Raw genomic sequence first — 72,089 nt, 5'->3', positions numbered from 1 at the left:
AAGGATCGGTCTTCTTGAAGGTCGAACAACTCACGGAATGAGACATAGAACCATCTTTCGGTTGAGACACGAGATACACATCAAGAGAGGTGGAAAGAGACAGATGACGAAGGTTCACTAAGTAGACAACAATTTCACGCTTAAGAGGGTGGCAAACGATTGTCAACGTAGCGAGGAGTTGAGTTGCCATGATACCACGACGAAACATCCTGGAGGAGGGTGATTCGTAGATTATTATCTTAAGTGGCAAAAAGAATTACTTTTGATTCAGAGATCATTGGAACTCTTTATACCAGCCTAAGGTAATCACAAGCGATCATTTGGAGGGGGTCGGTAGAATGGCATACTCGGACTTGGATGATGTGGATTACCTTGTTGAAAACAACGTAATGAATGAATTTTGCTTATCACCGGAAATGGAAGAGACCCATGGTAGAATGGCACACTGGCGGTGCAAGCTGGGAACAAAATGCAAATGCTGGGAATGATTCTGGTAACTGGGGAAGAACCCAACAATAGAGAGTGAATTCACTGTTGGAGTGGTTATAGCATAACCGAAGAATCTGGGGCAATCCCAGCTAGTGCTGATGTTAAGACATAGCGCTTGTGCGTGCTCTCAAGAACTTGAGCATTTCCACAATCATCAAGGTTTTATCAACAACCGCGTCAAGGGTGCTGACAACACAACATACTACCATGATGAATAGCGATGGACGATGCAGATGCGAAGGAGGATAACACTTTCTCAGATTTCACCTTAGCGAGGCCAAGCAACTAAAATCTGGATGATCGACCGAGAGACATTTAGCACTCCGCTTCTAATGTTCTCCTTGGTGTGCTAGTATAACCCATTCATAGATATGGTTTGATATCTAAAACATCAAGTAAAAGGTCGGACTTCGGGAACACAAAAATCCATAGGGGCAACTAGGGAGTAAATCCTACGAAGTCCTTATGGGAAGGTGGCCAACTGCTTCAATCAAGATACCACAATAATAGGTCCTTCGGCTGGGTGGTGCTGGCCACGACATCCACTTTACCGGTTATCAAGGGACCAATATTATAGTTCTTGGGAAATGTTCCAAACCATCATATCTGCCTGAGATTCAGATCTGGTTGGTGTCAGGATAATCCAGACTCATCGAGTCTAGGAAGAAAAATGAAAGTTTGCAACACAATTCGACGAGATGACGTTGCGAGATTCTCGGGAAATGAACTACGATAGCAAGCTCCAAAACATGAGCTGGTTCTGCTACAAACATGTGAACACGTTGTCCAAGACAAGCATGACCACAAAGTAGTCTTATAATAAAACACTACCGAGTTCAGGAGGGGGAACCATCAGCGAGGATATCGAAGTTTTGTACAAATCCATCTGGTACCTTCGGGACTAGCACTTAAAACTTATTAATCTTGAACAAATCAATCAGTGGATTGGTGTGCTAGGGACCCATATAGAATGGAGGTTGCAAGTCTCCGAACCACAGAATACTTCGCACGTATGCATGACTGATTTGGGATGATTCCAAAGGAAACAACATTGACTTTCTCGAATCCACGGCGGCAACTTGCATCAAATGCACATGGACTGGAGGAAGTCACTTCTTACATCCGAACATTTGCTCCATGAACTAGCATGAAGAAATGCTTTCAAAAGTTTCCAACACTAACTTAATGTTCAACAAAATCATGGAGGGAATAAGGATGTTGTCAATGGGCTCAACAACAATTCATCCGGGTTTCCTTTTAAAAGGAATTCCATAGTTAAGTGAACACGGTGATAGCATTGGTCAGACCAAAGATGTAATGGTGTATGCTCGAGGGATCAACCACGAATAAGACAACATTACGAGCATCGTTGGTACTGATTTGATTTGACGATAGCCCACACTCAAATCAAAGGATTGATAAGACAATAGGTCCAACAACTGATCACAAGGACCAATCGATGAAGATATCATCTTTCTTCAACACACACTACACAAGAATATCCCTTTGGAACGAACTAAGTCAGGCAAGCTTTTATCTTCCAACTCTCCAAGTTGTTGTCTAGCTTAACCAACTAGCTCAGGGATATCTAACACCAATTCTTGGAGAGAAGGTAGTTCACAAGAAACCAACTTGATCACGAGCTCAACATAACAGTCAGGGGACAACCTGGTAATACTTCCGAGAAGATATTCGGAAAATCACGAACCACCGGTATGTTACTAAGCTCGAGAACAATCTCGCTTTTGAGGGCAAGACGATATGATCAAATGAGTGAGGACTTGACAAGATCCTAACTCATCAATCGAAGGGTGCACCGAAACAAGGACTAGGTAGCACGATCAGTCTTAGAATGATGACTCAAAACCAGCACGCTAAGAATGAAATTATTGTCCTTTAACTACCAAGCAACGAGGTTGCTGGGAGTATTGATTTCACACATCACAATTCATTTGTCGGTATTCCGGTTGCATCAACACGAGGCCGAGGAATGACTAATGATGGTGAGAAGTATCACTACGTCAAAATTCATGACAGTTGGTGCAATTCTCATGACAATTCTGACATAAAGGGGGTAATACTCCAAGGTAGAACAGAACCAAAAGCTGGATTGGCATTTGATCTGCGGCATACAACTTCTTTGACTCAATCCTGGATATGGAAGAGGTACTGGAGTTTGTTTCTCCTAGTCATTCTGCGATAGAATGGCTTGACGGACCACAAGAGTAATAGGCATCGATAAACGAACGCACACATACGCTTGACTATCAATTGATAGACGAGGGTCAGTAGACAACTAAAGAGGGACAACTCAAAGGAACATACGATTTTCTGAGTTGTGGATGCATGGTTTAGCATGTCGAACGAATTCCACATATTTCTTCCGGATAACCCATGCAGAAAGGTAGAACTGGTAGAGTCACAATGTAGAATCGAGAACCCATCGAGAGCACTCTGATCGTGATCTTTCGATCAGCGAGGAATATCTGCCATAAGCGGTTCATAGTATTTGGAAGAAAGGAATACCACGAACATCGAGGACTAATGCAAAGGTTATTAATAACCTAAAGGAACGAGCAAAACTATCAACATGAAGCAAGTAGGGTGAATCTCGGGTTCAAAACCCAGGGATAGAATACCTACTACTAAATGGCATCACGGGATGCTTTCGATAATGACGGCCAGAGTCATCACACTGGAGCATAAATCATGGCTAGGCTACTAGATGATCCCCTGAGACACCTAAGGTCATTATAGTAACTCCAACATAATGTCAAGGCAATAGAATACCTCAACTCAACAATTAGTGTGATTGAGCTGGCATAAAGGAACATCGAGACCAGAGGGAAAGGATTTTGCAAATGCATCAGACTATTTAGAAACCTGGGATGACTCGGACAGCATAACGGCTGTAAATGCTCAGAAAAGATTTGAGACATTCACAAAATGGTGGCATAACCACTCAGAAGCACAATATCAAGGTTTCGAGATCAACAGTTAACATACGGAAGTAGTAGGAGCTGAACTGAGGCTTGAATCAACAATCTTATAAGTCTTCGGATTAGTAACACGTGATCCTGATAGAAAGAAGAGAAAGCCTAGTTCTTAATCCCCGTAGAAGAGAAGATGATGACTCAGATCAGAAGGCCATGAGGTATAAGGAGTAAAAAGAGCCTTACGTTCCATCCCACAATCAATTCCCTTATATAACTAAAGAATTTCTAGACTCAACTTCGACCAGTTTGGCTTGGTAATCCTACAGGCAGTCAAGCTCTGATACCAACGCTGTCAGGACCCCGACTCAATGCCACATCGATCTAGCATGTAACACCTCATATCACTTTGCGGCCTCACGCACGGTATTCCCACGGGTGTCGCCTTACCTTTGCCCGGGACCGTTTGCGCCTTTTGGCACACGTATATGACAGTGTCGCTAGCATCCATATGATAAGGAGCCCGGGCTGACATGGCTAGTCGTAAACCCAAAGCGGCACAGACTTACAGGGACAGGCATCCATGACCCAGCATCGAACGTGTCGGTCATCAGCGAGTGAATCCAGGCTGTAGCACTGGGCTAGCAGGACTCCGGTGAACCGGGCTGTAGCGGGCTAACAGGACTCTGGTATTCACCGCGTGACATTTCCCCGAAGGGACAGACACAGGAACGAAGAAGGACACATGCCGGCCAGCCTAAGTGTTCCGGAGCAGTAGCAAGCTACCATGGCTCAGTGGAAACACTAGGAGACATTTCTCGGTAAGAGAGGCTACTAAAGATAAACAACTAGATGGTCAGATCCCACACATACCAAGCATTTCAATAACATACACACAATATGCTCGATATGTGCAATACAACATGGCATCACAAAATGACTCTACGACTCAAGTAGTTTATTCAATAGGCTCCGAGGAGCGAGATATTACAAACAGGGGTCTCATGACCCAACATTCAGAGCATACAAATCAAAGCACAAGCGGAAGCTATCATGTCTGGGTACAGACATCTATAAATGAAAAAGGCTGAGAAGCCTTACTATCTATCAGATCCTGCCGAGGGCACAAGATCGTAGCTGAGGTAACAAGCTAAACGTCGAAGTCCACGTGGAACTACTAGTGAGACTGAAGTCTCTCTGCAAAAACATAAAATAGGCAAACGTGAGTACAAATGTACCCAGCAAGACTTACATCAGAACTAACTACATATGCATCATTATCAACAAAGGGATGGTGGGGTTTAACTGCAGCAAGCCAGCTTTGACTCGGTGGCTATCCTAAACTACGACTGCAATGTAACTCTTTTGAGGTGGCGCACACGAGTCCACATATTCACCATATCAATACACCACTATGGAATCGCTCCCGTCTCCCTACGAGAACGCCATCCATAGCACTCACGCTTATCTTGCGTATTTTAGAGTATCCACTTTCACTTGTCTATGAACTGATATAAGCAACCCAGAGGTCCTTTTCCGTGGACACGGCTATTCGAATAGATTAGGTTAACCCTGCAGGGGTGTACTTCTTCACACACGCTCTCACCACTTACCGCCGTTTACACGACATGTACTCGGCAACCTTCAAGCGGAAGCCCAACGTGGGTGTCGGCCACGGCCTGCCTAAACACTCAAGTCTCTAGTCCAGGTTTATCGCCTATTCGGGTTCCATCCATGAGGAGATCCGGCCGGAGTTTCACTCACAGCCCCAAACGATGTGTACAGGGTTCCGTGACACCAAACGGGTGCCTGGTTTACCCGGCCACGTGCCTACCGCATCACAGCCCACCCCTACGGTCAGCGCTGCCCACGGCCTCCAGCATACTACGAACACCAGAAACTACTTGCAACTCCTGGACAAAGGACAAGGGTGATCAAGAAGCCGAGAGGGTCCATTGGTTTCGGGCCCAATGCGTGGTAGTAGCTGAATCATGGATCACAAACACAGAACTCAGTTCCTGAGGACGGCTGCAATGAGACAACCCACCATGTACTCCTACATGGCCTCTCACCGCTACCTTTACCAAATCGTGTTCACACACTTAGCTCTCACATAGTAGGACATGTTCACACGCCTCTGATTCATCCCCGATGAATCAGACCTGACTCAACTCTAAGCAGTAGCAGGCATGACAAACAAACATGAATGAGTATGCACATCAGGGCTCAAACAACTCCTACTCATGCTAGTGGGTTTCATCTATTTACTGTGGAATGAGAGGTCATGCAGAGGATAAATGGGTTCAGCTACCGCAGCAAGTAATGATATGTCGTTGTTGTCCTAATGCAGTAAAAGAGAGCAGGAGCGAGAGAGTAGGATTGTATCGGAATGAACAAGGGGGTTTTGCTTGCCTGGCACTTCTGAAGATAGCATTGAGTCTTCATCAGTGTCAACGATCACATCATCGGTATCACGTCTATCGAGAGGGGACAATACCGGCAACACAGAAAGGAACACAATCAATGCAATGCACAACATGATGCATGATCATGACATGGCAAAATGAATGTGTTTTGGGCTAATGCAACTAGCAACAGATTAAATGAAGTTGGTTTGAATATAAAATTCAAATTCAAACTCCATATGTGATTATTCAAATGCCATTTATATGATTTGTGCTAAACAGCATCTATAAGTTGTTCTAACATGCATGAAAATGGTACAGATGGATTCCTTGAATTTTTCTGATAATTTTTCATATATAAATTATTTAATTTGGAGTTACGGTTAATTTTCTATGATTTATTGAAGTTTTAGGCATTTTCTGGAATTTCCTGAATATAATTAAATCCAGAAAATACTTTATGACATCAGCAGTGCGTCATGCTTGCATCAGCAAGTCAACAGGGCGCCCCAGGTCAAACCTGACGTGTGGGGGCCACACGTCAGTGACTATCTAATCTAACCTAGTTAATTAGCACTAACCTAGGTTAAGTTAAATTAGTTTAAATCTAAACTGGATTAGTTAGCCGGGCGGGGCCCGCATGTCAGTGGGGAGAGGGGGAGGTCAAACCGGGCAGTGGGTCAACCCACGCCGGTCAGCGGGTCAGCGGGCGCCGGCGTTTAGCCGCCGGCGAGCCCGACGCGGCGGCGCAAGTGCAATTCGCTGTTCCGGCCACCAAAAGGGTCGGGGAGGGTACCTACGAGGAGCTGGGGATGGGCTGAGGCTCTTGGTGGAGGGACTTGAGCTCGGGGCGGTCGGAATCGACGCCGGCGGCGAGCTATGCGGCGGCCGGAGCTCGGGCACGCTCGGACACGGCGTTTTGGGGCACGGAAGGAGGAGTGGGTAGGTGCTCTGGGTTCCCGGGAACGCGACGAGGACGACAGCGTGCTCGGACGCGACGTGCGGGACCTCTAGCTGCGGCGACCTCGTGGCCGGCGGCGACGAGCTCTCGGGCTCGGCGGAGCCCGTGGTTAGAGGAAAGAATCGGCATCAGGGAGAGGGGGGTTCGGTGCGGGGGCTCACAGCGATGGCGATGGGATGCTCGGCGAGGTCGGGGACGGCCCGGAGCCGACGAATTCGTCGACGGCGACCGGCGGGTCCGAAGAGGGGAAGAACGGCGGGGCGGCGCCTCGGGGCTTCTCCGGTCGCGTGAGATGGCGGGGAGGGTGAGGATGGAGTGGCGGAGCTGGTGGGCTAGTTGGGGGAGCGAGGGAGGCCCTGTGGCCGCGGTGGTGGCGAGCGGCGGCGACGGCGGCTCCGTTCGGGGAGGAAAACAGAGAGGGGGAAGAGCGTTCGGGGAAGAGAGAGGGAGCAGCGAGGGAGGAAGAGGAGCGAGGGGACACGGGGCGTGAGGGGGAGGCTCGGGAACGACTCGGTGGAAGCAAGAGGTGGCCGGGGCGCTCGGGCGCGCGCCACGCCTCGCCTCTGCCTTCTGGCAGAGGAAGAAGAGGACAAGGGGGGGGAAAGGTGGGCTGGGCCGCGCTGGTGGGGGAGCTGGGCCGGCTGGGCTGCACGGTGAGGCCAGGTACTTCTTCTCTCTTCTTTTTATTTCTATTTTAGTTACTGTTTTCTATTTTATGTAATTGTGTTTGGATTTATTAAAAATGCCAGAGCATTACCAAAAATCATGCAACTGACTGTGGCCACTGTTTGGAATATTTCCAACAGTAAACATTTCAGTTTGTGATTATTTGAGCATTTAAAATATTATTAGCAATTAAATGCCCAAATGCAAATACTATATAATTTAATTCAAAAATCCAGGAATAGCCTATAAATATGTTCATCATTTTTGGAAGAGGTTTTCACCTCTAACAGAAATTATGAACATTTCCAAAGGGCATTCTGGGTTATTGAAAATATTTTTTTATTGAACCTAGTTAAATTTCATTTGGTGCTAGGGTTTCAACAATCCCCATTTCGAATTTAAATGAAATTTAAACATGGTGCAACACTCTAATGCATGCACTAGGCATTGTCAGAACTAGGGATGTGACAGTTATATTCATTGAAGTGGAATTCAAACCTATAGCAAATTCCAACTCAAAAACTAATTACCATTTATTCCATAATCATGAATTGTCCTAATCAGTGAGGTTAACTTGTTCAAACATGCATGAAAATGCCATATTCATATCCTTTGGATCTTTCTGATCATTTTTCATATATAATTTATTTCATTTGGAGTTACGGTTTAATTTCTATGATTTTTAGAAGATTAAACAAATTTCTAAAAATAAATAAATCATTCAGATTTATTTAAATTCCAGAAAATGGTTACTGCGTCAGCATGACATCGGTGTCACGTCAGCAAGTCAACTGGGGCGGTCCAGGTCAAACCTGACCAGTGGGGCCCACTGGTAAGTGACCCAGGGCTGTTTGTGTGGCGGACAGGTGGGCCCGGTCAACGGCCACATCAGCAGGGTCAAATCTGACGCCTGGGTCCAACGGGATTAAGTTAAGTCTAACTAATTTTGTTAGTGGTTTAACTAAGCCGGTGGGGCCCGGCTGTCGGTGGCATAGGGGCTTAGTTAGTGGGGTGATTAACCCCTAACAGTTGCTATCTCCGGCGGCTAATTGCCGGCGTAACCAGGACGCGGCGGCATTGCCTGTCTGGCCAACTCCGGCGACAGGAGCTCGTACGGCTGGGTGCGTTGGAACCGGAGCAAGGAGGCGCGTCGGTTGGTGGCCTCAGGCGATGCTAGGGTGGCCGGGAACGTCGACGGCGTCGAGTTCCGCGGCGGCGCAACTACGGCTTGCACGGGTGCGAGGGCCACGGTGCACAAGCAAACGACCTGAGGCGCGCTATGGGTTCCTGGACAAGCCCAGAGCATGACTCCATGCTTGGGTTGGTTAGGCGATGCGGCTAGCGACGGTGAGCTTCGCGGCGGCGGCAGCGATTGCTTGGCCATGGCGGGGCTGCGGTTAGAGGACGGGAAGAGAGGGGGCGAGCACGGGGGGAGGTGTAGGAGCTCACAAGGATGCAGCAGAGAAGGTCAGCGGGCTCGGGGACGCGTCGGAGACGGCGGATCGACAGTGTGACGCCCCGAGACCGATGCGCCAGGTGTCTTCGAGTTATTCGTTGTCGTTGCCATGTCATTCGTTTGCGTGTTGCATCTTGCCATGTCATCGTCCGCATTGCATCATCATGTTTTCAAAACTTGCATCCGACCCGGCCTCCCCGATCTTTCCGTTGTCCGTTCTGAGCCCGTCCACACTTGCACGCGCCCGCGGCACGTCCGAAATATTATTTTATTAGTGGCCGGAAAATGTTCTTGGAATGGGATGAAAGTTGGCATGCAGTGTTGTTTTGTTGTCAGTAGGTCGCCTGCCAAATTTTATCGCATTTGGAGATCGCTTGATGCCCCAACGGATAACTATATTGGTAATAGTAGCCGGTCTATCGTCGGACGTTTTCGGTGTCCGGAAACGGTTGCCGGGCTGCCTTCTTTCCTCTCCTCTCAGCCCAAGCCCCTCTACACAGCTCACCTAGTCCATCCACCTACCCCCCCCCCTCTTCGCGTCCGGAGCCGTCCGATGCGATCGCATGGTCCGAAAACCCCTCTTTGCAAAGTGCACCGACCCCTCACGTGCGCGTCCGAAACTTCCCCGGACCCGACCCGGGCAGTCGTCACCGTTGGATCCGGATCATCCCCAAATGTCTACAAAACATCTTCATTTTGTTTATTGGGCTACCTAACCTATTCATCTTGGACCGTCCGATTTTATCGGAGGGACCAAATAGTCTAACATCTAATCCCCTCCCTATATAACCAGACTAAACCCTAAAATTTAGGAGGCTTGTCCCATCAGTCCAATTCAGCCGCCGCCACATTCCAAATCCTCCTCAAAACCTCCCCTACCCGATCCAACCAACCAGTGCTCCTCCTTGGATCCCGCAACGCACCCAGCAACCAGAGCGTCGCCCGATCCTCTTTGTCCTATCCACCACATCGATCCACTTGGCCCTCTCCCGCAAGCCTCAATCCCGCCGCCTCTCCCTCGACCAGACGTCGCCGCCGGCGACCAGCACCCCCAGGCCGGCCTCGTCTCCCTTCTCCTCAGTCGTCTCCTTCCGTTTCTCCTTCCCCATGCTCACCTCACTCTCCTGTCGTCGTCTGCCTGCAGGGAACAAGGAGCACGTCGCCCGACGCCATGGACGGCCTCGAGCTCGTCCCGAACACCGGCCTCCTCTGCTGGAATCTCTAGCCTCATCCCTCGCCCTGGGTTCGGCCGATCTGGGCCTCCCCATGCCCTCGCCGGAGCCACCCGATGGAGTCGAGGCCGCAGCTTCCCCTTCCATTGGATCCCGCCGTCGCGCTGTCGTTTCCGGCTTCGTCGCCGCCCAAGTCCATAGGGGCTTCAGCCGTGCTTGTGCCCTCCTCCACGAGCTGCGCCGTCGCCTGCTGTAGTCTCTCGCCTCGCCGCCCGTTTGCCCCGCTCGCCAGAGTGCGTTGCCAGGAACGCCATGGCCTCCTCACATTGCTTCCTGGAACACGTGCAGCCCCCGTCCAGCTCACTGCTCATCCCCGTTGACCGCATCACCCGCCGGAGTCGCCCCGATCGCCGCCTCGCCAAGCTCCGTCGCCGCCGGTGACCTTCGCGTCGAGGAGCCGGAGTTCACGCCCCCCTGCCCCGCAGCTCGCCTTTGCCGTCCTCTGCTTCGCTGGTGGTCGAGCGAGATGACCGCTCGCGTTGACCGCGACCCCTGCCTCATTCGATCCAACCAGCGCCAAGGCCGGCCCAACACCAAGACGCCAAGGCCCAGCTCCCTGGACCGATGTGAGCAGACCCCTCCAGCCTTATGTGCGCTGTTGGGCTTGTCCCAGATTCGGCCTGCTTCTTTTTTTTCTTTCAGCGAATTTCCTAATTAACCAGTGCATTGCATATATACAGCGAGGTCCCTCATGTTCATGCATATAATAACTCCATAACCGTGCATCGGTTTAAAGTGATCTATATATGTAAAATGCTTAGATTTTTGTGTAGATTATTAATTTGCAACTTTCATCCATGTTTGAAATGCTTAAATGATCTTTGCTTTAATTTTCTTAAATAACATGCTGAAATGCTTAAATAAACTTTATTTGTAAATGGGGTAGAATAATGCCTAGTTTAACATGGTTCACTTTCTTTGCATGTTTAACAACCCTAAAATTGTGTTTAGGGCAGAACAGTACCAAGCCTAAAAATATGCACATGAGGAGTTTCCGGACTTGTTGTTTGTTGCTCCGGCCTCATTTAAACTTGCCTACTTAGGTAGTTTTATTATGCTTCACCTCTTGCCATGTTAATCAACATTTAATATTGTTGGGTACATAAACGAGATCGAACTAAATAACTTGAATGTGGTGTTTCGTCAATATGCAACCCGTTGCATATTGAGCTCCACTTAACTTGTAGTTTTGCTTGTGCACTTTGCCATGCCATGTATCATTAAACCGGACATGCATCATACTTGGTTGTGCATCATGCCATGTTTATGTGATGGTTGATTACCATGTTGTTTGCTTCTTTCCGAGATGCTTCTTCGGGTTGGTTCCGTTAACGTCGCGTTTGTGAGGACCCGTTCGACTACGTCCATTTGTCTTCTTCATGGACTCGTTCTTCTCCCTTGCGGGATTTCAGGCAAGATGACCATACCCTCGAAATCACTTCTATCTTTGCTTGCTAGTTGCTTGCTCTATTGCTATGCCGCGATACCTACCACTTGCTATATCATGCCTCCCATTTTGCCATGTCAAACCTCTAACCCACCTTTCCTAGCAAACCGTTGTTTGGCTATGTTACCGCTTTTGCTCAGCCCCTCTTATAGCGTTGTTAGTCGCAGGTGAAGAGGAAGTTTGTTCCATGTTTGGAACATGGATATTGTTGGGATGTCACTATATATATATTTTTTTAATTAATGCATATATATACTTGGTAAATGGTGGAAGGCTCGGCCTTATGCCTGGTGTTTTGTTCCACTCTTGCCGCCCTAGTTTCCGCCATACCGGTGTTATGTTCCTTGATTTTGCGTTCCTGACACGGTTGGGTGTTATGGGGACCCCTTGACAGTTCGCTTTGAATAAAACTCCTCCAGCAAGGCCCAGCCTTGGTTTTAACATTTGCCTCACCACCACCTACTTTTCCCTTGGGAGTCGCGCTCCCGAGGGTCATCTTTATTTTAATCCCCCCCGGGCCAGTGCTTGTCTAATTGTTGGTCTGAACTAGAGTCCTTTGCAGCGCCACCTCGGGGAAACTTGAGGGCTGGTTTTAGTTGTACGGAGCGCTCATCCGGTGTTGCCCTGAGAACGAGATATGTGCAGCTCCTATCAGGATGTCGGCGCATCGGGTAGTCTTGCTAGTCTTGTTTTACCATTGTGAAATGTCTTGTAACCGGGATTCCGAGACTGATCGGGTCTTCCTGGGAGAAGGAATATCCTTCGTTGACCATGAGAGCTTGTAATGGGCTAAGTTGGGACACCCCTGCAGGGTTTTGAACTTTTGAAAGCCGTGCCCGCGGTTATGGACAGATGAGAATTTGTTAATATTCGGTTGTAGAGAACTTGACACTTAACTTATTTAAAATGAATCAACCGCGTGTGTAGCCGTGATGGTCTCTTTTCGGCGGTGTCCGGGAAGTGAACATGGTTCTTGGGTTATGTTTGTGCGTAAGTAGTTTCAGGATCACTTCTTGATCACTTCTAGTTCACGACCGTGCTTTGCTTCTCTTCTTGCTCTTATTTGCATATGTTAGCCTCCATATATACTAGTGCTTGCTGCAGCTCCACCTTACTACATTTTCCTACCCATAAGCTTAAATAGTCTTGATCTCGCGGGTGTGAGATTGCTGAGTCCTCGTGGCTCACAGATACTTCCAAACAGTTGCAGGTGCCGAGGATACCAGTGCAGATGATGCAACTGAGCTTGAGTGAGAGCTCGACGAAGATCATGTTCGTGTGTTGTTTTGTTTCTAGTTGATCAGTAGTGGAGCCCAGTCGGGGCAATCGGGGATCTAGCATTAGGGGTGGTCTTCTTTTATTTTGGTTCTGTAGTCGGACCATGATTGTATTCTGGATGATGTAATGCTATATTTATGTATTGTGTGAAGTGGCGATTGTAAGTCAGCTCTTTATCCCTTTCTTATTCAGTACATGGGATGTGTAAAGATTACCCCTCTTGTGACATGCCTACTATGCGGTTATGCCTCTAAGTCGTGCTCCGACACATGGGAGATATAGCCGCATCATGGGTGATACAGACGGTGGCGGTGGTCGGAGCCTGAGGTGGAAGACGACGGCGATGGTGATGTTTTAGGGCGCCCGAGGATGCGTGGCTCGTCTGAGCTGATGAAGACGATGAGGCGGAGCCAATGGACACGGCGGTTGGTCGAGGGACGGGCGGTGGCCGCGGTGGTCGGCGATGGTGGCGACGGTCGCGCTCGGGTGGGTGAGAGAGAGGGGTCCAGGCGAGGGGAGAGAGAGCGCTGAGAGGGGGAGGATCCGGGGGGGTCTGGGCGTCTCACTGGTGTGGCTGGAAGAGCCGGGGCGTCGCGCTGGAGCAGGAGGTGGCGCGGCTGCGGCATGCCGGGCACGCAGCTGCTCCTACTGGCAGGAGCTAGAAGACAGCATTGCCCCTGGTGGGCTGGGCTGCTTGTGCTAGCTAAGGCCCACGTAAACTCTTTCTCTCTCTTTCCTTTATTCTAGTTCCTGTTTTATATTGTTTGCCTCTGTTTGAACTTGGTTTGCTAACCAAATTATTTTGTTGCTTCTGAAAATTGTTGTGGGAGCTAAAATAATTAAACCAAAGCTCCACAAAATATTTTAGAATTATTGGACATATATTTATTTAATAGTAGATATAAATCCAATTCAAATAGCTATTGATTTAATTCAAAGGCCCAAAATAATTATCTCTAAGTCTCCAAAAATATTGGTTTGAATTTTACCTCTTGCCAATATTTTTATAGAATAACAGGAACACTTCCTTGGGCTCATTTGAAAAGATTTTAATGTTGATTATTTCTGAAGTGACTTCTGAGGGTTTCAACTAACCTCAATTCAATTTTCAGAATTTAGACATGATGCATGATGCTCTCAAATGCAACTAATTACAAACAAATTCTATGGTTGTGACACAAATATTATCATCCAATATATCAATCTTTACCTCTCGACTATTTCGAGACTACTCGTCTTGTCCATGATCTCATCCGTGACTCCGAACAATCTTCGGTCACCAAAACACATAACTCATAATACAAATCGTCACCGAACGTTAAGCATGCGGACCCTATGGGTTCGAGAACTATGTAGACATGACCGAGACACATCTCTGGTCAATAACCAACGACGGAACCTGGATGCTCATATTGGTTTCCACATATTCTACAAAGATCTTTATTGGTCAAACCGCAATGAAAACATACGTCATCCCCTTTGTCATTGGTATGTTACTTGCCCGAGATTCGATCGTCGATATCTTCATACCTAGTTCAATCTCGTTACCAGCAAGTCTCTTTACTCATTCCGTAACGCATCATCCCGTAACTAACTCATTAGTCACATTGCTTGCAAGTCTTATCATGATGTGCATTACCGAGAGGGCCCAGAGATACCTTTCCGATACTTGGAGTGACAAATCCTAATCCCGATCTTTGCCAACCCAAAAAACACCTTCGGAGATACTTATAGAGCATCTTTATAATCACCCAGTTACGTTGTGACGTTTGATAGCACACAAGGTATTCCTCCGGTATCCGGGAGTTGCATAATCTCATAGTCAAAGGAATATGTATAAGTCATGAAGAAAGCAATAGCAATAAAACTTAATGATCATTATCCTAAGCTAACAGATGGGTCTTGTCCATCACATCATTCTCCTAATGATGTGATCCCATTCATCGAATGACCACACATGTCAATGGTTAGGAAACTTAACCATCTTGGATTAATGAGCTAGTCTAGTAGAGGCATACTAGGGACACTTTGTTTTGTCTATGTATTCACACATGTACCAAGTTTCCGGTTAATACAATTCTAGCATGAATAATAAACATTTATCATGATATAAGGAAATATAAATAACAAATTTATTATTGCCTTTAGGGCATATTTCCTTCAGTCTTCCACTTGCACTAGAGTCAATAACCTAGATTACTTTGTAATGATTCTAACACCCATGGGGTCTTCGTGCTGGTCATGTTTTTCTCGTGGAAGATGCTTAGTCAATGGGTCTGCCACATTCATATCCATATGTATTTTGCAAATCTCTATGTCTCCCTTGTTGACTTGATCACGGATGGAGTTGAAGCATCTCTTGATGTATTTCGTTCTCTTGTGAAATCCTGATTCCTTTGCCAAGGCAATTGCTCTAGTATTGTCACAAAAGATTTTCATTGAACCCGATGCACTAGGTATGACACCTAGATTGGATATGAACACCTTCATCCAGACTCCTTCATTTGCTACTGCCAAAGAAGCTATGTACTCCGCTTCACACGTAGATCCTGCCATGACGCTTGGCTTGGAACTACACCAACTAACAACTCCAACACTCAATATAAATATGTATCCGGTTTGTGACTTGGCTTCATCCGAAATAGTGTCAAAACTAGCATCGATGTAACAATTTACAACGAGCTCTTTATCACCTCCATAAACGAGAAACGTATCATTAGTCCTTTTCAGGTATTTCAGAATGTTCTTGACCGCTGTCCAGTGATCCACTCCTGAATTACTTTGGTACCTCTCTGCTAAACTTATAGCAAGGCACACATCAGGTCTGGTACATAGAGTTACATACATGATAGAACCAATGGCTGAGGCATAGGGAATGACTTTCATTTTCTCTATATCTTCTGTAGTGATCGGGCATTGAGTCTTTCTCAACTTCACACCTTGTAACATAGGCAAGAACCCTTTCTTTGACTAATCCATTTTGAACTTCTTCAAAACATTATCAATGTATGTGCTTTGTGAAAGTCCAATGAAGCGTCTTGATCTATCTCTATAGATCTTGATGCCAATATATAAGTAGCTTCACCGAGGTATTTCATTAAAAAAATTCTTATTCAAGTATCCTTTTATGCTATGCAGAAATTCTATATCATTTTCAATCAACAATACGTCATCCACATATAATATTAGAAACGCTAGAGAGCTCCCACTCACTTTCTTTTAAATACAGGCTACTCCAAAAGTCTGCATAAAACTATATGCTTTGATCACAAAAGCGTATATTCTCACTCCGAGATGCTTGCACCAGTCCATAAATGGATCGCTGGAGCTTGCACACTTTTGTAGCACCTTTAGGATCGACAAAACCTTCTGGTTGCATCATATGCAACTCTTCTTTAAGAAATTCATTAAGGAATGCAGTTTTGACGTTCATTTGCCATATTTCATAATCATAAAATGCGGCAATTGCTACATGATTCGGACAGACTTAAGCATCACTATGAGTGAGAAGGTCTCTTCGTAGTCAACTCCTTGAACTTGTCGAAAACCTTTTGCAACAAGTCGATCTTTGTAGACAGTAACATTACCATCAGCGTCAATCTTCTTCTGGAAGATCCATTTATTCTCTATGGCTTGTCGATCATCGGACAAGTCAACCAAAGTCCATTCTTTGTTCTCGTACATGGATCCCATCTCAGATTTCATGGCCTCAAGCCATTTCACGGAATCTGGGCTCGTCATCGCTTCCTCATAGTTCGTACGTTCATCATGGTCTAGTAACATGACTTCCAGAACAGGATTACCATACCACTCTGGTGTGGAACGTACTCTGGTTGACCTACGAGGTTCTGTAGTTACTTGATCTGAAGTTTCATGATCATCATCATTAGCTTCCTCACTAATTGGTATAGGTATCATGGGAACAATTTTCTGTGATGAACTACTTTCCAATTCAAGAGAAGGTACAATTACCCCACCGCCTCCTCGCCACCAACCAGGGAGCAGTGTCGCCGCGCACCAAGCCGCCTGCCCGTCCGAGCCCAGATGGAGCCCGAAAGGGCCCAGATCTAGGCCTCCCGGGCACCGCCGGCCACCCGCACCGCCACGCCACCCCGCGACCAACGGCCGCGCAGCCGCACCGAGGACCCCGAGGCCCGCCGCCGAGCCGCACCGCTACAGGCCGAGCTGCACCGCCGCCAGCGGGAGGCCCCCGCGCCAGCGCCGGCCCATAGATATACGGGGCCTAGGGGCAAGACAGCAATAAGGGGCCCTTGTTTACTCAAAAGCTCAAAATATTTTCTATTTCAAAAGCAAAGTAATATCCAGTACATAGCATAGCCTGATGATCTTCATTTGGACTCTCAAACTGACACTACAATTTCTTTATCGATCAAGTGAACTACACCATGATAGTAATGAAATGATATAGTTCGACAAAAGTTTGCTTTCCACAAAAGCCTCCATTCCTAAATTTGAATGTAGGCTTCATTTTGTTCTGCAAAACAAAAATTCGTGTCAAAATTGGTTGCTACTTAGATCTTTTGTGTTATCAGGGGATCTTTAGAAGAACTACTAGTTGTGATTTGTGAAAATTTTGTCAAGTGATCCTTTTAGGGATTTTACCTCTTCATCTATTTGTTTTTTCTCTTCCTTTTGTTCCTACCGGATAAATACTTTCTAGAGGAGATGTCACTAAACCAGAAGAAGCAGCATATAAAATGATTAAAACGGGAACAAAAGCACCTGAATGTGGATGTAGGTGGCCAGATCAGCAGATCTGCAGCAGGTTGTAGTCAACAGTTCTCCTAATCTCCTGAATCCCGAGTACTCACAGTTAGATCCACTGAAGTCTGAAGAGAAGAAGATAAGAAGAAGAGATGTGGAGTCGTCGGAGGGCACAACTATTTATGGCAAGGAACGGGATTATGGGGAAGATGAAAAGAAGAACAGACCGTCTTCAAGTCTCCAACATCTAGCTAATGGGGAACGAGCAGAACGTCTTCAAGTCTCCATTAATGGCCGGCGGCGATCTTGGAACCGGAGACACACGGGAACGGCGGCGATGTCGTGGGAGTCTGGAATTTGGGGAAGAGGAGTCGAGGAGCACCGGAACGATCTTCGGGCCATCGTTACTCTTGCTATTTTTCTAGCCTTCCTACCACATAGGAAATACCTGGGCCGGGGCCCCTGCCTTCCGGGGGCCCAGGGCGGGTGCCCCGTTTGCCCGGCCTATGGGCCAGGCCTGCCCCGCACCTCCCCAAGTGCGCGCGGGAAAGAATGGCCCGCCGGCGCCGACGCCGCGTGGGCAGGGCCCGGCGGACCTCGCCGGTGGCGGCGGGAGGAGAAGGACGGGGAGGTGGGGCTGGAGAAGAGGAGGAAGCGGGGGTCCGCCCGGCACCCGCGGGGGGGGGGGGGGGGCGAGTGGACAAGCCAGAGGAGGGAGGAGGGGAGGGGGCGCAACGCGCGTGGCCGCGCGGCCGGAGGCCGGAGGTGGCGGGAAGGGAGGGGGGGGGCGGTGGCGGGGGAGAGCGGGGGGGGGGGGGGGGGGGGGGAGGAACCCTTTCCACATATTTTCAAGGGGATTATATGTATTTATATCTTCCTGATTGACTTGCAGCTAGGGGCTGCGCAGTGCTAGATTGGTAACTATAGCTTTTTTGCAATGAGGTAACTATACACTAACCTGTTTGTGTGATCTGTTGTTATACATTCATACTAGCATCGTTTTACACTGGAGCACCTTCAGTCATTTGTGCACCTACAGGTGTACGTGTAATCCAGATTATACATGTCACCTATTTTTCTTCAAAACTGCAATCTTCATTTTGACTGACACTGTCTATTGGTTCAATGGCAAAATCTCTCTGGGCGCTTTTATACGCTTTTAGACATTGTGACAGGATTAATGTAAATACTTTTTCCTCTCTTGATAGCTCTCTCAAATCACCACATTAGTTCTGATGATGACAAGTAACATATTATTGCTGAAGTTACTTACATTACAGAACAATCTTTCATTACTACACCTATGAAGAATCACTAGGATTGTACCTTACGTTGGAACCGAGGATCGACGAGCGATTATACAAGAATACAATGAGATGATTGTGCCGGGCGAGAAACGCCCATGGCGACGGACGCCCTCCTGGCAACGAACGCTGGGACTTTTTCTCTCTTGTACTCCACACGGCTCACAAGCAAACATGGATACAACCCCGTGTCACCGGCCCCTTCGCTCCTGCCCTTGTGTGCAAGCTCACATCTTGGATTTCCCTGCCTCTCATTGGCGCCGCCGTCGGTCCGCCTCGTCTCCTATGGTACTTGGGCAATGGAGGCACGGTGGATCCTAATGCTTGCCGGCGGGAGGGTTCTGTTTTTAGTTGCTTTTCTGAGTTCTGTTAGGGTTTGTGCTATGCTCAATAACACGAGACGACGGTGGCTTCTTGAAGATGGAATAAGGTCCTCTCTGCCTAGTCCCCGTCCTGTACAGCAATAGTTTTGCCTATTGGCCAACCATCAGGCCGAAAGTGCAGCTCCGAGCCCCCCTCGCCCCCCCCCCCCCCCCCCGGCGCCCCGCGTCGTCTCCTCCGAGGCAACTCGGGGGAAACCCTAACAACCGCTGCGTCACCCTCTCCCCCTCCTTCCCCTCCGCTGCCGCCGCACCCCCTCCCCCTCCTTCCCCTCCGCCGCCGCCAGAGGCGTGCGCCGGCGTGCGCTCGACACCGATGAAGGTGGCGGCAGGGGATCCGACGGCCCCACGTACCGTAGAGGGCCTCTGCATCCGGTGCGGCGACCCCGGGCGGAGAGCGCGCGGTGGCCCTTGCAGCGGGCCATTCCTGCTGGCGCTGGTGAGGCGCCTCCCTCGGTTTTGAGGGGGACGAGGAGGCATTGGTTCCCGGTCGCTGGTGTGCGGCCTCCCCCACGCGGTTGCCGCCGCCAGATGCATCCCATCCTCTCCACCCGATTTGCTCCTTCCATCGCCGAATTCGGGTCCCAGCGGCTTAGGCCGTTCATCCCGGGCGCTAGCAGCCCGGATCTCATCGAGTGGTGTTGGATCTGACGGAAACCCCTGGCAGGCGCAGCCACATCATAGGCGATACCCTGGGCGCCGTTCCCCTCCTTGGAGGTTGTGGTGTGGATCCTTCTCCCCCTTATTCCGTCCCCTGCTATGTGAAAGCCTAGGTCCCCTGATTCGGGCGGCCACGACACATCCGTGTCGTGTTCCTTCTTGGAAGCGCAGTCCGGGGATCGAAGGGACGGCGAGAGAGTCGGGTTGTGGGTGTGATGGTGGCGGGTGGCAGCTTGGCTCTGCGCTTCAATGCCTTTTCTTCAGTGGCTCATCGCTGTTACCCTTGTTGCTGCGACTGTGGCCGACATCTCTTGCCCTTCGGTTTGGCTTAACCGCGGATGATGACGGTGCTCGGAGTGGTGTGCTCTGAGCTTGTAGGTCTGCTCCTATTTCCTTCTTCATGCGCAGCTTGGACGTCTTCCTTCTGGGTTCTAGGGTGAACCGAGCTGCCGGTTGCCGTTGCAGCATCCTTCGAGCTAGGATGAGAGGGCAGCTGCCCTTTGCAGCTGCAGTTCCAGAGGAGTTTCGGTCCATTACTGTCTTCGAGTTTGGCTACAATCACGAAGCTTGCACGGTGGTGCATCCACTCAAGTCCGTAGCTAGTCCTGTTGGTGTAGGTCGTCCTGCAGGGTGATTGCTGCAGCATGGCGTTCCTCTGCTTGCTATCGCTGCTGCCTTTGAGTGTGTTTCGCTTTGCTCCTTGTATCAACCGCTCGTTTCTATTTGCTTTTCCTTGTAAGTTGATGATCTTGTAATCCTGGCCGGTTGATGGCTTTGTTAATTCAAAGCCGGGCTTTTCTTGAGCCTTCGTTCTAAAAAAAGTCCCCGTCCTGATGATATTTCAAGCATCAACGGAAAGCGTGTGGAGGTTTGTCTCAGACGGATATCGTGGGATCCGCTCGGTGTTCGTCTTTGGTGGATCGGACTGGATCCAGTCTTCGTTCGTCTACGTCTGTGTGTCCGCACGTTGGATCCTTCCGACCTACGCTTCTCTTCATTGGCGGCGGTTGCTATTCTGGTGCGCTGGTCCTATGAGGCCTTAGCACGACGATTTCCTGACTGTCTACAACAATGTTTGCCCGGCTCCGACAAGGAAGGGGTAATGACACCGCCACACCGGCCCTCCTTTGGCTAGCTCCAGTGCTTGTAGTCGTCGCTAGATGGTCTATAGACCTAGATGTAAATTTTATTTCTAGTGTTCTTTGTACTACCTTGACACTTGATGAATAAATCGAAACTTTTCTAAAAAAAAGCAGTCACACACGCATGGACTAGCCAGCCACTTAGCCCGGCCACGAACGCCAGAACGCACGCACGTTACAAACTGGCTAGCTACACGGCTGCGCGCACGACGCTAACAACCTGGACGCAAACTAACACAACTAGTTAAATGCCCGTGCGTTGCTACGGAAAAACAAATTTAGAAATAAAGACATTAGACAAAACATCATTGTACTTTACAACTTGTAATCACATAGACTTACAAGTGTGTTGCGATAAATATCTTCTTATTGTTATAATTTAACACAATCAACGTGACTCAAATCAAATTATAGGTGAACATATTTATCATCAATTTAACACAAAAGTCTAGCTCGATGCATTTGATCGAATCTCGCACGACATGAGGGGTATGAACTTCATGTCCATTGCCCCTGTATGTCAGCACATGTACCAACACAAACCATAACCCTCTTGGCATGTGTATTGACTAACATCAACAAGAGCTCGCAAATATATTCAAGGAACCAACTTTCTTTTGGTGCTGGATGTTTATCACGAGACACAGAACCCGTAAGCTTCCTTACTGTCACTATGAAGGACTCCACTGTGACCAAGGACAAGCTGAACATGAACAGAAATTTGATTTAGAAAATGGTTAGTGTAATAACCATGCTGACATATATAGATCTTAAGCAAGTAACCATCATTCCAGGGTGCATGATCACTAGCAAGGCGTGCCATTGTATGTTCCATCCATCACTTAAAGCTTCCTCAGCGTTGGCTACAAAGGACATTAGCACGAACTTTAAACTCTTTGTATTCTCTTGCATTAATAGAAATAGCAAAAGAGCCCGTGCGTTGCAACGGGAGAAAAAACATACCTCTTGAAACGACATTTTGTTGTAGTAAAGATTGTTCAAAGAGTCGAGTGGTGCCGGATATTTTACGAGAGATCCTGCTTCCATGCCAAGTATGGGCAAACAGAGGCTAGATTTTATTTATTTAGTTTGACAGGATTTTTACGAGTAAATAGAGGCTACAGCTAATTATAATTGATCGCCTTTCTTTGTGAAATAGATGTATCATACTACATTTTTTTTGGACCATCTCATGCCATATGCATAATAAATTCATTTAACTGAAACTTTCATCATCCAATGAGGCTGGAGGAGCCAGGTCGAGAGAATCCCCGATAGCACTTGTAATGATCATCCATGCCAATGCCGTCATCGAAAAAAATGCCAAGTCCAAGGAACGGCTACTCCCTTGTCTTTCTGGTGTGTTTAAGTTGTAGCAACATGATTTCACCGAAATGGGATCCCCACCATCGGAGTCAAATTCATAGGAGACTCCAGTCTACAGTCTTAACCCGATTTATGGCCTTTAATTTATATAAGTAAACACAAAGGACTATTAAAGCTAAGAAGCACAACACAAAGTATCCATGTCAAACAGTAAGCATGGCATATCTACATCAACTGGAATCTGATGTTGCAAAGAGCTCAAGCTTCACAAACTGCAACCTTTTTTGAGTGATGATATCCCCACTTATTTGCCAAGTGATGCTGAATCAATTGCTGATTAGAGTGTTATCATTACAAAAGAGGGGGGGGGGGGTCTCAATCTCAATTATCAGGTGTACGTATTGAAGGAGTAAGCTAGAACCATGTCAATCTGTAGATGAGTCAAATACATTAGTTATTTTAATTTCTCACACAGTTGTTAGGAGCATACGTTGGTGCTCTAGTCAAGATCCAAATTAGTCATACCTTCATTTATTATCAAACCAGAAATGATCCCAAGTGCATTAGCAAACTGTAGTACATAGCCGGCAGCTATAGAAAATTAATTACAGTTTGCAGCATAGGAAATCACAAGCTAAGACATGCTAAATAAAAGATCTAAATTCAGATTGAATAAAAGATTCGGTTAAAAGACAATGTTCCACACTGAGATACAATACATATATCTCCAAAAAAAGGTATACATAACCAGATCATTACAAGTCAAAACTATATCATCAGCCAGGTCTTGGAACTTTGTACTACAGACACATGTGTAGATCAATACTGAATTTATCGCAGGTAGGGACAGAAACTCCATAGCATGCAAAGCGAGCAGCATGACCAACTTCATCGAGCAGCAAGAGAAGGGAAGAAGACGACAGTTAGGAGGGCTGAGGCAACAGCGGCAATAGAGCATCGTCCAGCGGAAGCAACACACATACCGTGAGCGGCAGCGTAGTTCACACCTTCAGGTTGTGGGGAACATCTTCAGAGGCTCAAGCCAGAGTTGTGCATCCCACGCAGGTCTCCCAAAATCAATCTGTACAATTGTGCAAGCACAATTGGCATCATGTGGCCTCTAACCAGTACGCACGTGTCTCCAGAAACCATTTCCCCAACAAGCACAATTGGCGTAATGTGACCTATGATTACCATGCACTTCGACAATCAAGCATAATGGCAATGTTGCAGATCAAACGAAAAAACTTATAATAGGGGGTTCAATTAATCTCACATGTAGTAACCTAACAAGTGCCAAGAAAATCAAATATTTTATGAACTTCCATTGCCATACAAAAATTGATCACATGGATTAAAATGAAAATTTTAGCTAACAAAGTCAAAGTCCTTGAAGTACCTGAAATTAATTACCACGTAGAAAGTATCTCGGGGAAGAATTAACAAGCATACCTCGATGTGAACCCTTATTGGAGCAAGAGATTAATGAAAAGGTCGTCTACCATCAGCCAAGTCGCCAAGTCAAACCTCTGAGTATATCCTGCAAGTTATTGAATGCCTGCGAGGCGTATGATCCAGAATGTATGCTCAAAAACCTGAACATATGGTGAGTAAGAAAAGATGTTAAAATAGTGAAGAACATCATACGTGGTTCTGAATAAGCGACCTTCCATGTCCTCTGCAACTCCTAACTCATTGAATCATTTGGTCAAGCAGCTAGAGAACGAAAAAGAATTCCAGAGTGTAACTGTAATCCAATAAGCACGGGAGTCTAGATGGATACCTTGATGCGTTGAATAGATCGGCCTTAGAGGGAGGAGAGGCGGCATGGGCGTGTCGCATCACTGGAGTGCAGGAAGGCGGGTTCCAGGGATCGATCGATGTCAGTGTCACCTGCGATGAGGCTGCCGCCGCCGCAGCATCCACACCGACCTCCCTCGCCCTCGCCGTCCTGATCGACTGCCTCGCTATCCTTGCCGGCGACGTGAAAGTCAAAGTCAACCAATAGAAAAGGAAACTCACAAGGTGAATGAGTGGAGGGCGGCGGCGGCGTATTTTCTTTTCCTCCAATCGTGCACCGCGCTCCCACCCTGTCCCCATCCTGGTGGGCGAGCTCCCAGCCCATACCCCGTCCCGGCGGCCGAGGTCCCAGCACGTACGGCATCCCGGCGGCCGTGCTCCCACGACCAGGACTGCGGCCAACGAGCACGAGGCGAATGAGGAGTATAGCGGCGGCGGTGAAATTTCTCAGGTTTGGCGAGAGAGACGTGATTGGGAGCGACGTGGGGGAGAATGGGGCGTGGGGGACGTGTGTTTGTGACTTCGTGGGTCATGGGATCTTTCTTTCCGAACATGGCTGGGCCTGGAGGATCGGTGGGCTGGGTTGGTGCGAGGGTTGCACGAGGAAAAAAAAGGTTGTCCTTGGCTCGTTGGATGCGTGGGGTCGTAAGAGGGGTGAAGAGGAGATCGAACGAGGGGAGGTGTTGGTCGAACCATCACGACGACGGCAGGTTCCCATTTAATAGTAGAGATGATGCAGCCCCTTTTTGTAGCTGGCGAGGATGCAACCACCGCCGACGCCGCGCATGCCTCCTGGCGATCCGGTCTTCTTGAAGGGAGCGACCAGCTCCTCTGCAAGACCTGGCTCCACGTGCGCCCGCTGCATGCATCCTCTAAAGCCACGCGTTCTTAAGTCTGGCTACAAACCATCTCGACTCGGACTGAACATGACCGCGGCCACACATCGGCGGACTCGACCTAGACACATGCGCGCACACACGCTGGTCACCACGGACAGACCAGACACGCCGTCGAGGTTTATTCCCAACACCTTACATCCTCATGGTTGGTGAGCTGAAACATAGCTGCTATGAAAGAAGTTTAGCATCTGATTTGTGCATTCCATGAATGATATTGTTATGCTTAGGTAGTTGGTAGTTTCTACTCGCTAAAATGAAAAGTATATTAGGTTCTAGCTGGTCAGTAGAAAATATTAAGACATACATTTTGAGGTCCTAATGTTTGTGATCTTGAACCTAAATATTTTTCTATAATGATATTATTATCATTTAGAGATTGCTCTTAAGATTTTCCATGCGTATTATAGTCGCTTTCTACAAATCCCGCCACAACGAGAGGGTTATCCTATAATTTTTTTAGTGGTAGGTCGCCGCAGAGGTCTGACGTCTAGTAGGTGAATACATGTGGGCTAGTTGTTGTTTCGAAAAGAACATGTGCGTCATGGCTCATCGCCACTTGTTGAGCGTATGCAGCTACTATCATCGGTAGCAAATGAGTATTTTTGTTAATTATTAGGTCGCTCCCTCCCCTTTCCCAGCCCACCATTTGCCCCTCTGATGATCGTGAGGTGCTATCAGTCCTATAAATCAGCTGTACCCTCACTGCAGATGTCCATTCCTAATACGAATAGCAAAATTAAGGGAAATGGAACAGACCACAGCCATGCCCATGGCAGCTACCTCAAAAGCAGAGCTTCTGAAAGCTGATGCCGAGCTCTTTTGCCACACCTTTGCGTACCTCAAGTCCATGGCACTGAACAGTGCCGTGAAGCTTGGAATCGCTGATGTCCTCCAACGCTGCGGTGGCGCCGCCTCCTTGTCCAAGCTGCTCTCCGCCGTCCCCCTCCATCCAAGCAAACGCCCCTACCTGTGTCGCCTCATGAACATGCTGGCTGCAGCAGGGATCTTCACGGCCGAGGATGTTGTCCCTGCCGCATCAGCACCAGCCGACGGCGATGGGGCACCAACCACGATTTACCACCTCAACACGGTTTCTCGTCTCCTGGTGGACGGCAGCTCATGCATGTCGCTGTGTGTGCTCCTGGACACCACCGACTTGTTCGTGTCAGCCTCCTTACAGCTGCACCAGTGGCTCCTGAGCGAGGAGGAGGGACCCACGACGGGTTCGCCGTTCATGATGGTGCATGGCGGGAGCTTGTACGGCGTCGGTAGCCGTGACCCCGAATTCAACGCGTTGTTCAACGGGGCGATGGGTGCCACCAGCAAGTTCATCGCCGCCCTTGCTGTTCGTGAATGCAGCCAGGTGTTCACTGGGATAACGTCGTTGGTCGACGTTGCTGGCGGGAACGGCACCATGGCGAGGACCATCGCCGAGGCTTTCCCACGGGTCAAGTGCTCGGTGTTGGAACTCCCACAGGTGATAGAAGGAATCTCGCATGATGGCACAGTTGAGCTCGTTGCTGGTGACATGATGGAGTTTGTGCCTCCCGCTGATGCTGTTCTGCTTAAGGTATATCATAGTACTAAGTAACTTCAATTTTTACTAATTAATGACATTGATTCCTACTCTGCGGTTCATAATAAGTGTCGCAGTTTTAAACTAAAGTTACTTATGGTTAATCCGATTGGCAGCATGTGCTGCATAACTGGAGCGATGAGGACTGCGTGAAGATCCTCAGGCGATGTAGACAGGCCATTTCCCACGGAGCCAGAGCTGGCAAGGTGATAATCATTGATACCGTCGTTGGATCACCCTCACACCAAATGCTTGAAGCCCAGGTCACCATGGATTTGGCCATGATGATGTTATTTAATGGTAAAGCAAGGGAGGAGCACAACTGGCACAAGATGTTCATGGAAGCCGGATTTAGTCACTACAAAATTCACAACGTCTTGGGAATGCGATCCCTCATCGAAGTCCACCCATAGCTTGCTTATCCAACAATATCTATTATTCAGCGCATGTGATGTTGCTTAAAGTGTGTATACGTGGTTGATGCTTAAAGTTTGTATGGTCTTATATTTTCTGTCAATAATTCAATAGCAATAGTATATGAATGGTTGGCATGCTTATCTATACCCTCTACCTCGGCATTGTTCGTTGCAGTTGTGCTTTTTGATTAAATGAATACCTTGTTCATATTACTCTAGGTGTCCCATTTACCTAGTGCATTGATTGACATGATTTGCCACTTCTATTTTTTTTGCTAGTTGTAAATTACCACTAGCATAAACTGTTAAATTCAAGAAGAATATTATAACATAGGAATTAGTCAGAAATCAGTTATCAAAGTAGAACAACAATATTTACCAATTAATCTGTGCTAAAGCGCTTAGGTAGCAATACATGGATGTATATGTGGATCACTCATGTTTGTTGTTAACAGCTGCTTCTTCGTTAGCTCTACATCAATCGCCTCCACCGTCGTCCCAGCACATGACTTCCATAAGGATGGAAGTATGGAGTCCCTATCAGTGTTTGGATTAGGCAGAAGCGAGAAAAGGGAGAGGTTCAGATTAGAAAGAAAAGGAAAAGGCACACACACCTTCAACCCATTTGTGAAGAGATATGTAGTATCAATTTGCCCCTGAGCATAATCAACAACTTTGTATTTAAAAAATAATGTATAAATAAGAAGTTATATGAATGTATATTGTAGGGGTGGTGGGATTGCCAGATCCCTTCTCCCAAGCATGTAATGTTCACGTCAATCATACGCATCCTTAACCATTATTTCATATGACTTATTTCTACGCATATAATTTAAGATGATGATAATAGTTTTCTTGACAAATCTGTTTGATCGTATTCTCACAAATTAATTAATATACCATTTTCAAGTCCGAATTTAAAACGATATCATTGGCAAGACCATATCTACTTGATTTATGGCTATACTAAGATTAAAAGGAGTAATGCTACACTAACAGACTTTTACAGGGGTTTTACAAGGTTAGTTTCAGTTGGCAAAAATCAAGGGGGGTGGGTCCGTATAGGGTCCGTGTGTTTACCATTATCGTTAAAAAAAATTATGGGTTGATCAACAATGACTCACAAAGTTAGGCAATTATGAACATGAAGAAATATACAGAACTAAACCTATGTAGATGCACCAATGCTCAAGGGTCTACTTGCATTCTATTTTTTCGCTCCAGATTTGTCAGCCTTGATATCAAAGGCATGCCAGTCGATTACATAAGTGTGTCGGCATCATGTGGAAAAATGTGGCCGTCGGAAGCGTGTACAACTACAGATGTAAAACCACCACCTGCCCAACATGGCAGCGCCGACCATAAGCTCCGAGTGGCCTGCATCCTGGCCGTGGTGCCATGCATGTAGAGGAACATCGCCTAGTCTGGCTATGTAATAGTATGCAACCAATTGATCATGTTGCTATCAAGAAAAAAAACAAGATGATTAGGATTTGGAAAACCTCAAACTACATGATAATTAATGTGTCGGTCATCAAGTTCTAGGAGGCCCTGGGTTAGCGGTTCCAATGGTGGTTGCATGCACCCGGAGGCCGCGAGACGCCGAGAGGACACCACACGTCAGTCGACCAGAGTTGAAGTGGTCGGAGCAGCCATGACGGTCTCTTTTTTATTTTCGTGTGAAAAATAGACTTCATATTATTATATGCGGCTGAACTTTTTGTGCATCCACGCAACCACAGCTGGATTGAGATGTCGGATGTCAGGCTGCCAAGAATGCACGCGACGGCAAGCGATCCGATGGTCTTCACCGAGTATGAATGGCTCGTTGTGCGGCCCTTGGTAGATGCTGCACCTGTTGGGCCCTCTGGAATAATTTAGCTTGAGTAGTTCGATGTGGTAGTACTACTATTGCATTGAGTAGGCCGCCCGGCCAGTTGGTGCCCGCTAGTTTGGAGGCGTTGTATCTTGCCGGCAGACACTATGAGCTGCACAGGACGAATGTATCGAAAGAACAATTGTTCTGGCTTTTCAAGCAGCCTAGGGGAGAGGATAATGTGCATGTTATGACCTTTTAAATAGGATGCCAATAAGTCCCAAACGTTTGGGATTAGACCATGGCCAATAGAAGTTTTTTGTGGCAATTTTTTTTGCAGGTGGGCGATTTATATTTGTTGACCATGGCATGTTTAGTTGATATGCATGGTAAATTCGCCCTCAGTTTTATTTTTACCAGAAAATTGCCGTGCTCGCAAACTAAGTTGCCATACTCGCATCAACTACAATTTCCACAAAACACGTTCAAATTTGCCATGGTAAAAAATTCGATGTTCGGATTTTAACGTTTTTGTATCAGTTTTGCTAAAGCACATCTAGATGTGCAATAAGTATTGCACATCTAAGTCCTATGTCATTGATCTTATGTTGAGATTCGTGTGGATATTTTCTTTTCTTTTTTCTTTTCCTCTTTATGCTTGATTCACCCACTTAGATGTGCAATAGCTAGAGCACATCTAGATGTGCCGTAGACACATCCTTTTTGTATATATATTTGATTTTTACATAGCCTACAGACAATATCTTGTAAGACAAATCCATAAAGGAATGCAGGACTCACACGAAGGATGTGCATGTGAACAGGGAACTCTCTGGCAAATAAATACAACCTGAATAGGGATCCTAACTGCACGTAGCCTGATTGTATCACAGATTTTTTTTTCATCTACTCAAGCCTACGTATATAAGATGATGAATCTCCACCGTTAAATTTCCATAACTGAAGTTTAACAAATCCCCACTGTTCCTTTTCTTCTATCATATAATAATAGATAGATAGATAGATAGATAGATAGATAGATAGATTGTTTTGGAAGAAATTAGTAATGCATGTATTGTGCAAATCTTTGAAACATAAAATGAAACTTTAATCACGCTTAAGTCACATCTTACACTGGTTGTCCCATAAGCATAGTTTAGAAACTATTTAGCTGTAGGAAGAAGGTGGCATTAAGTTTTATCACATCAGTTGGGACGTGGAAAGACACATATCTGGGGGTATGCTGGCTCATCCGATGTACCCTACTTCCCCAAGTAGCATGGTGATACCATGGGTCGTTATCGCTGCTGCTTTATCGCTAACGCACATCAGCTTCCATGTGTTCTATTATTAACGGAAGACGGCAAAAAAGAATTTAAAAACAGAAATGAAGGACGTGCATCCAAGGAGAACCTCCATCTAGGCTTGGATAGTTTGAGATAATGGGTCAAGTAAGTACCTGCCTCCTCAGGTCAAAGCTACCATGATTGATGAAGACGCCAACTGGTATAGGACACTCATATATACCAAGGACGAAGGACGTTTCGGCAGGCCGGCCGGCCGGCTACTGGAACCACTACTGTTTATTTCCTCTTTATCGTTCAAATTTTGATCGGCACTTGAAGGATGTTGCAGCCGGCCAGCCAAGTAATTGCGTCATGGAATGCCGGCGGCCATGGCGCAGCTTGCTATGGTAGCTTTTCTCGTATAACAAATAGGACGTTTCTTCTGGCTTAGCAGTAGAGATTGGGTAGTTTCTCGTAAAACAAATATGACATTTCCTCTGGCTTAGGCTAACATCAAGTTAACCATGATGGTCTATTTGGTCTTTATATGTCATCTCTTGTTCACCATGCTATGTTATGCGAATCAAGCGGTCATGGTTTCATAATTGTAAAAGATCCTTTATATTGATGTCTAGTATTTTCTGATGAACATGGGATTTTACAGCATATTTTTTGGCTTTTGATTAACCCATCAATTAAACTTCTTTCACAATTATTTCCAAAGCATGACGCCAACGACCATTCTCATGTTGCATTCCCTCGTATAAATCTTTATTGGGATAGCATTGGTGGGTGCATGCGGACATAGGTAACAACATCACGTAAAATCAGGGGGTAAATGATTAGGGATAACTCCACACCTGGAGTCAACCGCGCGTTGCACCTCATGGACTGAGCACCAGTATCCTGACTCTGACATAAATCGAGAACCGGCCTCCCCAATGACCTCCTAACTGGCAACCGACAACAAAACAAAGGTACTTTGCAAACGGCGTGCCAGGAACTCGGTGAAGGATCTGCCAACTCTTCAGATGGAACTAGGCAAAACAAGGCATGCTACCGTGGGCCTCACACACGTAGTATGCTGCTTAGATGGAACTCGGCACGTCTCGTCTACCACCCTGTGTTTGACGAGTTCTCCTTTTTACGTACTCGGCAGTAGTTGCTTTTCTGTTTTGTCGAGTTCCTGATATTAAGAGCATCTCCAGCCGACCCTCCAAGACGCCCTCCCAGGCCACTTTTTAGACGCTGGCGGGCAAAAACACCCTACTCGGGCCTCCAGAAAGCTGTTTTTCACCGGATTTGGCGAAAGTTAGCACCAGCACACCCACCCCAAACCCAGGCCCCTGGGGGGCAGCTGGGGACGCCGGCATGTCTTTTTTGCATGCACAGGCCCAGTTGCCAGCCCCTCTCTCTTCCCTCTCTCTCTCCTCTCTCCTCTCCTTTCTCTTTTTTCTTTCTCCTCTCTCCTCTTCTTTTCCATCCGCCACCTACCACACACACAGCCGGAGCGGAGCACGCATGGCCGCGGAGGGGCTCGTGCCCGACGTAGAGCGGACAGCGCATGGCTGGGGCGGGGCTCGCGCTCGCCGGCCATCTTCGACGTTGCCGACGAGCAGTCCCCTTCCATCACCACCAGCAGCTTCCCCACCGCTTCCGACGCGGCTGCCAGCGGCTCCCTCATCTTCCGCTCCCCGCCTCCCGCGCAACAGGACAGCCACAGCAGCGCCACCGCGGCCTTGCGCCCCATTTGCCCATCACGGCCACTGGCGCGGCTGCAGCGGGCCGCCTCTACTACAACATCAGCGCGGACTTCGCCGCGGCTATGGGCGCGGCCGCCACGGCGAGCGCGAGCGCGGGCACTGCGTCGGCTCGGACCATCGACGCTCGGGCGGGCCGCGCGCGTACCTGCACGGCCGCGGCCATGGACAGGATGGCTGCCGGTGATGCGGCCTCCTTGAGGATCCTCACTAGATCGGTTTCTTGGCATCTTCGCTGACTCCGCCCGCAGACAAGACGACAGCTATGGCCTTGGCCATCTGGACCCGTCCACGCTTCTCCGTGTCGTCCCGGGTCAGGTAGGGCACCATCTCCTACGCCATGGTGGCTAGGATCCTCACCACCTCGACGTTCGCGTCGGTGCCCCCGCCCGCGCACTCCACGGGACATGGCTGGGGCGGGGGCTCGCGCTCGCGCGGCCATGGCGGGGCGCTCGCGTGGCCGGAGTGGAGCACGCGTAGCCGGGGAGGGGCTCGCACGCGCATGGCCGGGGCGGGGAGGGCCTCATCTTCTTCGTCCTCGCAGTGGCCGTCCCCGTGGCCACAAGCGAGCAGGGGGGGCCGGTGCGTGTGTGCACACGCGGGTGGCAGCAGCGGAGGGCGACCACGGCCAGGCGCGGGCGCGAGCTGCTGGAAGGCGACGCGTTCGACGTCCTCGTTTGGGGGTGGAAACGGCTGGAGATCTTTTCACCCCCAAGCCAAAAATTTCGCTGGCAACCCCCCAAGCGGCGAAAAAATGCCTCCTGGGGGGCTCAACGGCTGGAGATGCTCTTAGAGCATCTCCAGCCGCGCCCCCAACAGGCCCCCAAGGCTGTTTTTTAGCGCCTGCGCCGAAAAATGGTCCAGTCGCGCCCCCACGAGCCTGTTTTTGGCCGGATTATGCCGAAATTGGCGCCGGCGCACCCAATCCGAACCCGGCGCGCTGGGGGCGCCCGGGGGAACCGGCTCGAACGTTTTAGCACGAAAGAGTGGCGGGACCGATGCGTCAGCGAGACAGGCTGGTCGTCCTCATCGTCTCTGTTTTCCCGCGGGGAATCAATGCCAAGGCTCGCGCCGGTCAGCATGCCATTGATTCACGGGCGGCGAAGTGCGGCAACGCCGCCCCGCCTTCCGCCATGCGTGTCGCACACGGCCGCCCCCGAGCCGCTATATAAAAGGCGCCCCTGGCCGCGCCGGTGAGGCACCCATCCATCGGCAGTCCTCCCCCTCCTCGCCGCCGTAGTTCCTCCCCTCTCTCCGTCATTCGAGCCCCTCTTTCTCCCCCCCGGCAACCATGAGCGTGAGGTACCCCGGCGACGCGGCGGCGGCCAAGGGTTTCGGCCGCCGCTCACTGAATGAGTGGGAGGCAAACCTCCTCCACGAGTCCAAATACCCCGCGCCGCCCGATGTACGCCTTCCGTCGCGGTGGAGGCTCAGCGCCGGCAGGGTCCTTGTCCCCCCTCTACCCGTCCCCGAGACGCCCTATTTCCACGCCGAGATCGAGCGTGCGCGGGCGTCCCTGACGGCCGCGGAGCGGGCGCTCCCGGAGTACGCCACCGACAACCACGCGGCGTGGGCGGCGTACTTCGAACGCCGGCAGGAGGAGCGGCTCGTCTCCATGACAATGCGCGGATGCCGCACGGCCGCAACAACAGCGAGGGCCACCGCCTGTGGTGGGGCATCCCTGGCCGCACGCTCAGCGGCGTCCTCGCACACGTCGAGGGCGGCAACGACCCGCCGCTCGAGTGAAGCAGCGCGCCGGGGTGAGGGGTCGAGCAGCGGCCGTGTCAAGGAGGAGAAGCATCGGCCGTAGTTTAGGGTTTTTTTCGTCCCTTTTATTCGTGTAAAAAACGGCTAAATTTCGTCGAAATTTGGCCGTGTTTGTTTAAATTTGGCCGTGTTTGTTAAAATTTGGACGAACTGTGAGGGCGTCTGAGGGCGACCTGGGGCGGCGGCTGGGAACGTGCTCGCCCCCACACCAAAAAAACACCGGCTCGCCCCCAAGCAGCGCTTTTTCGTGCCCTTGGGGGGCCGAACGGCTGAAGATGCTCTAAGAACTCAGCAATCTTAACGATTGCCGACCTGTTCCAGCCGTGTCCTGTTTGGCGCCGGCGGAACATGGCAAACTCACTGGCAGAGTTGTTTTATGGTTCTCGCTTTTAAAATTGGAAACATTGCCGCGACTGCTAAATTAAGCTGATACTTTTATGCGCCATGCTCCTTAAGACGGCAATTATGGTAGAGTTTCTCTAAGCTGCAGGCGTCCCATTTGAATTAAGAAAACAAACAAGCTCAGTCGTCGGTGTGTTCAACTCCGGTAGAGAAAAAATGAATCCGTTAGCAAACCATGTTCTATAAAGTGGCAGCACTCCCAGTGAGTTCTATCACCAGAGTTGAGAAATACAATCTTACGTTACGTGTACCTTCCAAACCCTTGCTAGCAAGCCCTTGCTACTTAGCTAGTACTCCTTGGTGCTGATCAATGGCGGCGGTGAAATTGGAGGAAGTGAGAAGGGCACAGCGGGCTGAGGGTCTGGCGACCGTGCTGGCAATCGGCACGGCCGTCCCGGCCAACTGCGTGTACCAGGCCACCTACCCGGACTACTATTTCAGAGTCACCAAGAGCGAGCACCTCCCGGACCTCAAGGAGAAGTTCGAGAGGATGTGCGAGAAGTCCACGATCAGGAAGAGGCACATGCACCTCACCGAGGAGATCCTGAAAAAGAACCCTAGCATCTGCTCTCACATGGAGCCGTCGCTGGACACGCGCCACGACATTGTCGTCGTGGAGGTCCCCAAACTTGGGAAAGAGGCGGCAGAGAGGGCCATCAAGGAGTGGGGCCAGCCGCTGTCGAAGATCACCCACGTCGTCTTCTGCACCACCTCCGGCGTGGACATGCCAGGCGCCGACTACCAGTTGGCGAGGTTGCTCGGCCTCTCGCCGACGGTCAAACGCCTCATGATGTACCAGCAAGGCTGCTTTGGCGGTGCCACGGTGCTCCGCATGGCCAAAGACATCGCCGAGAACAACCGCGGCGCACGCGTGCTGGTGGTCTGCTCGGAGATCACTGCCATGGCATTCCGTGGCCCCTCCAAGTCCCATTTGGATTCGCTGGTTGGACATGCGCTCTTTGGCGATGGCGCGGCCGCTGCCATCATCGGCGCCGACCCCGACGAGCCCTTTGAGAAGTCACTCTTCCAGCTGGTATCAGCGAGCCAGACCATCCTGCCCGGCTCCGAGGGTGCCATCAACGGCCACCTTACGGAGGCGGGGCTCACCATCCACCTTCTCAAGGACGTGCCCGGGCTCATCTCTGAGAACATTGAACAAGCGCTCGAGGACGCCTTCAAGCCTCTGGGCATCCACGACTGGAACTCCATCTTCTGGATTGCACACCCTGGTGGGCCAGCAATCCTGGACATGGTTGAGGAGAAAGTTGGCCTTGACAAGGAACGCATGCGCGCCAGCCGAGAGGTCCTATCGGAGTACGGCAACATGTCCAGCGCATGTGTCCTCTTCGTCCTCGATGTGATGCGTAAGACCTCTTCCCAGGATGGCCACGCAACCACTGGAGAGGGTAAGGAGTGGGGTGTCCTCTTCGGCTTCGGCCCCGGCCTCACCGTCGAGACAATCGTCCTCTGCAGCGTCCCGATCACAGCCACTGCATAATCGATCAGCAAACCACACTTTATTATTTATTCGCCAACAACATAAAATCACCAGTACTACAAGTGGTTACGAGAGCGGCCCTGTGATGGCTGTTCTGAGTTTCCTTTATCCCCGGGTTTTCACTTTTTGTTTTCTGCTGTAAGAATTGATATGTGTTTTCCTCCCCAAACCCTGTTGTATGTGCTCCTGATGTACCTCGTGTATTCTAGTAACGTTCAACATTATGTATGGGTTGCATTGTCTACATCCTCAAACATGTACGGTTCAGCTGCCTGTCTCTTTTCCCTCTCATCCTGATCATTGAGCTTCTTAACCATCTATTTACTTTTGCCGCGATTACTGCATAATCCATATGTTTGGGATGCTACAGCCATCTAAGATAGAATGTTCTTAATTAGACATACTAGTTATTAACCCCGTGGTGTTTTCGGTTTTCAAATATAGCGACATTCAGGACACTATTTTGATCAGTGTAATAGTATTTAATTTCTAATTTTGTATAGATAAAAGGATCGAGTTAAACAGCTCCATCCATTTGTGATTGTACTGTTTGCGTGTATACTCTTTTCCAACCATCAATCGAGACACAACTATTTTTCACCAGAGGAACTTTATGTTTATAAGAAATGTAACAGTGTTCCATATTCATGAAGGTTGCTTGTGTATTGGTGGCTGTAGTTTTGCAAATGCAAAATTCAGTAGATGTATCATTTGTTATCCTTTTTTCCCACAAATTATGACGGAGTTTGGTGTTATGGTTTAGAGATGTTGAGCATGTCCTCAATAACATCTTTACTGTTATCTTTAAGAGCATGTCATTTTTAAGATCAAATTTACATAAGATATTCATGCAAAGTGTTCTATAGGGAGTACATGTGGGAATTCATTTCCCCCTAGTAACAAGTACTGAATCCATGCACTTTATTCATTTTGTCTGGTAAAATGCAATATTGAAACCATTTATATTACATGAAAATATATTGACATTTTTTAGAGTTTTTTTTGTTAAAATTCATCAGATAGGGGACCTGATTTTTTTAATGATTAATTTTCTAAGAAAAACCTATTGAGGAAAAGCGGGGAATTCTAGTTATTTTCCATTGAAAACACACAAGTCATATCAGTTCATGACATGGATAATTGTGTGTGTGTGCATGGTATCTTTCTCACAGATGATAAATGGAAGGCTTAATTTTATAACCTTGTAGCGGTATATTAGCATGGAAATTTGAGCACATGATGATTTTAGTACTATTTGCACTATTCTCCTAACAATGGCATAAGTAGATGTATGTGTAGTTATCATACCTTGTGCCAAACTATCAGCAAATCCCACGCGCTGCAGTCAATGAACCAACTAAATATAGTAACAAGTCATCACCAGCCACATATGTGCTTCATACAAAAAGCAGTAAATTAAGTGACGAATTTTCCCAACCCAAATCTAAAGCTCACGCAAGATAATTAATAATCAAACCTCCAACTTGTTAGCGTGTATGACATAGATCAAACCTGCTTGAAAAAATTACCATTGCCCGCATCTAGAGCAAATGGATCCCGTTCATCGCCACGTACATGTAGACAAAAGAAACTCATGGAACTGCAATAGGCCAGTACTCACCATCAGCTCTTGGCATGGGCGTCCTCAGCACTTCACATTGTAGGGCAATGGTGTGCTCATCAACGCCTTCGCTCACAAACGAACACACCGTCTTCTTTCATGGCAAATCGGCAGATTTTCTTGTCACTAAAGTACTATATGCGCCTTCTATTTTTCTTCTTCATGGGGATCTATCATTAGGAGCTGTTGAATTTGGTCTTGTGTCGGCAACAGCATATGTCTGTTGGCAACATATTTGACAAATTTTTAGGTGATATCAATTTTTAAATTAATTATCAAAGCCTTTCTTTATCAGGAATGCATGCAGACATTCATTTTCTTTGCCGACAATGAGCAGATCCTGGGACCATAATATATTAGCAAGGGGTAATATTTAAGTTACGTCAAAAATAAATTTGCACTTTTTTGCACTTTTCTGTTAAACTACAGGAGATAGATTTCAAAATATCTAATTGAGGTAAGGTGGGGATTATAGCTTTTTTAATCTGCAACACATATATGGGTCTGTGTATCACATGTTTCTGACAGATGACAGGCATAAGGCTTATTTTTATTACATTGAGTTAGTCAAATTGGTATGGAGATTTCAGCGTACAATCATTTTTAATATTTCTTTCTCCTAATTATGACAAAAATATATATATGTGTGTAGTTATCACACCTTGCATTAAAATTATCAGAAAATTCAATGCCTGCACCCAAATCTACACATATATGCATCAGAAAATAGATGCACATATGTGTTAGATCCTTTGGATCGGGTAGGCTAGATCATCCGGAAAACCTACCTTCACTTTGGGTTGATGAACTCGAGCCTGAGGCCATCGTGGTGAGATGGCCACGACGGCAATGACAGAGAGATGGCGGCGGCGGTGGAGCTTCCCGTCGTATCGCGCTAACCCTAGATCGGTAGGGATGTAGGTGGGGTTCTGGACGCACGGTGAATCTCGTGTTGTGTGCGGCCGACTCTCCCACCCCTTTATATAGCGCGGCGACAGGGGCCCACCAACCATGGTTTGGTTGGGCGCCCCCGATCAGGGCGCGAGTCAAGGGCCCGTCGAGCCGCTGGGCTCGATCGGGAGGAGATCAACCTAACATTCTCCCCCTTGATCTCAACTTTACTTTTAACCTTATACTTTCTAGTTTATTTGTTTCGTCACATATTGATACATAGAGCATGTTTCATCGTCACAGCTTAATCGTCGATAGAATCATACAACTACAACATACGTTTTGTTCAGAAACAAATTCTGTTCCTTTTGGGCCTATCCAGGAATCATAAGGCTTTCCCTTAAACCCATGTCGGCTATGTGTTCCTTGAACACATTGGGTGGTAAGCTTTTCGTTAACGGATCCGCAAGCATATCCTTTGTCCTTATATGCTCGAGACCTATAGTTTGATCCTGGATTTTATCTTTCACAACATAACACCTTATCTCTATTGTTTTGGCAGCATTACTCGACTTGTTGTTGTGAGCATAGAATACCGTGGGTTGGTTGTCGCAGTACATCTTTAGTGGTTTGTGAATACAATCTACCACTTTCAAGTCGGGTACAAATTTCTTTAGCCATATCGCCTGCCCTGTGGCCTTGAAGCATGCTATGAGTTCTGCATACATCGTGGATGATGCAACTATCGACTGTTTGGAGCTTTTCCATGAAATAGCTCCCCTAGCGAGAGTGAAGACATATCCTGACATGGATTTTCTATCATCTCTGCCCCCCCCCCCCCCCCGCGCAAAATCTGCGTCTGAATACCCTTTTATCTCTAGGGAATCACTTCTCCTGTATATTAGCATGTAGTCCTTCGTGCCTTGCGCATAACGCAATTCTTTCTTTACCATCTTCCAGTGCTCCATGCCTGGATTCTCTTGATATCTACCAAGTGCCTCGGTGATAAAAGCTAAGTCAGGGTGAGTGCACACTTGTGCATACTGTAAGCTGCCAACTACCGAAGCATATGATACTGCTTTCATTTGATCGATCTCGTACTGGTTCTTGAGACATTTGAATTTCCCAAAACTATTGCCCTTAACTATAGGAGCAGGTGTGGCTTTACTCGCATGCATATTATACTTTTTAAGAACCTTTTCCAAATATGCTTTCTGCGACAGTCCTAAGACCCATTGTTCCTATCTCGGTGAATTTTTATGCCCAAAACATATGATGCTTCACCAAGATTTGTTATGTCAAAATTTGAGGATAAGAACTTCTTTGTTTCTTGTAGTAGACTAACATCACCGCTAGCAAGCAGGATATCATCCACATACAAGATCAGGAAAATATTCCATTTTTAAACTTTGCATAAATGCAATTATCCTCAATATTTCCTTTACATCCAAAACTTTTAATCGTTTGATTAAACTTTAGATACCACTGCCGAGAGGCTTGTCTTAAACCATAAATGGATTTCTTCAGGCGGCATCCCATATTTTCCTCGCCTTCCATGATAAAACCCTTAGGCTGTTTTATGTAGACATTTTTTTAAATCACCATTCAGAAATGCCGTCTTAACATCCATTTGATGTAACTCTAAATCAAAATGAGAAACTAATGCCATTATGATTATGAAGAAATCCTTACATGAGACTGGAGAAAATGTCTCATTGTAATCTATCTCTTCTCTTTGTGTAAATCCTTTTGCCACGAGTCGTGCTTTATACTTTTCTATATTTCCTTTAGAGTCATACTTAATTTTGTAGACCCATTTACAACCTACTGTTTTGTCTCCTTTAGGAATTTCCTCTAAGTCCCAAACATGTTTGGAACTCATCGATTTCATCTCGTCTTCCATTGCCTTCATCCACTTTGATGAATGAGGGCTTCTCATGGCTTCTTCATATGAGGTGGGATCTTTTTCCATATGAACCATTTCTATGTTGTAAACTTTAAAGTTAGTAGAAATAGCTGACTTTCTTGGTCTTGTAGACCTTCTAAGGGCCTCAGTTTCTGGCACATTCTGTGCCTCAACTTCTGGCACTTCTTCTAAAATTTTCTGTTGCACTTCCCTTTCATGCTCAACAACGGGTTCAGTCGGCTCCTGACGGACAGGTTCCGGGTCTGCTCCCATAGTTGTCATGGGTGGAGTTGCAACTGATAGTGAGAAAAATGGCTCCTGAATCATCGGATTAGGTGCATGCACCATCTTCTCCTCAAGATCAATTTTCCGAGCTACCAAGCTCCCCCTCATCATTTCGTCCTCTAAGAAGACTGCATGTCTCGTTTCTACAAACTTTGTATATCTGTCTGGGCAGTAGAAACGAAAAACCCTTTGATCTGTCTGGATAGCCAATGAAGTGGCAACTTACTGTTTTGAGATCTAACTTTGCAATATTTGGATTAAACATTTTGGCCTCAGTAGGGCACCCCACACCCTGAAGTGTTGTAGGGAGGGCACCCTTCATGTCCATAGCTTGTACGGTGTTTTGGGCACCGACTTGCTTGGTACCCTATTGAGAATGTGAATGGCGGTTTCAAGCGCGTCCATCCATAATCACAATGGCAAGTTGGAATAACTCATCATGCCGCGCACCATATCCATAAGTGTACGGTTACACCTTTCAGCTACTCCATTCTTTTCTCCCAGAGTGGGATACATTAAAAGCACATGAGTTATCATATCTTTCTCTTGTCAGAATTTCTCCCGCCATACGGGATTTTTGATATAATATCATGTCAGCTTTACCCCGTTACGCAGGTATTTTCCCAGACTTTTCCCGCCATGCAGGTTTTACCATAATCATCTTTTCCCGCCGTGCGGGTAATTCCCAGTAAGGGAACATAAATGACAGAATTGCCTCTTTTGACTGCATATTCAATCATTAAATTTAGGAATAAATCCGAATGCTCTTTGACACACATGCTTGATACGACGTTGGTCAAATTAAACACGCATGTTACTTGTTTCATTTCAAATCATGTTGACTGAAAAATCTTCTTCATAGAGAGTACATGAAAGACATTCATCAACCAAGACTCTCAATGATCTATCTCTTTTCTTTTGATGCCATTCTTTAGAGAGAATATACTCACTCATGTTATGACCTTTTTTGGTCATCTTTCGGGTCACAAGTACCCAGCCATTCGCTTTCACGAATGAAAGCATGAAAAACTTTTAGTCTGAAAAAACATAGCCAATAATCAACAATAATGGGCATAAAAATAACCCTACGTTGGTCTGGTTAAAAAAATGCACATTAAACTTTTGAAACTTTCTTTTATATTCTAAATCACTACTGTGGCAGAATTAGAATAAACATCATCCTTCTACATTAATTCCATATCACCGTTGGGCGGAAATGGAAATAATGCATATAACTCATAAACAATGTGATGATACTATTTCTATTAAACAACGTTCCTAATAATTAATCGTCATCATCAACTTTATTGCAGCGGGAACAAGAAATATGCATTTCTCTAGTTCAAGAACATTTCTAGATCTTTATCCGTTCTCTAAAAATGGATCACTTTGATACAAAATTTATCAGAGATTTAAACTTTGAACATAAGACTCATAGAATTATAGCACTGTTATCATCAATGTTGGTCAGAAAATAACAATACAATATTTTAACTTTAAAGAAATATCTTCCTTTTGTCATAGCGGAAACTATGTGCATCCACTGGTAGAAAAAGGGCCTGTTGTCCCGGTTCATAAGGGCCTTTTGTCCCGGTTCCTGAACCGGGACTAAAGGGTCGGTACTAATGCCTTGTATCTTTAGTCCCGGTTCAATCCAGAACCGGGACAGATGGGCCTCCATGTGGCCTGTGCACGGAGCCCAGGCAGGAGACCCTTTGGTTCCGGTTGGCGGCACCAACCGGGACCAATAGGCATCCACGCGTCAGCATTTCTGTGGCTGGGGTTTTTGTTATTTTTGAAGGGGGGGGGGGTTTGGAGGTTTTGGGGGGTTAATTTAGGTGTTTCATATATTTTGTTAGCTAGCTATAATTAATAGAGAGAAGTGTCCTCTCTTATGTCCGTGCTTGGTCGACGCTACGTACTATACATATGTATAGAGAGGACTAGACACGCTAGCTAGCTAGTAAGCAAACAAAGGAAACAGAAGATTGTCATGAACATATATGCATACAGAGAGAAGTGATATCAACCACCTCTCCTTCTCCGAGAGATTGGTCGAATAACAAGTTCTCGTATATCTATCCGACACTACCGGCTACATATATACAATAATTATCTCTTACAAATATAATCATACGGACTCATGGTCCACATAGTATTCTCCGTCTTCAGCGATCACGTGGTCAAGAAAGAATGCCGCCAATTCCTCTTGAATGGCTCGCATGCGAGATGGTGCTAGGAGTTCATCCCGCTTCCAAAACATCTAATTTAAAGAAGGGGGTCAATACACATATATATGAATGAATGAAACTCAACACAAATATTGGTCATAAAATAAAATTGTGAATGTTGTTATTTACGTACTTCATATTGTTTGTCAGTGTAGCCCCGCTCACAGGTCATGTGGCGGATGGACTCGCAAACGTAGTATCCATAAAAATCATTCCCTTGTTCTTGCCACAACCACTTTACAAGAAATAGAGGTCAATCAAACTGATAAGTAAGAATGCCAAATGGTATTGATGAAACTAGCGCTTGAATCAATAGGAGATGCGCGGAACATGCTACTATAGTACTTACTTTCGGGTGTCTAAATTGCAGCTTCTTCGGGAGTCCTGGAGCTTTTTTGGAGAATTTTTTCCAAACCCTGCCAGACAAAGAAAACAAATACTTGATATATCAGGAAATGAACAAAGTTGCTGATATGGTGGATAATGATCGATTTAACTTACCTCTCGAGCATTTGAGTCATGTCTGCATAGTCCTGGGGATCTTTTCGTCTTGAGTCTAAGACGGTTACTAGTCCCTGCTCAAGCTTAATCTCTAGGAGAATATAGTGGTAACTGCACACGCATGCATAACTCATCAATTACATTACTATAACCTTGACTAATATATAAGGGAAACCGAATACGCACAAGACAGTAACACTCACTTGAAGTTGTAAGGAAAGAGTATTATATCTTTGTTTTCATTTATTACCAACAATCGTAGCAAGTTGGCCTCGGTATCCGCGGCATGAAATTTAACCTGAGTTGCATCTATGAGATATGTGTTAATGAACCCAATATCACCGACTTGTCTTTTCTTTAATTCGGCGATCTTCAATCTGCATAATATATTGAGGATGATTATAAAGAGAGACTTAATGACAGAAGTAGTACTACTTACAGACAGTAGTAGGCGACCGTTGTTTTATCGAGGGCCAATTGATTGAAAAACTGAAAGAACTCCTCAAATGGAATAGGCAACAGTTGAATTCCAATGAGGTCATGCTCCTTTTTAACTTTCACATACAAAGTACTCCTCCTCCCAGAGTCTCTGCAGATTTTCAAGTACCAATCATGCAATCTTCACATCATCGTTGATAGAGATCTTTCATATTTGACGAGAGGCTTCCCATACTTGTATCTTTGTATCTGCACCTCCATGAGATCATAATGTACATCGTCGGGCAGGTAATCGCCAAGATTGCTATAACCGGGCACCATCCTCGGATCATTAGCGACGTTATCGCTAGGCACCTTGAGCGGGGGGCACGATTGCTTCGCTTGATCACCGAGCTGGGCAATTTGTTTCCTAGCTCGTCGTTCTTTCAGCCTTTGATCACTGACAGTACTTCCCGACCGCTCCCCTTCGGCAAATTCCTTTCCAATAATGCACTCATAGTTTCCTTTCGGCGGAGACTTGGGTGGTTTTGTCAGGGCAGCCAGAGTGCGCTGCGCTTTCACCGGATCTACCTTCTCCTCCAGAGGTGGATGTTTCTTTGCTTTCACCCCTTCAAAGTAGTTCCTCACTTCTTCTCGTGCGATCTCAGCGTTCTCCTCCGGGGTCCTCTCGTATGGTAACTCCTGTGGAGTCTTTAGAGAAGGACCAAATCTGTATTTCGTCCCGCCTCTGGTTGTACTGCTAGACACCGGCAGAGCAGACAGAGCGGTTGTCTTCTTTACTTGCTTACGAGGCGGAGGAGAAGGACTACGACGCGCCGGAGCAGCCGGAGCAGCGGCAGGTCTCTTCCGCCCTTGCTGACGAGGCGGAGAAGGAGGAGGCTGGCTGCTCGGGCGCGTCGGCGCAGGCGAAGAAGGAGGCGGAGTGACGCCACGCGCTGGAGAAGGAGCCGGTCGAGTGCCCTGATCGTCACTCGCCGGAGGAGGAGGCGGTAGAGGAGGTGGAGTGCCCTGACTCGCCGGAGGAGGAGGCGGTGGAGGAGGCGGAGTGCCCTGACTTGCCGGAGGAGGAGGAGGAGGCGGAGGCATCCAGTTCGGAAGGTTGATGAGCTCCTTCCGCCATAGGCATGGAGTCTTCAGAGCAGACCCCAGCCTAGTCTCCCCTTCACCGGTAGGGTGGTCAAGCTGGAGGTCCTCAAATCCCTCCGTTATTTCATCCACCATCATCCTAGCATATCCTTCTGGAATCGGACGGCAGTGAAAAGTTGCGCCGGGTTCAGTAGGATAAACAGGGCCAACAGCCGCCTTGACCTTCAAATTCATCCATTGCGTCATAAGGTAGCAATTTTGAGACTCCGTGATAGCATCCACGGGATAGCTGGCAGGAGCCGTCAAGGCTTGCTCCGGCTGAAGCAGCTCAGTGGAAGCCACGCTGCTTCTCCGCTGAGATGGCAGGGTAGCTTCGGGGGAAGCTTCGGTAGTACGTTTGCTGCGATTTGCTTCTCGTTCCTCTATCGCTTGTACCCTTGCTTGCAGCGCCTACATTTGGGTCTGCTGCAATTTTTTCCTCCTCTCCTGGGATTTGTAACCGCCTGCGTCCGGAAACCCAACCTTCCACGGAATGGAGCCTAGCGTGCCTCGTGTCCGTCCAGGGTGCTCAAGATTCCCGAGGGCCATTGTGAGCTCATCGTTCTCTCTGTCTAGAAAGAACGTCCCTTGCTGCACTGCTTCGATATACTGCTGAAGCTTCCTGACTGGTATCTCCATTTGATTGTTTGTCCAAATGCACTTCCCTCTTACAGGGTCCAAGGTTCCGCCAGCCCCGAAGAACCAAGTCCGGCAACGGTCTGGACAGTTAATTGTCTCTGCATCGATCCCTTTATCAACCAGATCATTCTCAGTCTTGGCCCACTTAGGCCGGGATACAAGGTAGCCACCTGACCCCGTGCGATGGTGATGCTTCTTCTTCGCAGCATTTTGCTTGTTTGTCGCTGACATCTTCTTACTCTTTTCTGATGTCTTGTGGGCCACAAATGCGGGCCAGTGATCTCTGATCTTCTCATATCTGCCCTTGAATTCTGGATCTCATTATTTTTGACAAACTTATTCAGCTCTTTCTTCCACCTCCTGAATAGTTCTGCCATCCTCTTAAGAGCAAAAGACTTGGTTAATTGCTCTTTAACTGGCTTCTCTGGATCATCCTCTAGCGGTAGGGTGAAATTTGACTTCAGCTCAGTCGAAAGATCATTTATCTGCATATCATTGACATAAGACACCTCAGGGTCTTCTATAGCCGGCTTTAACCATGGCTGGATGCTGATCGGGATCCTGTCCCTAACCAAAACCCCGCACTGAGGAACAAATGTGCTCTTTGTTCGGAGGGGTTCAATTGGTTGGCCGTCGGGCGTGATTGCTATGATCTCAAACTTTTCATCCGAGCTCAACTTTTTCTTCGGGCCTCGTCTCTTTACCGAAGTTGTGCTCGATCCGGAGGGCTAGAAAAAAGAACAAAGACTTAATTAATATGTGTACATACCAAAACAATGAATGCATCAATTAGCTAGTCAGCAGAAGCTTAACTAATATATATAACTGGCCGGACTCGGTTCGGTCACCGGAGACGTTATCACGGTCTCCTTCTTGCACCGGCATTGAATCACCGGAGCCATTCTCACGGTCTCCTTCTTGCACCGGCATTAGGTCACCAGAGCCATCATAATCATAGCCAGCTGCTTCCATACCATCGGTGTCGTTGAGAAACAACAAGCAGACGGCATCACTTCCTCGTGCGATTATGTCCCCCAACAACTCTTCTTGTACTTCATCTCGGGCGGTGTCCATAGTTTCTACAAATATTGACAACATGGCAATTATTATTCAAACATGACAGATGGATATATTAGTGGCAAACGTAGAACTAATATTAATTAGTGGCCTCGACGCTGCTTTTCTAGGGTTTGGGGTGGCCCCGACGCTGCTTCTCTAGGGTTTGGGGTGGCCTCGACGCTGCTTCTCTAGGGTTTGGGGTGGCCTCGACAACGCTTCAAGGATAAAAAAAGAAGAGGAAGAAGAAAAAAAAGAGGAGAAGAAAGAATAGAGGAGTAAGAACTCCTCTATTCTTTCTTCTCCTCTTTTTTTCTTCTTCTTCCTCTTTTTTTTATTGGGAACGAGGGTCGTCGAGGGTCACCGAGCGGTAGAGGAAACCCTAAATAGCAAGTATCGTGGGTGTGAGATACATGTGGCCGTTGGTGTCGGACACTACATCCACGTCCCAGAAGTGACGTGGGCGTCGAAGCCCGCGCCACTTGTGGGACGTGGATGTAGTGTCCGACACTGACGGCCACATGTATCTCACACCGACGATACTTTCTATTTAGGGTTTCTCCTCTACCGCTCGGCGACCGTCGACGACCCTCGTTCCCGATAAAATAAAGAGGAAGAAGAAGAAAAAAAGAGGAGAAGAAAGAATAGAGGAGAAGAACTCCTCTATTCTTTCTTCACCTTTTTTTTTCTTCTTCCTCTTCTTTTTTTATCCTCTTCTTCCTCTCATGTTCGACGACCCTCGACCCCTCGGCGACCCTAGACCCCCTCTCGACCCCCTCATGTCGAAGTTATCGGGTAGGGGGTATATCGACAACGACATACCCAATACATACATACATACATACATACATACATACATACATACATATCACATGCATCCATACATATATGAACAAAATTAATATCTACTAATTAACAACCTAAATAAAAAAACTAATACATATAGGAAGAAGAAGAAAAAAGAAGAGAAGAAAGAATAGAGGAGAAGACTTCCTCTTCTTCCTCTCCTCTTCTTCTCCCTCTTCTTCCCCTTCTTCCTCGCCTCTCTCATGAATGTCCGACGTTCTCGACCCCCCCCCCACGTGTCAAAGAAAAAAAAAGAAGAAAAAAAAAGAGGAGAAGAAGAAAGGAATAGAGGAGAAAAGAGAAAATAGAATATATATTCTATTTTTCTCTTCTTCTCCTCTATTCCTTTCTTCTTCTCCTCTTCTTTTTCTTCTTCTTATTTATTTCTCCTCGTCTTCCTCTCCCCTTCTTCTCCTTTCTTCCTCTTCTTATTTCCTTTTTCCTCTCATTCTTTTTCTTCTTCTTCCTTCTTAAAAATACATGAAGTAGTATTGCTTGTTTTTTTTAAATAATGTTCAAATAGAAATTTTAGAAAAAAAGTAAAGGTTTTGCCTAATTCATTGTTCATATGAATATGCAAACATTTGCATATTTACAATAATCAATATCACCACAAAAAAATCTATGAACAGAAAAAAATTACTATTTTTTTCTGTTAATCTATCTTTTGCATACATATACGCACATACATATACTATACATATACATATAATCAGGAAAAAACATATATGAATTTGCAAAAAAATTAAAAACAGGGGGGAGAGGGGGGCAGTGCCGGCCCTGACCATAGTGAGAGGCGACGGCGGCGCGGGGCGGCGACGGCGGCGCGGGGCGGCGATGGCGAGGCAGAGGCGGGGCAGCGATGGCATCGGGGTGGCGACGCGGGGCGGCGACGGCGTAGGGGCGCGACGCGGGGCGGCGACGGCGTTGGGGCGGCGCGGGGAGGTTACCACGACGGCGCGGGGTGGCGCGCGGCGACGGAGTCGGGGCGGCGTGGGGTGGTGACGGTGTTTGGGCGGCGCGGGACAGCGTCGGAGGCAGGGGCGACGACGGGGGCAGCCTAGCGGCGTCGGGCGGGGAAGACAAACTGAATGAAATTTTCACAAGTGCTAGTTATATAGCAAAGGCATTGGTCACGATTCGTGGCACAAACCGTGACCAATGCCCCCCTTTAGTCCCGGTTGGTGCTACCAACCGGGACCAAAGGCCGCCGCTTCCCGCCCTTTAGTCCCGGTTGATGGCACCAACCGGGACTAAAGGGGGGCATTGGTCACAGTTCGTGTCACCAACCGTGACCAATGCCCCCCTTTAGTCCCAGTTGGTGCCACCAACCGGGACCAAAGGCCTTGTGCGGCTGCTGAAAATAGGCCTTTGGTCCCGGTTGGTGGCACCAACCGGGACTAAAGGGGGGCATTGGTCACGGTTCGTGTCACCAACCGTGACCAATGCCCCCCTTTATTCCCGGTTGGTGGCACCAACCGGGACCAAAGGCCTTATGCGGCTGCTGCGTCGAAAGTTTAGTCCCACCTTGCTAGTTGAGAGGGGTGCGCAGTGGTTTATAAGCCCCACCGCCACACCCCTCTCGAGCTTTTCTCCATTGCAGGCTTACGGGCCTAATTGTCACTACTATGCCTGTGGGCCTACTGGGCCTCATGCGGGCCTGAATCCTGGCCCTTGGATGGGTTTCTAGTCGTATTCAGGCCGTGGGGGCCCAGTAGGTGGCATTTTTTTGGTTTTTTTGTTGCTTTATTTTATTTTCTTTTTGGTTTTAGTTTTAGAAAATTATAAACTTTCTGTTAGTGCCATTAGTTTTCAAATTGGAAAACACTTTTTTTGCTTTTTTATTTTCTTTGTTGCTTTATTTATTTTATTTTGTTTCTAATTACAACAAAATACTTATTGTTGCTATTTTCCAGTTTTTTTGTTTTGTTTTTTTGCATTATTTATTTTCTTTTGTTTTTTGCTTTAATTTTTAATTCTATTTGCTTTTAGGTTAGCAAAATTATAAACTTTCTGTTAGTGCCATTAGTTTACAAATTTGAATAGTTAAAATTTGAATTCTTTGAAATTTGTGTGAATCACAAGTTTTTGATTAACTTACTAAAAATGAGAATAGATGCGCTTATAGAGAAAATTCAACCTAAATTCATACTAAATTTCTATGAATTTCAGAGAAATTCACTTTGAATTTAGGTTAAACTTTTCTCTATTAGGGCATCTATTTTCACTTTGAGAGGAGCTCAACAAGGCAGAGAGGGAAGGGCTTATAAACCGGTGTGAGCCCCCTTCGGTTGGCGAGGTGGGACTAAATTCTGCCCGCAACGAGGACCAACCCTTTAGTCCCGGTTTGTGGCACAAACTGGGACTAATGGTCATGGGCCAGCGGCGAGGAGCAAAATTATAAACTTTCTATTAGTGCCATTAGTTTTAGAAAAATTATAAACTTTTTGTTAGTGCCCTTAGTTTTCAAATTTGAATAGTTAAAATTTGAATTCTTTGATATTTGTTTGAATCACAAGTTTGTGATTAACTTTATTTTTTCCAGTTTTTTTTGTTTTTTGCATTATTTATTTTCTTTTGTTTTTTGCATTTTCTAATTCTTTTTGCTTTTAGGTCAGAAAAATTATAAACTTTCTGTTAGTGCCATCTGTTTTAGAAAAAAATATAAACTTTCTGTTAGTGCCATTAGTTTTCAAATTTGAATAGTTAAAATTTGAATAATGGTATTACGAGGGCCGAACCATAAGACATGAAAGCATTTCAAATAAACTCTGAAAAAGTTGAAAGTTGGCATGATATCATAATTTCACCCACATAGCATGTGCATGTACAAAACGGACAATGGTAGCATGTTCGTGTGTTACAAAGTTGGCATGATATCATCATAATAGTTGCGGGAGAAAGTCTTCACTTTTTCTTCGCTTGTGTCATTTGCTTATTACGCCGTAACCATGGATAATCTTCATTGTTTATCAGGATGCTTGGGTCAGCCTTGACATTGAAGGGAGGAATTTCATGAAACTTTTCATAATCTTCAGACATGTCTGTCTTGCTGTCCACTCCCAGGATGTCCCTTTTTCCTGAAAGAACTATGTGGCACTTTGGCTCATCGTATGATGTATTCGCTTCCTTATCTTTTCTTTTTCTCGGTTTGGTAGACATGTCCTTCACATAGATAACCTGTACCAGATCATTGGCTAGGATGAACGGTTCGTCAGTGTACCCAAGATTTTCCAGATCCACTGTTGTCATTCCGTACTGTGGGTCTACCTGTACCCCGCCGCCTGACAGATTGACCCATTTGCACTTAAACAAAGGGACCTTAAAATCAGGTACGTAGTCAAGTTCCCATATGTCCACTATGTAACCATAATATGTGTCCTTTCCGCTCTCGGTTGCTGCATCAAAGCGGACACCGCTGTTTTGGTTGGTGCTCTTTTGATCTTGGGCGATCGTGTAAAATGTATTCCCATTTATCTCGTATCCTTTGTAAGTCAATACAGTCAAAGATGGTCCCCTGGACAACAAGTACAACTCATCACAAACAGTGTTGTCATCTCTGAGACGTGTTTCCAACCAACTGCTGAAAGTCCTGATGTGTTCACATGTAATCCAGTCGTCGCACTGCTCCGGGTGTTTGGAGTGCAGACTGTTCTTGTGTTCATCGACATACGGGGTCACCAAGGTAGAGTTCTGTAGAACTGTGTAGTGTGCTTGAGACCAAGAATATCCATCCCTGCATATTATTGAGTCTCTTCCAAGAGTTCCTTTTCCAGTCAGTCTCCCCTCATACCGCGATTTAGGGAGACCTATCTTCTTAAGACCAGGAATGAAGTCAACACAAAACCCGAGAACATCCTCTGTTTAATGGCCCATGGTGATGCTTCCTTCTGGCCTAGCACGGTTACGAACATATTTCTTTAGGACTCCCATGAACCTCTCAAAGGGGAACATATTGTGTAGAAATACGGGCCCCAGGATGACAATCTCGTCGACTAGATGAACTAGGGCGTGCGTCATGATATTGAAGAAGGATGGTGGGAACACCCTCTCGAAACTGACAAGACATTGTGCCACATCACTCCTTAGCCTTGGTACGATTTCTGGATCGATCACCTTCTGAGAGATTGCATTAAGGAATGCACATAGCTTCACAATAGCTAATCGGATGTTTTCCAGTAGAAGCCCCCTCAATGCAACCGGAAGCAGTTGCGTCATAATCATGTGGCAGTCATGAGACTTTAGGTTCTGAAACTTTTTCTCTGGCATATTTATTATTTCCTTTATATTCGGCGAGAAGCCAGTCGTGACCTTCATACTGAGCAGGCATTCAAATAAGATTTCTTTCTCTTCTTTCGTAAGAGCGTAGCTAGCAGGACCTTTATACTGCTTCAGAGGCATGCCGTCTTTTTCGTGCAAATGTTGCAGGTCCTCCCGTGCCTCAGGTGTATCTTTTATCTTCCCATACACGCCCAAGAAGCCTAGCAGGTTCACGCAAAGGTTCTTCGTCACGTGCATCACGTCGATTGAAGAGCGGACCTCTAGGTCTTTCCAGTAGGGTAGGTCCCAAAATATAGATTTCTTCTTCCACATGGGTGCGTGTCCCTCAGCGTCATTCGGAACAGCTAGTCCACCGGGACCCTTTTCAAAGATTACGTAGTGTAAATCATTGACCGTAGCAAGTACGTGATCACCGGTACGCATGGCGGGCTTCTTCCGGTGATCTGCCTCGCCTTTGAGATGCTTGCCTTTCTTTCGTCATTGATGGTTGGTCGGAAGAAACCGACGATGGCCCAGGTACACATTCTTCCTGCATTTGTCCAGGTATATACTTTCAGTGTCATCTAAACAGTGCGTGCATGCGTGGTATCCTTTGTTTGTCTGTCCTAAAAGGTTACTGAGAGCGGGTCAATCGTTGATGGTCATGAACAGCAACGCCTTAAGGTTAAATTCCTCCTGTCTGTGCTCATCCCACGTATGTACACCGTTTCCATTCCACAGCTGTAAAAGTTCTTCAACTAATGGCCTTAGGTACACATCAATTTCGTTGCCGGGTTGCTTAGGGCCTTAGATGAGAACTAGAATCATAATGAACTTCCTCTTCATGCACATCCAAGGAGGAAGGTTATACATACATAGAGTCACGGGCCAGGTGCTGTGATTGCTGCTCTGCTCCCCGAAAGGATTAATGCCATCCGCGCTTAAAGCAAACCATACATTCCTTGGGTCCTTTGCAAACTCATCCCAGTACTTTCTCTCGATTTTTCTCCACTGCGACCCGTCAGCGGGTGCTCTCAACTTGCCATCTTTCTTTCGGTTCTCACTGTGCCATCGCATCAACTTGGCATGCTCTTCGTTTCTGAACAGACGTTTCAACCGTGGTATTATAGGAGCATACCACATCACCTTCGCAGGAACCCTCTTCCTGGCGGGCTCGCCGTCAACATCACCAGGGTCATCTCGTTTGATCTTATACCGCAATGCACCGCATACCGGGCATGCGTTCAGATCCTTGTATGCACCGCGGTAGAGGATGCAGTCATTAGGGCATGCATGTATTTCTCCACCTCCAATCCTAGAGGGCATACGACCTTCTTTGCTGCGTATGTACTGTCGGGCAATTCGTTATCCTTTGGAAGCTTCTTCTTCAATATTTTCAGTAGCTTCTCAAATCCTTTGTCAGCCACAGCATTCTCTGCCTTCCACTGCGGCAATTCCAGTACGGTACCGAGCTTTGTGTTGCCATCTTCGCAATTGGCCTTTTTTGTGATCCTTTAACATGCGATCGAACTTCAGCTTCTCCTTTTGACTTTCGCATTGCGTCCTTGCATCGACAATGACCCGGCGGAGATCATCATCATCGGGCACATCGTCTGGTTCCTCTTGATCTTCACCATCTCCCCCTGTTGCAGCATCACCATATTCATGGGGCACATAGTTGTTATCGTACTCTTCTTCTTCGCCGTCTTCCATCATAACCCCTATTTCTCCGTGCCTTGTCCAAACATTATAGTGTGGCATGAAACCCTTGTAAAGAAGGTGGGAGTGAAGGATTTTCCGGTTAGAGTAAGACCTCGTATTCCCATATTCAGTGTATGGACAACACATAAAACCATTCTGCTTGTTTGCCTCAGCCGCATCGAGAAACTCATGCACGCCCTTAATGTACTCGCAGGTGTGTCTGTCACCGTACATCCATTGCCGGTTCATCTGCGTGCATTATATATAATTAAGTGTCCAAATTAATAGAAGTTCATCATCACATTAAAACCAAAGTGCATACATAGTTCTCATCTAACAACATATAGCTCTCCAGAGCATCTAATTAATTAAACCATACATTGAAATTATGTAAAACATTTCAATGCGAAAACAAATGCGATCATAATCGCAACCAAGGTAACAATTGATCCAACGGCATAATGATACCAAGCCTCGGTATGAATGGCATATTTTCTAATCTTTCTAATCTTCAAGCGCATTGCATCCATCTTGATCTTGTGATCATCGACGACATCCGCAACATGCAACTCCAATATAATCTTCTCCTCCTCAATTTTTTTTATTTTTTCCTTCAACAAAATGTTTTCTTCTTCATCTAAATTTAACCTCTCGACAATAGGGTCGGTTGGCATTTCCGATTCACATACATCCTACATAAATAAAATCTATGTCACGTTGGTCGGCATAATTTTCATAAACAATAAATGAACCACTAGTTATAAAGATAATATATATACCACATCCGAATCATAGACAGGACGAGGACCGACGGGGGCGGATACCAAAACCATCACACTATATAAGATGCAATAATAAAAGTAAGAAAATAATACAAGTATCTATGTAAACATACAAGTAAGAATATTTTTTCTTTCAGAAAGAAGATAAGAATAAGAGGCTCACCACGGTGGTGCCGGCGATGAGCTCGGCGCGGGTGATCGACGACGGTGAAGACGAGGACGGGGCGTGACGGACCGCTAAACCTAGACAAATATTATGGAAAATGGAGCTTGGAGGTCGAGCTTGGAGAGGAGAAAGCTTAAGTAGTGTGGCTCGGGCATTCTATCGAACACCTTGTGTGCATAGGAGGTGAGCTAGAGAACCACCAAGCCCTCTCCCCCTCGGCCAGAGAAAAACAGAGCACTGGGGTGCTCTGCTCGCGAGCGAGGGGTATATATAGGCACCTCATTGGTCCCGGTTGGTGACATGAGCCGGGACTAAAGGGGAGCCTTTGGTCCCGATTCAAGCCACCAACCGGGACCAATGGTGGTGGGCCAGGAGCGAGGCCCATTGGTCCCGGTTCATCCCACCAACCAGGACCAATGGCCCACGTGGCCCAGCCGGCCCCCTGGGCTCACGAACCGGGACCAATGCCCACATTGGTCCCGGTTCTGGACTGAACCGGGACTAATGGGCTGACCCGGCCTGGACCAAAGCCCTGTTTTCTACTAGTGATCTTATTTCACCCACAGGGAAAAAACATTGCTAAGAACATTTCTTCCAATTAGAGTTTCCCGCTGGTTCCAATTTAATTGGAGGATAAAACTTTTACTTTGCAGTGGAAACTTTCCAATATTCTATTCAAAAATAATACTATACTCTTTTACTTTCTAAGCAATTTTAACTGGTTGGTTAAAAAATGCATTGGAGAAGCAAAAATTTAATATTTTACTTTAGTTCTGTTCACTTTTAAAAGAGCACCTTTAAATTTCAATAATAAAACATGATCATGTTATTAACAACGTTGGTCATAAAAATAACATAATCATATTCATTTTAATAATCACTTTAACATGCTCTTAAAAAATAATAATACTATGTAAACTTTTATCTTCTTTGTAAAAGAGCACTATTAATTATTTACGCAGCGCAAAAACATGAATTAAAATTCATGAACTTTTTACTCTTTACAGAAAATTTTCTTTGACCAAATAAAAATTCATGAACTTCTTAATCTTTACAGAAACTTTTCTTTGACCAAATAAAAATTCATGAACTTTATTATTTTCTTTGTAAAATTTATGAACATTTCTTTTTCTGAAAATTTTCTATCCTTTAAAAAAGAGAAAATAGCAGCAGCACTGTCTAGCGCGCACGGCCCGCAGCAGAAAAAGAATGGCCCACGGCCTATGACGCGCGTGCGCCGGCCTCGTCCTTTCGGCCCGATGGCCCGGTAACTATGGCCTGGACCACTCTCGGCCCAAAGGCCCACTCTGCGCGCCTCAGCCCGTGGCCAGCTCCCGCTGAACAAAAACAGCGGCTGGCGTACTCGGGGGGAACCCTAATCCATTTCCCCCACCCCCGCGCCCCTCTCTGCTCTCTCGCTCCGTGACGGCGGAGCCAAGGAGCTTCGCTTCGGCCGCTGTCGTCGGCGTCCAATAGCCACCGCGCCACGCCACGCCTCTCTTTTTCCTCGATCCCCTCCTGCTTCTTTATCCATCTCTAGCAATAGAGAGAGCAAGAGTCGCGGACGAGTATCTCCTCTGCTCCCCTTGTGTCCGAGGACGGCGGAGCAGTTGGCGGTGGCGCCGTTGCCATCCTCCTCGCCGCTCGCGCGTCCTCCCTTCCAGTGAGCGCGCCGCCGTCGAGGGATTTGGCCGCGGCGCTGACCCCCTTCCCCCCTTTTTTTGTTTTCTTTTCTTTTCCGGGGAGCCTTGGCTAGCTGCGGTAGTTCTTCTTCCAGACACCTCGGCATGCCGATGCGTGTCCGAATCGAGAGGAACAGCGCGGCCTTACGGCGGCGCGATTACTTTGCCCTTTGCCCCTCCTGTTCTTTTAGGGTTAGGGTTCATGTGGGGAAATCTTTTCTTTTTCTGTATAGCCTTTTCTACCGAAGATTTTAGCTAGCCTTCTTGGCTCTGATACCATTGTTAGATCCTTTGGATCGGATAGGCTAGATCATCCAGTAAACCTACCTTCACTTTGGGTTGATGAACTCGAGCCTGAGGCCATCGTGGTGAGATGGCCACGACGGCAATGACAGAGAGATGGCGGCGGCGGTGGAGCTTCCCGTTGTATCGCGCTAACCCTAGATCGGTAGGGATGTAGGTGGGGTTCTGGACGCACGGTGAATCTCGTGTTGTGTGCGGCCGACTCTCCCACCCCTTTATATAGCGCGGCGACAGGGCCCCACCAACCATGGTTTGGTTGGGCGCCCCCGATCAGGGCGCGAGTCAAGGGTCCGTCGAGCCGCTGGGCTCGATCAGGAGGAGATCAACCTAACAATATGAACTACCAAAATCTATAGCACACATGAATTATATCAAACCTGATTGGTATGTTTACCTTTGCTGGCATCTGGAGCACAAGAAAAAAAATAGCGCGCTATAGCGTCGCTAATAGCACACTATAGCGTTGTGTGAAATGCCTGCTAAATAAACCAATGTACAAAGTCTCGCTAGTAGAATGTTTTAAAGGCCTTGCTATTTTTTCATAGCACGCTATTTTTTCATTGATTTAAAGGCATGATGTAGCCGGCCTGTGGAGGTAGACCAAATTAAATAGACATTTGAGCAGCTAGCCTTCAGCTGCCAGCATTCTCAATCATGTCTTTGCATGAACCTCATCAGCACCTCAACTCATCGACCAAATGCCTGTGGATTCACAATCCTTTAGAAATCATGGGCATACGGAGACATGCAATTACTACAGGTGCGTACAGCGAGATGGGTATACATGGATGATGTCATTCGTCTAAAAGATAGGCCGGTGCAGCTGCAGATGTGGAGCCTGAAGAGGAATGGAGACGACTTCTCCAGCAGCTTGTGCCGGCGAATCAATTAGCGGCTGGAGACGATCATTTGATTTACTTTGTCCGGCCTCTTTTTTTACTTCTTCTTTTATACAGAAGGAGAAGATAGGCCTATGAAGCTGCACGTGTGGAGCGTGAACGTGAAGACGAATGGAGGTGACTTCTCCTGAACCTCGCGGCGGCCAATCAATTAGCAGCCGAAGGCAATGATTAGATTTACTTTGTCTGGCCTATGTTATTTATTTATTTTTTAATACGGGAAGGAGAAGATAGGATTATGAAGCTGCACGTATGGTGACTGAAGAGGAATAGAGGCGACTTCTCCTGTAGCTTGTGCCGGCGAATCAATTAGCGGGACGCGATGATTAGATTTACTTTGTCCGGCCTATGTTTTTACTTCTTTTTCTAATACGGAAGGAGACAGAAAGCAAATAGATGTTGTTCTTTTATTATACACGGAAGGAGATAAAATTGATTTGAAAGAATTCCTTCCCTCCTGCGGGTGGAAAGAGGCCGAGTAGGAATCACCCCATGGTTATTCGTGCATCATCAGTTAATCTTATGGACGGAAATTTCTGTTGGGGTTGAACCCGTCTCGCGCCACCAGTTTATTTTTCAGCTTTCAGTTTACTTCAGTTAGCTAGTTTGTTAGGATTCAGTTTTCCTCTTTCCTAAAGATTAGGCCAGGGCCACCATACGTGCGCACCGTGGCGAGTAGCTAGGAGCAGCACGACCGACTCTCATGCATCGTGGACGTGGGATGGCACGTCTGGATCGATCGTGGGCTGATCGCGTGTATTGCGTTTGCTTTCGTTCTGAAAAAAAGGCAAGAGGCCAAGGAAGAAAAGCTGCAGTCTTACGCAGCACAAATACTCTCTCTCGCTCGTTTTGATCGCAAAAAGTGGCATCAGAGCCGTTTTCTCGATTCTGCGACCATGTCCGCCGATGGGCGCGGCGGCGCTCGCTCGCCGGCCAGGTCCCTGACTCCTCCGTCGCAGCGACGGGGAAGGAGTAGGACCAGGCGCGGCAGCCGCGCTGTGGTGGTTCAGGAGCGCGTCGTGCGGGAGCACGGCGGCGGCTCGTTTGTCTACCCCGAGCTCACCTCGACCAACTACATCGAGTGGGCACTCGTCATGAAGGTCAACCTGAAGGCTCAGGGCCTTTGGGATGCAATCGAGCTGGGGTGCGACATCGAGCGCGAGGACAGTGCGGCCATGGCGGCGATCTTGCGCGCCATGCCTGCGGACATGCACGGCATCCTTGCCGTCAAGTCGTCCGCAAAGGAGGCGTGGGAGGCGGTGAAGGTGCTGAGGATGGGCGTCGCGCGGGCGCGCCAGGCGACGGCGCAACGCCTCCGCGCTGAGTTCGAGTCCATCTCCTTCAGGGACGGGGAGTCCGTCGATGCATTCGGGATGCGGATCACGTCCCTCGTCAACAACATGCGCACCGTCGGAGACAACATTGAAGATGCAAAGGTAGTCACCAAGTTCCTTCGTGTTGTTCCACGTCGCTATTCGCAGGTGGCGATTGCCATCGAGACATTGCTCGATGTGAGCACCCTCACGATCGAGGAGTTGATGGGGCGGTTCCGCTCTGTGGAGGAGCGCTACGGCCTCGACGACTCAGACGGCTCCAGCTCTGGCACCCTCCTGATGACGGAGGCGGAGTGGGACGCGCGCCGGAAGAACCGTGAGCGTGGCAACGGCGACAACGGCAGCGGCGCCAGCGGCAACTACAACGGCAGCAGCCACGGCGCCTCTGGGTCCAACTCCAGGGGGCGCGGTGGGTGAGGACGCGGCCGAGGCGGCGGTCCACGCAACGGCCCTCGCCCCACCGACCAGTGCAGGTACTGCAAGAAGCTGGGTCATTGGGCCCGGGACTGCAACACCAGGAAGCGCGAACAGGCGCACCTTGTGCAGGCTGTCGGCGACGACGCCGACCCCGCCCTCCTCCTGACATCGGTGTGTGCCCTGACGGAGGCCACAGAGGAGCTGGCGGCCCCTACTCCTCCATCGAAGATCGTCATGCTCAATGAAGAGCGCGCCGGCGTGCTGCCCGGGCGTGACGGCGAGCGCCATGACTCGGCTTGGTTCCTCGACACCGGCGCGAGCAATCACATGACTGGGGATCGGTCACTCTTCGCCGAGCTGGACACCGGCATGGGCGGGAACGTGCGCTTTGGGGACGGGTCCGCGGTGGACATCTGCGGACGCGACACAGTGTTGTTCACGTGCCAAGACGGGCGCCAGCGCGCGCTTACCAGGGTGTACTTCATACCCTGCTTGTGCTCCAACATTGTGAGCCTCGGGCAGCTGGACGAGGTCGGTTGCCGGGTCACGATCGAGGACGGGGAGCTGTGTGTGCTCGACACTCGACGCCAGCTCCTCGCCAAGGTTCAGCGCAACGGCAACCGCCTCTACGTACTCCACGTCAAGCCGGCGCAGCCCCAGTGCATGGCGGTGCGCTACGACGACGTGTCCTGGCGCTGGCACGCGCGCATGGGACACCTGAACTTCCAGGCGTTGCAGAAGCTGGCTCGAGAGGAGATGGTGCGGGGTCTCCCGCGGATCGACCATGTTGACGAACTCTGCGACGCATGCCTCGCGGGCAAGCAGCGGCGGGCACCGTTCCCGCAGCAGGCGAAGTGGCGATCCGATAACCTGCTCGATCTCGTGCATGGTGATCTGTGCGGGGAAATCTCGCCGCCAACACCCGGTGGGAAGAGATACTTCCTGCTTCTCGTGGATGATCGAAGCCGGTACATGTGGCTGGTCCTCCTTGCTTCCAAGGACGAGGCCCAGGCCGCGATCAGGCGCTTCAAGGCCACCGTAGAGGTCGAGACGGGGCGGCCCTTGCGCGCGCTCCGGATGGACTGGGGCGGCGAGTTCACGTCAGCGGTGTTCATGGAGTACTACGCTGAAGAGGGCGTCAAGCGGCAGCTCACGACGCCGTACACACCCCAGCAGAACGGGGTGGTGGAGAGGCGGACCAGACCGTGGTCGCCATGGCGCGGAGCATTCTCAAGGCGAAGGACATGCCGGCTAAGTTCTGGGGGGAGGCGGTCACCACCGCCGTTTACCTCCTGAACCGATCTCCTATGCGCAGCGTCGAGGGACAAACTCCGTACGAGGTATGGCACGGTGAAAAGCCTAGTGTTCAGCATATTCGTGTGTTTGGATGCGTTGCACATGTCAAGAACGCCAGGCCCATGCTAAAGAAACTAGATGATCGGAGCACGCCCATGGTCTTCATTGGCTATGAGGAAGGAACCAAGGGCTACCGTGTCTTCAACCCTGGGACTGGGCACGTTCATGTGTCCCGTGACGTGGTCTTCGACAAAGGCGCGTGGTGGAAGTGGGACGACGCCACAGCTGCACCAGAGCCATTCACGGTGAGCTACACCGTCTCTGTCACTAGGCCAGAGCGCCTAGAGGACGGGGGAGCAGGGGCGTCTCCTGCAACTCGCTCACCTACGCGGGAGCCGGTCACGCCAGGCTCTGCGTGTGAGGACACGGAGGAGGACGCAGCGCCGCAGAGCGAGGCGCGCACCGACGCTGATGCAGAAGGAAGCGACCGGGGCGGTGACCAGGGTGGGCACCCGATGCTCACCCGGGGCAAGGACGGCATCCATCAGCGCAACACCAAGTACGACGATGACTACGTGCATCTCGTCGACGTCGTGGACAATGATGAGGCCGGGGACCCGGTCTGCCTCGTCGCTGGAGAGGAGCCAGCGTCGTTCCCAGAAGCTGCGGCACAACAGTGCTGGCTGCGGGCAATGCGGGAGGAGCTCGCCGCGATCGACGCCAACGACACCTGGGCGCTCGTAGAGCCACCGTCGGGACAGCGCCCCATTGGGCTCAAATGGGTCTTCAAACTAAAGAAGGACCCATCCGGCGCCATCGTCAAGTACAAAGCGCGTCTTGTGGCCAAGGGCTACGTGCAGCGCGCCGGCATCGACTTTGAGGAAGTCTTTGTGCCGGTGGCCCGTTTCGACTCCGTGCGGCTCCTGACCGCGCTCTCCCCTCACCATGGGTGGGAAGTCCATCATATGGACGTGAAATAGGCATTCCTCAACGGGGACTTGGCTGAGGAGGTCTTCGTCGCGCAGCCGCCGGGGTTCGAGCTCGCTGGACAGGAGCACAAGGTGTTCAAGCTCGCCAAGGAGTTGTACGGTCTACGTCAGGCACCACGCGCCTGGAACGCGAAGCTGGACAGCAGCCTGCTGTCGCTCGGGTTCCAGCGGAGTGACTCTGAGCACGGCGTCTACATGCGCGGCACCGGTGACACGCTCCTGGCAGTAGGCGTGTATGTTGATGATCTCATCAACGCCGGTGCGCAGCCACGGGAGTTGAGCAGCTTCAAGGAGGAGATGAAGAAGCTCTTCCAGATGAGCGACCTCAGGCGGCCCACCTACTACCTTGGCATAGAGGTATGTCAGACCGGGCGCGGCATCACTCTGTGTCAGGCCGGCTATGCACAGAAGCTGCTCGAGAAGGCGTCCATGGCGGAGTGCAAGCCAAGTGCAGTGCCCATGGAAGCGAAGTTGAAGTTCAACAAGGACAGTACGACACCGGCTACCGATGCCTCGTACTATCACAGCCTGATTGGCAGCCTGTGGTACCTGGTGCAGACCAGGCCCGACATCACGTATTCAGTCTCCTACCTCAGCCATTTCATGGAGAAACCCACCGTCGAGCACCTAACGGCGGCCAAGCATTTGCTGAGGTACATCGCGGGCACTCTGACGCTCGGGTGTGTGTACCTTAGGGGGAGCGGAGACCCCTCGCTCATCGGCTACAGCGACTCCGACCTTGGCGGCGACGTCGACGACCGCAAGAGCACCACCGGCTCGCTCTTCTTCCTCGACAAGAGCCCAATCAGCTGGCAGTCCACCAAGCAGAAGGTGGTCTCGCTGTCATCATGTGAGGCAGAGTACGTCGCCAGTGCATCCACCACTTGTCAGGGCATCTGGCTCTCTCGACTGCTAGCAGAAGCAACAGGCGCCGAGATCAAGCCACCTGAAGTTCTGATTGACAACAAGTCTGCGATTCAGCTCAGCAAAAACCCGGTGTTCCATGACAGAAGCAAGCACATAGAGATCAGATATCACTTCCTCAGGGACAAGGTTGAAGCAGGGAAGGTGAAGGTCGATCATGTCAACATCGGCGAGCAGCTGGCTGACATCCTCACGAAATCACTTGGGCGTGTGCGCTTCCAGGAGCTGCGCGCCAAGATCGGCATCCTCGACACCAAGGGCGCGTGACAAGTTCAAGGGGGGGACTGTTGGGGTTGAACCCGTCTCGCGCCACCAGTTTTTTTTTCAGCTTTCAGTTTACTTCAGATAGCTAGTTTGTTAGGATTCAGTTTTCCTCTTTCCTAAAGATTAGGCCAGGGCCACCATACATGCGCACCGTGGCGAGTAGCTAGGAGCAGCACGACCGACTGTCATGCATCGTGGACGTGGGATGGCACGTCTGGATCGATCGTGGGCTGATCACGTGTATTGCGTTTGCTTTCGTTCTGAATAAAAGGCAAGAGGCCAAGAAAGAAAAGCTGCAGTCTTACGCAGCACAAATACTCTCTCTCGCTCGTTTTGATCGCAACAATTTCTAACCTCCAATATTTACGTGGAGCTTTCTATGGTGCATCTAATTAGTAGATACAAGATGATGCCTCGCGCATTGCTGCGGAAACCTCGATAAAATCGATGTTAAAAGGCTAAACAATTGCAAAAACAAATTTAAGAATGGTCTCGGGATATAGTCTGAAAATAATAAGCTATATGAAGCACGTCACAAAATGTTATATAAAAGGAGAAATTCGTTGAATTGAAGTCAAACGGGGTGCTATTTTAAACAAAAGTGAGTAACATGACCTAAAGATATTTGCTCCAAGTGTCCGACTTACAAATATATGTATGCTATGCTTCAAAAATGTAACGTGGCAGTCTATGTTGCAGACAAAAATTGGTGAAACAAATCCAAGCATGATTCGTGAGGTGGCATGGTTGCGTGAATACATTTGTGCACTAAATGTGACATATTTGCATGGAGAGGAAAAATAGATAGTGGGTTGCAACTATTTAAGAATAGATGATAAGATATAAGATGCTTATAAAAGTAAACCCGCCAAAAGAAATGATTCTACATGTCCGTGAACAGAAGAATTAAATTAACACGGTTCTCTATGTTATATCTTATTTAGGACAATCAAACTGAACGAAATCTCAGCCCTCTCACGACCTGAGCATTTCTGGCCGTTTGTTTTTGGGTTATTTTGAAGGTCTCGGCCAACAAATCTACTCGATGTTTTGTCCTCCACCACATTTATCTTTCATGGGTCAAATGTTCTAAAGGGCCACTGCTCCAGAGGAGAAGAGGTGCCCGCTGTTTAGCTCGGACTATCATCCCAACCTGTCACATCCCTAGCTTCTGGTGCTGCCTAGCGTTTGCATCATGTTTAAATTTCTGAAACTTTAACTGAGGAAATTTGGAAGCCTCAAAAACTCTAAATAAAAGAAGGGCAAAAACCCTAAAATCTCATTCATTGTTCCAAAATGCTCTTCTTAGATGTTTAATATTTTTGGCAAGGGTTCTGATCCAAACCAAAAATAATGAACATTTTAGAAGGATTTATTTTTGGGACTTTGAATTTAAATCATTAGTTATTTGAATTTGAATTATATTCATATAATTAAAATATAATTTCAAATACCCCTGAAATATTTTATGAGCTTTTGGAAAAGTCCATCTAGCAAAACAAAAAATATTCAGAGGAGTTTTTGGCATTGTTTGAATTACTTTAAATTCAAAACAGTGGCAAAACAAATTTAAAAAAATAAAACAGAACAGAAAAATAAAAGAGAGAAGCCCAGCCACTTACCTGGCATTCTAGCCACCTGGCGGCCCATCTGAGCTGGCCGGCCCAGCCCACCTCCTCCTCTCTGTCGTCTTCCTCCCGCTCGCCCCGAAGCTGCTCGGTGGCGAGCATCGACGCCGCCCCGGCCACCTCCTGCTTGCCGCTTCGCCCTGGCCTCTTCGGGAGACGCCACGCAGCCCCTCGCTCCTCTCTCTTACTCTCTCCCGACCCCTTCTCCCTTCTCTGCTCTTCCCCCCTCTCGCGCCCGAGCGCGCTCGTCGCCGCCGCTTGCTGCTGCCGCGGCCACCACCTCCCCCTCGCTTCTCTGACCAGCCCACGAGCTCTGCCTAGAACCCGAGCACCTCTCCGCCGACCCACGCAAGGCCGGAGGACCCCAAGACGACGCCGCGACCCTTCTTCCCCGTCCACGGCCGCCGGATGCCGCCGCCCGATTCGTCGTCCACAGGGCCTCCCTGAGCTCGCCGTCTTCTTCAACCGACTCCCCGTGAGCTCCTCTTCATCCTCCCCCTCTCTGTTTTCTCTCTAGCATGTCGTAGCCGCCGCGCCTCTCTCCCCCGACAGCACGCCGCCGCACGAGCTCATCGCCGACGAGGCTCTGGTGGCCATTTGGTCCCGTGCGTGCCTCCGTTGGGTTCGTGAGCTCTCATAGAACGCGTAGGTGCTAACCGTAGATCCTCCCGTGCACGATGTCGTCGTTTTCATCGGCGCCCGAACTCCGGCCGCCGCCACGACCTCGCTTCCGGCGAACTCCGTCCACCCCCGCACCTCCCGTTGGTTCCCCTAGATGCGCGCGGGCACGGGCTATCCTCTGGTGCCCCTGGCGCGTCGATCCGTCGTCTCTGGCGCAACTCCGGCGAGGTCTCGCCGTCGCCGTGGTCGCCGGCGTCACTAGCCGACGTGGCCGCGTGATTAGCGCTAATCACGGCCAGCTAACCCTCCCCAGAGCCACTGACGTATGGGCCCCACGCCCTTATTTAATCTTTATTATTTTCTGTTAAATTTTAACCTAACCACCGTGGGCCCACATGTGAGCTTTGACCGTGCTGACGTGTCTGTTGACCCGGCCCCACCTGTCATTGGCACTATCCAGCCCTAGTCACTGACCAGTGGACCCCACTGGTCAGGTTTGACCTGGACCCGCCTAGTTGACCTGCTGACATCAGCATGACCTAGTGCTGACGCAATAAATCATTTTCTGGATTTATTTTAATTCAGGAAATTTCAGAAAATGATTTAAACTTCAAAAATTCATAGAAAATCAACCGTAACTCCAAATTAAATAATTTATATATGAAAAATTATCAGAAAAATTCAAGGAATCCATCCGTACCATTTTCATGCATGTTAGAACAACTTATAGCTGCTGTTTAGCACAAATCAATTAAATGGCATTTGAATAATCATATATGGAGTTTGAATTTGAATCTTGTATTCAAACCAACTTCATTTAATCTTTTGCTAGTTGCATTAGCTCAAAACACATTCATATTGCCATGTCATGAGCATGCATCATATTGTGCATTGCATTGATCGTGCTTCTTCTGTGTTTGCCGGTGTTGTTCCCCCTCGATAGACGTTGTACCGATGATGTGATCGTTGACACTGATGAAGACTCAATGCTATCTTCAGAAGTGTCAGGCAAGCAAAAACCCCTTGTTCATTCCGATAAAATCCCACTCTCTCGCTCCTGCTCTCTTTTACTGCATTAGGACAACAACGATTAATCCGTTACTTGCTGCGGTAGTTGAACCCCTTTATCCTCTGCATGACCTGTCATTGCCACAGTAAATAGATCAAACCCACTAGCATGAGTAGGAGTTGTTTGAGCCCTGTTGTGCCTACTCATTCTTGCTTGTTTGTCATGCCTGCTACTGCTTAGAGTTGAGTCAGGTCTGATTCATCGGGGATGAACCAGAGGTGTGTGAACATGTCCTACCGTTGAGAGCTAAGTGTGTGAACACGATTTGGTAAAGGTAGCGGTGAGAGGCCATGTAGGAGTACATGGTGGGTTGTCTCATTGCAGCCCTCCTCAGGAACTGAGTTCTGTGTTTGTGATCCATGACCAGCTACTACCACACATTGGAATGCTTAAGTGCCCCTCTCGACTTATTAATCAACTTGATCTCTGTCCAGGAGTTGCAACTAGTTTCTGGTGTTTGTAGGTAGTGTTAGTAGTCTACCAAGTGGCACCCGGTACAGGTGGGCTTGGGACAGACTAGGCACAGTGGCACGGTGTACCAAGTGGCACCCGGATGGTGGGCTTGGGAACCCTTCTCACATCATTTGGGGCCGTAAGCGACACCCCGGCCGGATCTCCTTGCGGATGGAACCCGAATAGGCGATAAACCTGGACTAGAGACTTGTTCGGTTAGTCAGGTCGTGGCCGACTCCCTCGCCCGGCTTCCGCTTGAAGGTTGCCGAGGTACATGACGTGTACAGGGCGGTAAGTGGCGAGAGCGTGTGTGAAGAAGTACACCCCTGCAGGGTTATCATTATCTATTCGAATAGCCGGATTCCTCGGATATGGAAACTTGGACCCCTTGTACAGTTCATAGATAAGTGAAAGTGGATACTCTAAAATACGCAAGATAAGCGTGAGTGCTATGGATGGCGTTCTCGTAGGGAGACGGGAGCGGTTCCATAGTGGTGTATTGGTTGGTGAATATGTGGACTCGTGTGCGCCACCTCAAAAGAGTTACTTGCTGTCGTAGTTCAGGATAGCCACCGAGTCAAAGCTGGCTTGCTGCAGTCAAACCCCACCATCCCCTTTATTGATAATGATGCATATGTAGTTAGATCTGATGTAAGTCTTGCTGGGCACATTTGTACTCACGTTTGCCTATTTTATGTTTTTGCAGAGAGACTTCAGTCTCACTAGTAGTTCCGCGTGGACTTCGACGTTTAGCTTGTTACCTCAGCTACGATCTTGTGCCCTCGGCAGGATCTGGTAGATAGTCAGGCTTCTCAGCCTTTTTCATTATAGTTGTCTGTACTCAGACATGTTAAGCTTCCGCATGTGCTTTGACTTGTATGCTCTGATTGTTGGGTCATGAGACTCATGTTTGTAATATCTCGCTCCTCGGAGCCTATTGAATAAACTACTTGAGTCGTAGAGTCATCTTGTGATGCCATGTTGTATTGCACATATCGAGCATATTGTGTGTATGTTTGAAATGCTTGGTATGTGTGGGATCTGACTATCTAGTTGTTTATCTTTAGTAGCCTCTCTTACCGGGAAATGTCTCCTAGTGTTTCCACTGAGCCAGGATAGCTTGCTGCTGCTCCGGAACACTTAGGCTGGCCGGCATGTGTCCTTCTTCGTTCCTGTGTCTGTCCCTTCGGGGAAATGTCACGCGATGGATACCGGAGTCCTGTTAGCCCGCTACAGCCCGGTTCACCGGAGTCCTGCTAGCCCAGTGCTACAGCCTGGATTCACTCGCTGATGACCGACACGTTCGATGTTGGGTCATGGATGCCTGTCCCTGTAAGTTTGTGCCACTTTGGATTTACGACTAGCCATGTCAGCCCGGGCTCCTTATCATATGGATGCTAGCGACACTGTCATATACGTGTGCCAAAAGGCGCAAACGGTCCCGGGCAAAGGTAATGCGACACCCGTGGGAATACCGTGCGTGAGGCCGCAAAGTGATATGAGGTGTTACATGCTAGATCGATGTGGCATTGAGTCGGGGTCCTGACAGCGTTGGTATCAGAGCTTGACTGCCTGTAGGATTACCAAGCCAAACTGGTCGAAGTTGAGTCTAGAAATGCTTTAGTTATATAAGGGAATTGATTGTGGGATGGAACGTTAGGCTCTTTTACTCCTTTACCTTATGCCCTTCTGATCTGAGTCATCTTATCTTTCCTACGGGGATTAAGAACTAGGCTATCTTTTCTTTCTATCAGGATCACGTGTTACTAGTCCGCAGACTTATAGAATTGTTGGACTTAAGCCTCAGTTCAGCTTCTACTACCTCTGTATGTTAACTGTTGATCTCGAAACCTTGATATTGTGCTTCTGAGTGGCTATGCCACCATTTTTGTAGCATGTCTCAAATCTTTTGAGCATTTATAGCCGTTATGCTGTCCGAGTCATACCAGGTTTCTAAATAATCTGATGCATTTGCAAAATCCTTTCCCTCTGGTTTCGATGTTCCTTTATGTCAGCTCAATCACACTAATTGTTGAGTTGAGGTATTCTATTGCCTTGACACTTATGTTGGAGATATTATTATGACCCTAGGTGTCTTAGGGGATCATCTAGTAATCTAGCTATGATTTGTGTCCCAGTGTGATGACTCTGGCTTTATCCCCGAAAGCATCCCGTGATGCCACTTAGTAGTAGGTATTCTACTCCTTGGGTTTTGAACCCGAGATTCACCCTACTTACTTCATGTTGATAGTAATTGCTAGCTCCCTTAGGTTATTAGTAACCTTTGCAGTAGTTCTCGAGGTCCGTGGTATATCCTTCTTCCTAATACCATGAACCACTTACGGCAAAAGTTTGTTGGATCAAAAGATCACAACAGGAGTGCTCTCGATGAGTTCTCCATTCATAATTGTGACTCTGCCAGTTCTACCTTTCCGCATGGATTGTCCGGAAGAAATATGTTGAACTCGTTCGACATGCTAATCTATGCATTCACAACTCAGAAAATCATATGTTCTTTTGAGTTGTCCCTCTTTGGTTGTTTTCTGGCCCTCGTCTATCAATTGATAGTCAGGAGTAATTGTGCATTCGTGTTATCAATGCTTATTACTCTTGTGGTCCGTCAAGCCATTCTGTCCTGAATGACTTGGAGGAACAAACTCCAGTACCTCATCCATATTTAGGATTGGGTCAAAGTAGTGTGTTCCGCAGATCAAGTTACAATCCAGCTTCTGGTCTGCTCTACCCTGAAGTATTACCTTCTTTATGACAGGAATTTCATGAGAATTGCACCATCTTTTGTGAATTCTTGACATAGTGATACTTCTCGCCATCCTTTTTCATTCCTCGGTTACGTGTTGTTGCAGCCGGAGTGCCGACAAGTGGATCATGATGGTGAACTCTTTGGACTTCCACGCGTGGAGACTTCGATGTCATTAATAATGGTTCCCCACCTGAACTCAGTAGTGTTTTATTGTAAGACTACCATGTGAAAATGTTTGTCTGGGACAACGTGTTCACATGTGTGTAGCAGAACCAGCTCATGTTTTGGAGCTTGCTATCATAGTTCATTTCCTGAGAATCTCGCAACGTCATCTCGTCGATTGGTGTTGCAAACTTTCATTTTTCTTCCTAGACCCGACGAGTCTGGAATATCCTGACACCAACCAGATCTGAATCTCAGGCAGATATGATGGTTGGAACATTTCCCAAGAACTATAATATCGGTCCCTCGATAACCGGTAAGGCGGATGTCGTGGCCAACACACCCAGCCAGAAGAACCATTATTGTAGTATCTTGATTGAGGAAGATGGCCACCTCCCCATAAGGATTTTGTAGGATTTACTCCCTAGTCGTTCATTGTGGATTTTTTTGTGTCCCCGAAGTCCGACCTTTTACTTGATGTTCTAGATATCAAACCGCCTTTATGAATGGGTTACGCTAGTACATCAAGGAGAACATTAGAAGCGGAGTGCTAAATGTCTCTCGGTCGATCATCCAGATTTTGTTTCCTTGGCCTCGCTAGGGTGAAATCTGAGTTGATGTTATCTTCCTATGCATCTGCATCGTCGGTAGTATGTTGTGTTGTCAGCACCCTTGTCATGGATGTTGGTGAAACCTTGATGATTATGGAAATGCTCAAGTTCTTGAGAGCACGCACAAGCGCTAGGTGTTATCATCAGCACTAACTGGGATTCCTCTCAATCTCCTCGGCAATTCTATGACCTTTTCAAACAGTGAATTCACTCTCTATTGTTGGGTTCTTCCCCAGTTACCAGAATCATTCCCAGCATTTGCATTTTGTTCCCAGCTTGCACCGCCAATGTGCCATTCTACCATGGGTCTCTTCCATTTCCGGTGGTAAGCAAATTCATCCATTACGTTGTCTTCAACAAGGTAATCCACATCATCCATTCTAATCCGGGTATGCCATTCTACTGAACCCCTCTAAACAATCGTTCGAGAATTGCCCTAAGTTGGTATAAAGAGTTTCAATGGTCTCTGAATCAAAGGTAATTCTTTTTGCCACTTAAGGGGATATCTCTACGAGTCACCATCCCTAAGGTGCCCCATTATGGTATCACGGCAATTCAACTCCTCGCTACATTGACAACCGATCGTCACATTCTTAAGTCTGGAATTGTTGTCTATTTAGCGAGCCCTCGTCATCTGTTTCACTCCAATTCTTCAGATCTATGCCTCGTGTCTCAGCTCAAGAGATGTGTCAATGTCTCATCCCATGAGTTGATCCTGAGTTGTTCGATCTTCGAGATGATCGATCCTTCTAGAGTTTTCCTTTCCTCTTCTTGTCATGATTAGCTAGAGTTCTCAGAGCAAGACGTCGAGACAAAGATGGTGATCAAATCAACGTTCCTATGAAGTGCAAGTTGGATCATGAAGATTGCGTTAGTTGCGTTCCCCTTCATCCTACCCTACGCTTGAATCTCGGGACGAGATTCTTGTTTAGTGGGGGCGGGTTGTCACATCCCTAGCTTCTCGTGCTGCCTAGCGTTTGCATCATGTTTAAATTTCTGAAACTTGAACTGAGGAAATTTGGAAGCCTCAAAAACTCTAAATAAAAGAAGGGCAAAAATCCTAAAATCTCATTCATTGTTCCAAAATGCTCTTCTTAGATGTTTAATATTTTTGGCAAGGGTTCTGATCCAAACCAAAAATAATGAACATTTTAGAAGGATTTATTTTTGGGACTTTGAATTTAAATCATTAGTTATTTGAATTTGAATTATATTCATATAATTAGAATATAATTTCAAATACCCCTGAAATATTTTATGAGCTTTTGGAAAAGTCCATCTAGCAAAACAAAAAATATTCAGAGGAGTTTTTGGCATTGTTTGAATTACTTTAAATTCAAAACAGTGGCAAAACAAATTTAAAAAAATAAAACAGAACAGAAAAATAAAAGAGAGAAGCCCAGCCACTTACCTGGCATTCTAGCCACCTTGCGGCCCATCTGAGCTGGCCGGCCCAGCCCACCTCCTCCTCTCTGTCGTCTTCCTCCCCCTCGCCCCGAAGCTGCTCGGTGGCGAGCGTCGACGCCGCCCCGGCCACCTCCTGCTTGCCGCTTCGCCCTGGCCTCTTCGGGAGACGCCACGCAGCCCCCTCGCTCCTCTCTCTCACTCTCTCCCGACCCCTTCTCCCTTCTCTGCTCTTCCCCCCTCTCGCGCCCGAGCGCGCTCGTCGCCGCCGCTTGCTGCTGCCGCGGCCACCGCCTCCCCCTCGCTTCTCTGACCAGCCCACGAGCTCTGCCTAGAACCCGAGCACCTCTCCGCCGACCCACGCAAGGCCGAAGGACCCCAAGACGACGCCGCGACCCTTCTTCCCCGTCCACGGCCGCCGGATGCCGCCGCCCGATTCGTCGTCCACAGGGCCTCCCTGAGCTCGCTGTCTTCTTCAACCGACTCCCCGTGAGCTCCTCTTCATCCTCCCCCTCTCCGTTTTCTCTCTAGCATGTCGTAGCCGCCGCGCCTCTCTCCCCCGACAGCACGCCGCCGCACGAGCTCATCGCCAACGAGGCTCTGGTGGCCATTTGGTCCCGTGCGTGCCTCCGTTGGGTTCGTGAGCACTCATAGAACGCGTAGGTGCTAACCGTAGATCCTCCCGTGCACGGTCTCGTCGTTTTCATCGGCGCCCGAACTCCGGCCGCCGCCACGACCTCGCTTCCGGCGAACTCCGTCCACCCCCGCACCTCCCGTTGGTTCCCCTAGATGCGCGCGGGCACGGGCTATCCTCTGGTGCCCCTGGCGCGTCGATCCGTCATCTCTGGCGCAACTCCGGCGAGGTCTCGCCGTCGCCGTGGTCGCCGGCGTCACTAGCCGACGTGGCCGCGTGATTAGCGCTAATCACGGCCAGCTAACCCTCCCCAGAGCCACTGACGTATGGGCCCCACGCCCTTATTTAATCTTTATTATTTTCTGTTAAATTTTAACCTAACCATCGTGGGTCCACATGTCAGCTTTGACCGTGCTGACGTGTCTGTTGACCCGGCCCCACCTGTCATTGGCACTATCCAGCCCCAGTCACTGACCAGTGGACCCCACTGGTCAGGTTTGACCTGGACCCGCCTAGTTGACCTGCTGACATCAGCATGACCTAGTGCTGACGCAATAAATCATTTT

The 72,089-nt window shown here is 48.0% G+C and overlaps 2 protein-coding genes and 1 pseudogene across 2 annotated transcripts; 2 read left to right on the top strand and 1 right to left on the bottom strand.

The window, feature by feature from the left end:
• The first annotated feature begins 25,800 nt into the window (after positions 1–25,800).
• Positions 25,801–27,236, top strand: LOC123186974 (flavonoid O-methyltransferase-like protein Os11g0303600). The gene is made up of 2 exons (XM_044598717.1): positions 25,801–26,673; positions 26,796–27,236. Exons 1-2 carry the CDS (start codon positions 25,849–25,851, stop codon positions 27,090–27,092), a joined length of 1,122 nt encoding a protein of 373 aa, XP_044454652.1. The 5' UTR covers positions 25,801–25,848; the 3' UTR covers positions 27,093–27,236.
• A 4,227-nt stretch (positions 27,237–31,463) lies between these two features.
• On the bottom strand, positions 31,464–32,461 carry LOC123055548 (uncharacterized; annotated as a pseudogene).
• Positions 32,462–34,489: 2,028 nt separating this feature from the next.
• LOC123073525 (chalcone synthase 2-like) lies at positions 34,490–35,921 on the top strand. Its single transcript, XM_044496651.1, has 2 exons — positions 34,490–35,532; positions 35,863–35,921. The coding sequence occupies exons 1-2, from the start codon at positions 34,617–34,619 to the stop codon at positions 35,919–35,921; spliced, it is 975 nt and encodes a 324-aa protein (XP_044352586.1). The 5' UTR covers positions 34,490–34,616.
• Positions 35,922–72,089: the final 36,168 nt, after the last annotated feature.

Source organism: Triticum aestivum, chromosome 1A (genome assembly GCF_018294505.1).
Source record: "Triticum aestivum cultivar Chinese Spring chromosome 1A, IWGSC CS RefSeq v2.1, whole genome shotgun sequence".
Lineage (NCBI taxonomy): Eukaryota > Viridiplantae > Streptophyta > Magnoliopsida > Poales > Poaceae > Triticum > Triticum aestivum.
The sequence above is the reverse complement of the archived record's forward strand: the minus strand, read 5'-3'. Positions and strand labels throughout refer to the sequence as shown.

Coding starts and splice junctions, on each gene's coding strand:
- LOC123186974 (XM_044598717.1), top strand. CDS start 25,849: ATGGAACAGACCACAGCCATGCCCATGGCAGCTACCTCAAAAGCAGAG. Junction 26,674..26,795: donor CTGATGCTGTTCTGCTTAAG/GTATATCATAGT, acceptor TCCGATTGGCAG/CATGTGCTGCATAACTGGAG.
- LOC123073525 (XM_044496651.1), top strand. CDS start 34,617: ATGTGCGAGAAGTCCACGATCAGGAAGAGGCACATGCACCTCACCGAG. Junction 35,533..35,862: donor CCACGCAACCACTGGAGAGG/GTAAGGAGTGGG, acceptor TATGGGTTGCAT/TGTCTACATCCTCAAACATG.